Genomic DNA, 53,829 nt, shown 5'->3' on the forward strand with positions numbered 1-53,829 from the left:
TCCCCTGGGAGCTGCACCGTTCTTTCTACCCGGGCGAATGGGCTACCATCACTGAGTCCCATGGCCTCCAATATCTCATTCTTGAGACCCTCATAATCTCTCTGCCCCCTTTTGTACTCACCAGGTAGGGCCTGGAGGAGATCACCTGCCAGGGAAAACAGCAGCATTTTTGTTTGCTCTGCGTCATCGCAGTCATTGACACAAACTGCCTGCTCTATCTCCCTGAAGTGTAGAGAGGGGTCTCCATTTTTAGTGAGCTTCGGGATGTGGCTAACCATGTCCCTGAGCTGGTGGGTGCCATACGGCACCACAAACTGATTCTGGATGGCCCCTGGGTCATCTTCATCAACGGGCAGACCGTGCCTCCGTTGTCGGAGGGGGTACACTGGTCCTGGTCTCGGCCTATCTAGCGGGGCCTGCTGTGCTTCCTCTACCACCTCATCCTCCACCCCCCTTTGCTGCCAGAGCTCCTGAAAGCTCGGAGCCGTGGGTGGCGGTCGTGGGACCTCTGATTCCCTGACCAGCCTTTTCCTAGGTGTTGCCAGTGGGACGGTTTTATTTGGGTTGCCGGTAAAATCCGACTGACCTGCTTTTGGGCTGATCAGACATATCATCCCCTTTGCCCTCTTTAAAGCCATATTCAAGCTTTCTATCTCTTCCCTACAGGGGCCATGATCTGTTTCCTCAAATCCTTGCTCGCAGGCCAGCTTATATGCTGCCTTTACCTCCCTGACCTTTTCCTCCTGCTCTTTTACTTCTTGTATGAGGTGGGCATTCTCCTCCCGCACCCTCATCTGATTGCCCTTGGCCTCTGCAACTCGGCACTTCAGGTACTCTAATTCGTACCTCGTGTGGCTTTTGCCCTCACCAGCTGGTCTACCAGGCGCTCCATCTTGGCTTGGTATTGTTCAACCTCCCTTTCCCTATCCCAACTCTCTGCTCTAGATTCCCTGAGCCTGCGGGTAACTTCCCCAAGCCTGCGGGCACCTAACCACAAACAGACCAGTGGGATAAAAAGAAAAACCATAACTGCTGCTCTGTCTAGACCCAAACCACCATCTGCTACATCGCATACCGTTGCCGACGGTCCTGCCGCGGTCGCCATTTTGTAGGAATTAATGGGGATGGGGTTATTGCCTCTGGCCAGTCAGAAGTCTCTGAGCTGCTCCAGAGCCCCGTGCAGTTTCAAATCGCTCCCCTTTCCTGGTTCTGACCGCCGGACTTATTCAGCAGTGATGTAGACAAAACGAGACTCATGGTTGGGTGCAAAACAGACCAGTATTTATTGAAATAAAAAAAGAAATAAATTAAAAATAATCAATACAGCACTCCTATGCTTAATACAAAACTTTTACTTAACACAGTACACTTATTGTCTACTACAGCACTCTTTTGCTTAGTACACCACTTTTACTTAGTACAATACACTTTTACTTAATAGGGGAGGAGAAAACAGACACATTGAGGGAAAATCGACTAAAATTACCATTTTAACAAAATCCCCTTAATTCCCACCCCAAAATACCTATCTAAGTTGCCTTGTAATGGGTCAGAAAATCTATGCTCACCAGAGAACGCCTGCTCCGTGCCCTTGTGGTCTTAGATTCTTCACCACCCTGAAATGGAGATACCCCAGTGTTTAAAAGTAACTGCTGGTATCCCACTCCTTTGGGCGGGCTGTTGAGTTGTTCTTCCTTGCAGGCAGAGCACGGAGGCGAGGTGGCAGAGAGAGAGATGGCTTCCTGAGAAGCTATCTTTATACCCCATTTGGAGCTGAAATCTTCGCGCCCAAATCGGGATGTATCTGGGCTAAACAAAAGGGATCCAAACTGTCCCCATTGACTGTGATGGGGTTTGGATGAATTACCCATTCGTTTAAACTGGGTTGAATAAAGCTGTCTCAGTTTGAAAAAAACATGTCTGTTTCCTTAATTGCTGGGTAAACAGCCCTTGGATGTTAGTGTAAACAAAGCCATTGTCCTGTGGTCAGTGCAACCGCAATTGATTGACAGCTTTAAGTGGTTAAGCCTTTGTGTCAACATTGTAGACTTCCTGCAAACAAACATCGATTGTCCTGCGGTGAAACTCCCTAAACTGCATTTGATTGACAGTTTAAATACCTCATTGCTTCAGAGGCTGGGGTTTTTTTCTAAATCCTTTGTCAGCCATCTTTGATTTTCCTTTCCATATGTACACAGGCTTTTGTCACGAGGCCGGACAAACATCTTTGATTTTCCTTTTTCACAGACACACAGGTTGACTTTCAAGCCCTTTTTATCAGCCCGTGCTTTTAAGAAAGACTGTCTTTTGTCTTCTGCCATGAGGTCTGATGGCCATTTTGATGCCCTGGATTTTTAAAGGTATATTCTACCCAGGTTATCTTTAATCAAAAATATAATCTTCAGGGCTATAGAGATTTCTGAAATTCTTGCGAAATCCTACAGGCCTGATAATCTACATCCTAGGGTACTTAAGCAAGTGGCCCTAGAAATAATAGATGCATTGCTGGTCATCTTCCAAAATTTGATAGACTCTGGAACAGTTCCCATGGATTGGAGGGTAGCTAATGTTACCCCACTGTTCAAAAAAGGTGGTAGAGAGAAAATGGGTAAGCCTGACATCGGTAGTGGGGAAAATGCTAGAGTCCATTATAAAAGATGTAATAGCAGAGCAGTTGGAAAACAGTGACAGGATCGGACAAAGTCAACATGGGTTTACAAAAGGTAAATCGTGCTTGACTAATCTACTGGAATTTTTTGAGGCTGTAACTGGTAGAATAGATAAGGGAGAACCAGTGGATGTGATGTATTTGGACTTTCAGAAGGCTTTCGATAAGGTCCCGCATAAGAGAACAGCATGTAAAGTTAAGGCACATGGGATTGGGGGCAAGGTACTGACTTGGATAAAGAACTGGTTGGCAGACAGGAAGCAAAGAGTTGGAATAAACGGGTCTTTTTCCGAGTGGCAGGGAGTGACTAGTGGGGTACCGCATGGATCGGTCCTAGGACCCCAGCTATTCACAATATATATAAATGATCTAGATGAGGGAACTAGATGTAATATCTCCAAGTTTGCAGATGACACAAAGTTGGGTGGGCGTGTGTGCTGTGAGGAGGACGCAGAGAAACTCCAGTATGATTTGGACAGGTTGGGTGATTGGGCAGAAGCATGGCAGATGCAGTATAATCTGGATAAATGCGAGGTTATCCACTTAGCTGGCAAAAACAGGAAGACAGATTATTATCTGAACGGCAATAGATTGGGAGAAGGGGAAGTGCAAAGAGACCTGGGTGTCCTTGTGCACCAGTCACTGAAGGTAAGCATGCAGGTGCAGCAGGCGGTTAAGAAGGCAAATGGTATGTTGGCCTTCATAGCGAGAGGGTTTGAGTACAGGAACAAGGATGTCTTGCTGCAGTTGTACAGGGTCTTGGTGCGACCACACCTGGAGTATTCTGTGCAGTTTTGGTCGCCTTATCTGAGGAAGGATGTTCTTGCCATGGAGGGAGTTCAGCGAAGATTCACCAGACTGATACCTGGGATGGCAGGAATGATGTATGAGGAGAGATTGGGTCAATTGGGCTTATACTCGCTGGAGTTTAGAAGAATGAGAGGGGATCTCATTGAAACTTATAAAATTCTAACAGGACTGGACAGACTAGATGTAGGAAGGATGTTCCCGATGGCCGGGGAGTCCAGAACCAGGGGTCACAGTCTAAGGATAAGGGGTAAGCCATTTAGGACAGAGATGAGGAGGAATTTCTTCACCCAGAGAGTGGTGAACCTGTGGAATTCTCTACCACAGAAGGCAGTGGAGGCCAATTCATTAAATATATTCAAGAAGGAGTTGGATATATTTCTTAAGGCTAAAGAGACCAAGGGATATGGGGAGTAGGCAGGGAAAGGGTACTGAATTTGAATGATCAGCCATGATCTCATTTAATGGCGGAGCAGGCTCGAGAGGCCGAATGGCCTACTCCTGCTCCTATCTTCTATGGTTCTATTAATGTGGCATTAATTGGTACAAAACACTCTGCAGCCTATGGGATCGTTGGTGTGGGACATAGACGAATCAGGCTGGAGACGGAGGGGCTTTACTCTAGAGCTGTGGTTGCTTGGTTGCCTCTTGACCTGGTTATTCTGTCGATTCAATCCCCTTCCCTGTAACTTATTCCACAACCCCATAAGCTACATTTTCCATTGTTTACTGTCCGATTTGGGGTGATTTTTTGGTGGGCTTTGGGGAGGGGGGGAAATTCAGGTCGGGATCCATTCTGACGGAGCCCCACTGGTTACAGATATACTTTGGGTTTTCCACTGAGGTAGCGGCAGATGCTGGATACTCCTTCCAGATATGGGCTGGAACATTTAACAAAGGCACTAATCAACACATCCAGCTGTTTCTTGAATGATCAATATTGGCTTTGTTGCTCTACTGCCGTTGGATATCCCACTCCTGGACTTCAGCACAAAATCCGGGATGACACTCCAGTACAGTACTGAGGGAGTGCTGCACTGTCAGAGCTGCCGTCTTTCGGATGAGACGTTAAACTGAGGCCCCGTCTGCTCTCTCAGGTGGTTGTAAAAGATCCCATGGCACTATTTTGAAGAAGAGCAGGGGAGTTATTCACAGTGTCCTGGCCAATACTTATCCCTGAAACAATATCATTAAAAACATATTATCTTGTCATTCTCAAATTGCTGTTCATGGGAGCTTGCTGTGTGCAAATCGGTTGTCACATTTCCTATATTACAACAGTGACTCCACTTCAGAAGCAATTCATTGGCTGTGAAGCGCTTTGGGACTTCCTGAGGTGGTGAAAGATGCTATATAGGGTGCTATATAAATGTAAGGGCCTAGAAATTCAGTATAGCCACGTTTGGGGCGCTACAGCCGGGCGGCCGCTAAAGTTTGCGCCCGGCGCAACTTCGCGCCACCTTCGCCGATATTCAGTGGCATCGCCCCAAGAGGTTGCTGCTGCGCTAAAGCAGGCAATGCACGACTATCATTAGACGCTAAGCCGGCGATCCGGGGCGCTAACACCGAGGACGGGCGCAGCGCAGGTGCAGCGAGTTGCTCAATGAAGGCAGACACGCTGGCGCCGGTCAGCTCTTAAAGGGGAAGGGTCGACTTGTTTGGCTGCCATGCCCTGCACACTGCAGCCCTGAAGCAAGGCCTGACCATTGCTGGTTCATCAGTTCTACGCCCTCAACCATGGGGAAGCCCGCTATTCTTCCAAAGCCGATTGCACGCTCTTGCTGCTTGTCCAGGGTCATAGGGAAGGAGATGTACTGACGTCTCCTTCTGAAAAGGGCATTGTTCACCTGGCGGATGCAGCAATGTACCGCGAACTGGGAGATGTTGGCAATGTCCCCAGTAGCGGATTGGAAGGAGCCAGTGACATCGAAGTTGAGAGCCACCGTCACCTTCACTGCCACTGACAGAGACGTCCTGCTCCTCAGATGTGGCTGCAGATCTCTGTGAAGCAGGTGGCAGATCTCAGTGACCACCTCCCTTCTGAATCGCATCCTCCAAACACACTGCTCCTCAGACATGTTCAGATATGAGAACTGCTGGCGGTATACCCTGGGTGGGTAAGGCCTCCTGTGCCGACGCCTGTTGGCCAATCTCCGTCTGGCCATGACTGGCACTCTCTCACGGCGTCTCTGATCCCTTTGAATGCAATGCAGAAAGCCAACGTTTCCACCCATTGCAGCCCCCATTATATGTGGCGACTCAAGGCTATGGCACTGAAAGTGAAGTCCAAGTGCAAAGCTCTGGCCTGAAGCCACAAGTACCTGTGCAAGCGCAGAGTCAAAGCAGAAAGCTCTCTGCCTTTGTCTCTCTCCAAATATCCGTCTCTCACACAGAGGGATTGGCACAAAATGGCTGCCACATACTGCAGGAGGAGTCCCCTTTAAATAGCACCCCCCGCGCCCCGCAGCGACTGGGAACCGTTCCCTTCTACCAGTCGCTGGGGGCGCCAGGCGCAAAGAAGGGCGGTGCCACTGAATTTCCGGTTCGGGGCGCACAAAGGGCGTTGCACGATGAAATGACGTCAGGATCTGCGCGCGCAGCTGAGCGCGCGCAAAGGCTTTGCGCCGCCGCTAAATCTTTACTGAAGTTGGGGAGAGGCGCAGATCGTGCTGCGCCCAGCCGCTAGCCGCCTAGCGCCCCACATCTCCTCCTCCTAAGGCACTAGCGGTTGGTGCAAACAACTGAATTTCTAGGCCATGATCTTTCTTTGTTATATGTTGAACCTTGAGTCTACTGACACCACGAGACATCTTGTAACTTCATCCTTAGCTACTCCTGATTGAGCTGAGGGGTTGATAGGGTTAGCGTTTCCGTTAGGATGAGCTGGTATCTCCAGCGGAATTCACCTGTAATAGACCAGACCAGCGCAAAAGGTGGAGGAATTTCCAGTGCAAGTTACATCCAGCGCAGATCGAGTTTCCGCGATCATTTGCGCTGGTTTAAAAAGCATCGCGCTGGAAGCCCCCGGAACTGGCCACAGCCCCAGATCGAATGAATCAGTTTCTGCTGATTGTGCCTGTTTGCAGGCCTTCGAGGAGGCTCTAAAAATTATGCTTTTTTTTAGGCATAAGGCCACAAACAGGCACCTTTTAAAATCTTTTAAGTATTATTCTTTTTAATTCACTAAGAACCTGACTATGAAACTGGTAAACAGTTCTGTATAATTTTTTTAAGTCATTTTCAGTTATTTAAAATCGGGTTGCTCACAGGTGGACGCTGATTAAAAATGCTTCTTTTTTGTGATAAACCCATTTTCATAGAAACATGGAAGATAGGAGCAGGAGGAGGCCATTCGGCCCCTCGAGCCTGCTCCGCCATTCAATGAGATCATGGCTGATCATCCAAATTCAGTACCCTGTCCCTGCCTTCTCCCCATACCCCTTGATCCCCTTAGCATTAAGAAATATATCTAACTCCTTCTTGAACATATTTAATGAATTTGCCTCAACTGCCTTCTGTGGTAGAGAATTCCACAAGTTCACCACTCTCTGGGTGAAGAAATTCCTCCTCATCTCTGTCCTAAATGGCTTACCCCTTATCCTTAGACTGTGACCCCTGGTTCTGGACTCCCCCGCCATCGGGAACATCCTTCCTGCATCCAGACTGTTTAGTCCTGTTAGAATTTTATAAGTTTCAATGAGATCCCCTCTCATTCTTCTAAACGCTAGCGAATATAAGCCTAATCGACCCAATCTCTCTTCCTACGTCAATCCTGCCACCCCAGGTATCAGTCTGGTGAATCTTCGCTGCACTCCCTCCATGGCAAGAACATCCTTCCTCAGATAAGGCGACGAAAACTGCACACGCTATTCAAGGTGCGGTCTCACCAAGGCCCTGTACAACTGCAGCAAGACATCCTTGCTCCTGTACTCAAATCCTCTCGCTATGAAGGCCAGCATACCATTTGCCTTCTTAACTGCCTGCTGCACCTGCATGCTCACCTTCAGCGACTGGTGCACAAGGACACCCAGGTCTCGTTGCACTTCCCCTTTTCCCAATCTATTGCCATTCAGATAATAATCTGCCTTCCTGCTTTTGCCACCAAAGTGGATAACCTCGCATTTATCCACATGATACTGCATCTGCCATACTTCTGCCCAATCGCCCATCCTGTCCAAATCGTACTGGAGTTTCTCGGCATCCTCCTCACAGCACACACACCCACCCAGCTTTGTGTCGTCTGCAAACTGCATTATTAAAACTACACCAGGTTACCACTCTTAAATATATCAAGCAATATATTTTAATGCAAGAGGAACAGTGCCCATGGATTGGAGGGTAGCTAACGTTACCCCACTATTCAAAAAGGGGGGTAGGGAAAAAGCAGGTAATTACAGACCTGTAAGCCTTACATCAGTTGTGGGCAAAATGCTGGAGTCCATCATTAAGGATGAAATAGCGGAGCACTTAGCAAATGGGGACAGGATAGGACAGAGTCAACATGGATTTACAAAGGGTAAATCGTGCTTGACTAATCTATTGGAATTTTTTGAGGGAGTAACTGGTAGAATAGATGGGGGAGAGCCAGTAGATGTGGTGTACCTGGACTTCCAAAAGGCCTTCGATAAGGTCCCACATAAAAGATTAGCATGGAAAATTGAGGCTCATGGGATAAAGGGGAAAGTATTGGCGTGGATAGGGAACTGGCTGTCAGATAGAAAACAGAGAGTTGGAATAAACGGCTCATTTTCTGAATGGCAGGCAGTAACAAGTGGGGTACCACAGGGATCTGTCCTGGGCCCCCAGCTGTTCACAATTTACATTAATGACCTGGATCAGGGAGTCGGATGCAGCATTTCCAAATTTGCAGACGACACTAAACTAGGAGGGGGGGTGGGCTCAGAGGAAGAGACCAGGAAGCTCCAGAGCGATTTGGACAGACTGGGCGATTGGGCGGATAAATGGCAGATGCACTATAATGTGGACAAGTGCGAAGTTATCCACCTTGGGTGCAGGAACGGGAGGGCAAATTATTATTTAAATGGCAATAGATTGGGAGAGGGGGAAGTACAGAGAGACCTGGGTGTTCTTGTACACCAGTCACTGAAGGCGAGCATGCAGGTGCAACAGGCGGTCAAGAAGGCAAACGGTATGCTGGCCTTCATAGCAAAAGGGTTAGAATACAGGAACAGGGATACCTTGCTGCAGCTGTACAGGGCACTGGTGAGACCACACCTCGAGTACTGTGTACAGTTTTGGTCGCCTCATCTGAGGAAGGATGTTCTTGCCATGGAGGGGGTGCAGCGGCGATTCACCAGGCTGATACCAGGAATGGCGGGAATGACCTATGAGGAGAGACTATGTAGTTTAGGGATGTACACACTGGAGTTTAGAAGATTGAGAGGGGACCTCATAGAAGTGTATAAAATTCTGACAGGTCTAGACAGACTGGATGCAGAAGGAATGTTTCCCTTGGCGGGTGAGAACAGAACTAGAGGACATAATTTAAGGATAAGGGCTAAACCATTTAGGACAGAGATGAGGGGGAATTTCTTCACTCAGAGAGTGGTGAACCTGTGGAACTCATTGCCACAGAGGGCAGTGTACGCCAGCTCATTAAATATATTTAAGAGGGAATTAGATATATTTCTACGGGCAAAAGGGGTTAAGGGTTACGGAGAGAAGGCGGGGACGGGATACTGAATTAAAGGATCAGCCATGATCTCATTGAATGGCGGAGCAGGCACGAAGGGCCGAATGGCCTACTCCTGCTCCTATCTTCTATGTATCTATGTATCTATGAAAAAAATAAACAAGTATGCTCTAAAAGATGACAAAACAGGTACAGTCTGGCTTCTTTTGCCTATAAAAGAATGGAATCAATTATCAAGCGTAACTTTGGGATTATTGGTACAATAAAAATATAGTGAAGAACATGGATTCAGAACAACCTTTTCAACTGCTTTGGGTGCGAGATGTCCAAGGGGACAGTATGAGCCCTGTGATCAATGTTCCCTTTCAGCGCCCTGGAGCTCCCGTGCAGCTGATGAGCCGGCATTTAAATAGAAAAAACGCGCATGCGCAGAGTTTTGATTGGGCCGCGCGGCCCGTTAAAGAGGCTGCGCCACCCAAACAAATACTACAGGGAACATTGCCTATGACATCCAGTTCTGGGTGAGCAGTAATGTTCTCCAATTAAATATTGGGAAGACCGAAGCCATTGTTTTCGGTCCCCGTCACGAACTCCGTTCCCTAGCCACTGACTCCATCCCTCTCCCTAACATCTGTCTGAGGCTGAACCACACTGTTCACTACCTTGGTGTCATATTTGACCCTGAAATGAGCTTCCGACCACATATCCGCAGCATAACAAAGACGGCCTATTTCCATCTCCTTAATATCGCCCTTCTCTGCCCCGCCTCAGCTCATCTGCTGCTGAAACCCTCATCCATGCCTTTGTTACCTCTAGACTTGACTATTCCAACGCACTCAGGAATGGCCTCCCACATTCTACCCTATGTAAATTTGAGGTAACACAAAACTCGACTGCCCGTGTCCTAACCCGCACCAAGTCCTGTTCGCCCATCACCCTTGTTCTCGCAGACCTACATTGCCTCCCAGTTAAGCAATGCCTCGATTTCAGAATTCTCGTCCTTGTTTTCAAATCCTAATGGCCTTGTCCCTCCCTATCTCTGTAATCTCCTTCAGCCCCACAACCCCCTGAGATATCTGTGCTCCTCTAATTCTGTCCTCTTGAGCATCGCTGATTATAATCGCTCAAACTTTGGTGGCCGTGCCTTCAGCTGCCTGGGCCCTAAGCTCTGGAATTCCCTGCCTAAACCTCTCCGCCTCGCTACCGCTCTTTCCTCCTTTAAGATGCTCCTTAAAACCTACCTCCCTGCCCTAATTTATCCTTATGTGGCTCGGTGTCAAATTTTTTGTCTTAAAATACTCCTGTGCAGCGCCTTGGGATGTTTTACTACGTTAAAGGCGCTATCTAAATACAAGTTGTTGTTGTTGTTGTTGATGTTATGTATCGTGCTTCCATAAGGCATTTGATAAAGTTCCATATGAGAGGTTACTAATTAAACTCAACGCTGTGGCGATTCAGGGTAAACCATGGGAATGAGTAAGAAACTGGCTGAAGCATTGGAAGCAACAAGTGTTGTTCACAGGAGTTGTGTCAGGGTGGGATGAATTAGTGAGTGGGGTGCCCAGGGCTCAGTGTTGGGACCACTACTGTTTCTGATTTAACTAAATGAATTGAAGGCCCTGATTTTAACTCCGGGTGGGTTTTGAGCTAGTGGATAGTGAGCCCGCTGCTCCAGAAATCAGGCTCAGGTTATTTTAACTCCCGGAGCTTATTTAAATCCCACCAACTGACCTCCCACCCAGGATGGGCAGAAAGTCAGCAGGGAGCAATGGAAAATCACATGGCCCAGATATCACCCGCTGACACAAGGTAGGAGGCGGGATCGGCCACCTTGCGAGGGTCTCGCATTCAGGAAAGTGGGGGGGAAGGTCTGCGGCCAGGAGGCCTGCTCCTTTTGGCCCTACGAGGAAAGGAAAATACACAGAGCTGTCTGGGAATCTTCTAGCCATGGCTCCTCTTCCCGCTGTCTTAACCCGGCAGGAACGCGACACTGGGCTTCCTCGCCCAGACCACCAGCTTAACGTAGTCGGATCCCAGTGGCATCACTGGGATCTAACATACGTATGTAAAGAAGGACCTCATTGGCTTTGGGCGGGCCTCCTTGTCACCTGCTCCGTTGTGCAGGTTCAGAACAGTGGGCTCCTGGTGGCTTTCCTGTGCGTAAGTAACCTGGGCAGTTTTAACTGCCCACCCGTACAGTTTCCGCCGGGCGGGTAGGGTAAAAAAAATCATGACGTATGAAGAGAGATTGGGTCGATTAGGCTTATATTCACTAGAGTTTAGAAGAATGAGAGGGGATCTCATTGAAACTTATAAAATTCTAACAGGACTAGTCAGACTGGATGCAGGAAGGATGTTCCCGATGGAGTGGGAGTCCAGAACCAGGGGTCACAGTCTAAGGATAAGGGGTAAGCCATTTAGAACTGAGATGAGGAAGAGTTTCTTCACCCAGAGAGTGGTGAACCTGCGGAATTCTCTACCACAGAAGGCAGTTGAGGCCAATTCATTAAATATATTCAAGAAGGAGTTAGATATATTTCTTAAGGCTAAAGGGATCAAGGGATATGGGGAGAAAGCAGGGACAGGGTACTGAATTTGCATGATCAGCCATGATCGCATTAAATGGCGGAACAGGCTCTAGGGGCCGAATGGCCTACTCCTGCTCCTATCTTCTATGAGATGAGGAATGAGATAAGTGCATTGAAAATAAAAAAGGGATATATTAAATAAACTAATCAATCTCAAAGAGGATAAAAGCCCTTGGTCTGGATGGATTGCATCCCCACATTTTAAAAGAATCTAGAGAAGAGATAACAGAGGCATTACTACCCATATTTAATAATTCATTGGAAAAAAGTGTAGTGCCAGAGGACTGGCAGACAGCTAATGTAATACCGATATTTAAGAACATGTCCAGGGAATTATAGATCAGTCAGCTTAACATCAGTGCTAGGAAAAATAATGGAATCCCTACTAAAGGAGTAAACAGAAGAACATCTAGAAACAAAAAGTATAATAATGAATAGCCAGCATGGATTTCAAAAGGGAAAATCTTGCTTGACCAAGCTTATTGAATTTTTTGAAGAGGTAACAGAGAGAGTAGACAAGGGTAATGCAGTAGATGTAATTTATCTAGATTTTCAAAAGGCCTTCGATAAGGTGCCCCATAATAGACTGATGAATAAGGTCAGGGAATGCGGAGTCAGGGGACAAGTAGCAGAATGGATTGCTGGCTGGCTTCAAGACAGAAAGCAGAGAGTGAAAGTAAAGGGTAGCTATTCACAGTGGCAGAAGGTGGGTAGTGGTGTTCCACAAGGATCAGTGTTGGGATCACTGCTGTTCACAATTTATATTAACGATTTAGACTTTGAAAGCAAAAACACAATTTCTAAATTTTCGGATGACACCAAATTGGGGGGATAGTCAATACTGAGGAGGACTGCAACAAATTACAGGAGGACATTAATAAACATGCAGAATGGGCAAATAATTGGCAAATGAAGTTCAACACAGATAAATGTGAGGTATTACATTTTGGTGGGAAGAATAGGGAGGTCACTTATCACTTGGAGGGTGCGAGTCTAGGTGGGGTAGAGGAACAAAGGGATCTCGGAGTACAAATACACAAATCACTAAAAGTTGCGCCACAGGTTAGCAAGGCCGTAAAAAAAGCAAACCAAGCACTAGGGTTTATTTCTAGAGGAAAAAAATTTAAAAGTAGGGAAGTTATGCTAAACCTGTATCGAACCTTGGTTAGACCACACTTGGAGCACTGTGTGCAGTTCTGGTCGTCATATTTTAATAAGGATATAGAGGCACTGGAGAGGGTGCAGAGAAGATTTACAAGGGTGATATCAGAAATGCGAGGGTATACATATCAGGAAAGGATGAACAGGCTGGGTTGCTTTTCTCTTGAAAAAAGAAGGCTAAGGGGTGACCTAATCAAGGTCTTTAAAATTATGAAAGGTTTTGATAAAGTGGATACAGAGAGAGAGTGTTTCCACTTGTGTGGAGGAGCATATAAGATAGTCACCAAGAAATCCAACAGGGAATTCAGAAGAAACTTATTTACCCCGAGAATGGTGAGAATGTGGAACTCGCTACCACAGGGAGTGGTTGTAGCGAATAGTATAGATGCATTTAAGGGGAGGCTAGGTAAGCATATGAGGGAGAAGGGAATAGAGGGTTATACTGATAGAGTTAGATGAGGAAAGACGGGAGGAGGCTCGTGTGGAGCATAAACGGCGGCATGGACTGGTTGGGCCGAATGGCCTGTTTCTGTGCCGTATATCCTGGCCCAGAAATTAGGTTCGGGGGCTTGCCGCGCGTGCAAGCCCCCGATGTGCACTTACCCGGCACGCCGGCCGTTCTGCTCCCGGGACGCGTGGAATTCCTTTTTTCAGATGATGACTCCCGGGCTGCGTCTGACGTCACGCCGCCCAGGAGTGCAGCCAGCACGAAGCGTCCAGCGCGGAGTGTAAGTGAGACACGCCCCGTGAGGTCTCATTACCATAGGACACGCCCCCAATCTTTCTCACAAGCTACAAAGCATTTTTACATGCTGAGCAGCATTTTAAATAGGTTCTTTGTATTTTTATGAATCTTTTGGTAACTTTTAAAAACTGTTAAATACTTTTACATTATTTTGAAGAATCTGAAGTAGTTTTAAACAGAATTAAAGCAATTTAAAGAGTTTTAAAAGCCCTGAAAGCATTTTTTTCATTCAATTTATTTAATTAGCAACGTGAAATGGCTGGAATGAGCACAATTCACGTCATTAAAAGAATTCACAATTGAACTGATGATGACCTCAGCAATCTCCTCAACGAGGTGGAGGCGCAGCACCTGCGCATCATTGGGAATGAGAACTCCAAGGCGCCGCGAAAAGGACAGATGATAGCTTGGTCTTTCAAGTGGCAGCATAGGGCTCCAGTCACGGGGAGGGAAAAGGCGCAGGAAACGTATGGGTGTCACCTTTTGCGTGGAGTGGGCCTTTGGCGTAGCGGTAAGCATCCCCGCCGCTGGGCCAGAAGGAGTAGGGTTTCGAACCCCGCTCCAGACAGTCCCGGCAAGTGGAGTGGGAGCTCCGACTATAAACTCTGGGTGGACATCCAGCGGGATACTTGCGTCCGTGGGTGTGGGTGGCCCCCAGCCCCTCGTATGGGTTGTGGGAGCCTGTAAAACCCTCCCGCCATAGGAGTAACCACCCTAATGGCTGGTATGAAGATGGTTACGGTCATGGAAGGAGCGTTAATGTGGCCAGAAATCCTTCCACCACTTCATACAGTTCCCCAAAGGGAACAGTGTGAGGACACGTACGACGACGACCTCTTGCGCAATGCACCTCCTTGGACCCTCAGTCGCAGATGCGAGGGGGCAAATGGTTCAATTGTTAAATTTTTCATTTTATTGACATGTAAAATGTTGTGTTTGCTGTTTTCATTGAAATGTTTATTTGTGACTGAAAGGATATGTAACCTTTTCCTTTAAACAGTACAGCATGTAGTCACTTTGAAAAAAATTTGCAACTTTTATTGGAGCCAAAGTATTTTGACAACAACTGTTTGAAAATGAGAACATAGCTAGTTTCCACCTTGAATGTCTTTATTGCACTAAGAAAGCAGAAAAAGTCACTTTAAACTGTTAACACATTTTTTCTGAACTATTCATGTTTACAAATGTTTGAAAAGTAGGAAATAGCTAGTTAACATTTAAAAGTTATAAACTATCTACATCAAAACTGACCCTGAAAATTGTTTTATGATGCAATAAAAGTTCACTGCTTCACTTTAAATTGTGTCTGCTCCTTTCTTTGCCTTGCGGGGGGAGGGGGAGGTACAAGGCACCACTAGCTCGTGAAGATGTTGGCTACTAGCAGTTCCCGAGCAGCCTTACTTTCGGCAGCACTTGGCTCCTCCCCATGAGGCCTGGCCACAGGCACATTGGCATCGCTTATGTCCTCCATTTCAGCAGGGAGCTCTTCTGCAGTGTTAAGGGTCAGTCCTTCCTGCAGGGCAAAGTTATGCAAAGCACAACAGTCCATCACAATCCTTGTCACTTTCTGGTGAGAATGCTGCAAGGTCCCCCCTGACCTATCCAGTCACCGGAAGCGTGATTTCAGAACTCCGATTGTCCTCTCCACCACTTGACGTGTGGACACGTGTGCCTGGTTGTATCTCTCCTGAGCCTCACTGACAAGGCAGCGCGGACATTCGAGTGTGGTTGAAGGTCCTCCTTCATCATGTCACATCGTCGGCCGATTGCCTCTTTACTGAAGCGCAGCCTCCTCACACACAAATCCTGCGACAGCATCTAAAATGATCGCCTCTCCCTGTACAGTCTCTGGGGTGGGTAGTAGTTCCTTCTGATCAGGAGACGGTTATGGTTCCTCAGTCTTCTATGTTGTTCCCTGCTGTTTCGAATTCTTTGAAGCAAAATCACACACAGCATCAGGGCAGCATTTCTAGAGGGCATTTTTCTTGCTCACAGGCCTCCTCCTTACACAGACGTCCTTGCAAGGAAGAAATGGAAAGAGTTGTTAAAGTAATTTTAATGAAGTGGCTGGCTAGAAAATCACCCCGGCCTTTGGTAGGAGAAACGCGTTATCGGCTTGGTAATATACGTCACACCTGCCTGATCAATTTCACAGCCCGAGATGATTTTCCAATAAGTTACTTTCTCTGAAAGTCATAATTAAATGCATTTATTCATACACATAAGTAAAGGAATATATACATACATACATACATAATTACTTAAAAGAATATATTACTGATGAAAAGTTTCTTTCTTAAAAATGTTGGAAATGTTACATTATTCATTTTAAAACAGTCATTTTCACATTTAATAAGCACATCAAATTCAATTAGGCCTTGCACACAGCCACAATTGCTCCTTATGCCTACATTACTCAAAACCCGTTTAAAAAAAAAATTAAAGTTGCAAACTTACCTCAGACTTTATTAAAATAACTTTTCTCCCTTTCCCAACCAAAAATGTGCCGTTCAGAAGCTCCACTGCTGAAAAAGTTCTTCATCCGGAGCTTCTCGGGGGCTTTACTCATCCTTTTTTGATGTGTAAATTGTGGGGACTTACCCTCACTCAAACCATTCATGAAAATGCCGAAGTTTACTGCGCACGCGCTGCCTGAAACGTCACATGCGTTCCGCCTCTTAACCCCTTGGTTCAGAGGACAGGAAATGCCGGTTTTCAGCACATGCGCTGTGCATCCTGAAAACCGGCACTTCCATCGGGCCCATGCGTGAGTACCCCGTCCGTACTCATGCGTTGGGACCCGAATTACTGGGCCCCTATGTAATCTTATGAGCATGAATCCTTTCCACGGAGCACACACATCATAACAGTGACTACACTACAAAAGTACTTCATTGGCTGTGAAGCGCTTTGGGACGTGCTGAGGTTGTGAAAGCCGTTATATAAATGCACATTATTTCTTTCTTTATGTAATACCCACTGGAAATGATATGTACGCTAAGTATGGTTATCAATCTTTAACTTAGACACTGTATTATCATTGTTATAAATCCCTGGGTTAAAGTTGCCCATGTGAAAGTACGGCAAGAACTTTTAAGGACACAATGTGACTAAGAGCAGACTTTCCATAATTCTGCACCAGTATCAACTGTTGCAGACAGTGAGGCTGCGCAGTCTCCAGGCAGAAACCCCAGGAGGAAGGGGTGGAGTCGGGTTTTTCGAGCGGGAAAAAGGAAGCGACTGGAAGAGAAGAGGGCAGGAGCTCTGAAAAGAGGGCTCAGGAGGCAAATGGCTGCCGCATCCCGTCCCGGGCTTCCAAACTCGGCCGCCGCCCTTAGTATTAGTAGCTCTGCATCCAGAACTCAAAGTGGGATTCAGTGATCGTGAAGAGAATTCAACGAAGGGGTTCGGAGTCGTAAGTCTCGCAGACATTATACATACCATGAGCTCCAACTTAAGCGCGCCAACGAAAGAGTGCACTCGAATTTGGACACAGGGACAGATTCTCCTTTGAATCCATATAAATGGAGAATGTATGTTTATTATGTCTAGATTCATTCTAATGTATGCAAATGTCTAATTTAGGTCATTGACCCGTAATCTTCTTATACTGTCTGACGTTAAAACTATAAAGTAAGATAATTAGAATTAAGCCATTGTAGTAGTGATCTCCTTACTGGACTATAGAATACTGTCTACAACAGAGACCACATCTCACATATATCTAGAGAACCGTGAAGGGGTTACATTTATATGAAATGGCAGTTTAATTCAGAGGCAGGATTGATTGAATTTCTAAACATTTCTTCATGTCTGGCTTTCATTAATCAATTTAATTTACTTGTCATTCAAGAGGGAAAACCTTGATTAAGATTTTTTCTGCAGTTTGTTGATCATTGATTTTTCAACTTACTGAAGAATTCACGCTGGCCGACAAATTTCAGCCTAAACAGATTCTGCTTCTCAGTGCAATATGCAAACCCAGTGATCTCCAGGTCCAGTTGGAGGATGAGCACTCAGCATCATTACAATGCTACCTGCTTTCGTTCACTGTGTTCACACTACTGCGATCTGTCACTCTCCAATGTAGGTGAAACTGTGCACTCACTCTCTTTGTCACTCTTTTCCCTAGTGTACAATGTGCCAACTGTAAATTGATATTTATCGCTAATTACATAATGTAATCCGTGAATGCTGTGCAGCAGGCAAAAAAGGTTCTGTACTTTGCTGCTGCTGCCCTTTAACTTGCTGCAGCAGTGCTTGACATCCATTGCCCTGTGTGAACCGCCTGTCTTTCAGAGAAGGGTTTGCCTTGCAAATCTCATGAGTAGGAATAGCTGTGCACAAGCAGTTGGATGAATGTCCAACTGCACACCATTCCTGTCCAAAATGGAAAACCTACCCTTTCATAAAATGTTTATGTGGTGGAGAGGGGAAGTGATGAATAAACTGCTGCCCAGAAGTGATGACATGAAGGGCCTTCACTGTGCTGCTCAGGTTCATGAAGTTAGACACTGGGGGGGGGTCAGCGGGAGCGATCGGTGGCGGGTCAGGTGGGAAAATGTTTTTTTTCTGACAACGGGTCGAGACCCCGCTGTCAACCCACCACCACGCACCTTTCCCAAATGTCGGGTCTGTCATCACTGAGCAGACTCGACAGGCAGAGGCAGGGGAGGCAATTCAGGTCATTATGACCTTGTTAACAGAGCATTAAGAACTACTTTCAGCTCAGCTTCACAGTTGCCCACAGAATCCATGCTGCTTGGGGATCACGTCAGGTAATCAGGTCGGGAGTTGAATGGCCATGGAACCATCTCGTTACTTGACAGCTGCAAATGGTCTATAAAAGCTTCCATCTCACAGCTGTTCACTCTCCAAGCTCAGAAGCTGTTGCTTACTGCATTTGGAAGACAGATTGAGCTTTATGCAGGTTGCAAGTGTTTGGAGCAGACTCTCTATCCAGTGTCACCACATTGGAACAACCTCTCTCACCATTGACAGATCACTTCTGTCCTCTCAAGTTCACCTGCCATCTATTACATCAGCATTGGTACCCTTGAAACTATCTCACCTTGGTCCTCAGAATCCCACCACGATCAGCCCCAACACCAGCAGCACCAGGCACACCAACAGCACCAACAACAACAACGCAATCAACTGCTGCTGCACAGGATACAGGGCATCAGCACCCGACCACATTGCTGCTCAGGACGCCAGGGGTGGCCTCACCATGGCCACATTTACTTCACTTGATGCTGTACACCCTGGCTACCACCTGATGCGCCAGGTTGGCACCACCCCACACCAAAACCATAAAATATCCCTGCAATGCCCAAGCCATTACTTTCACACTCATCACCATTGCAGGGGGTACCGTTATGTCTCTCCATTCACTGCAACTCACTAAGCCACTTCCAAAGGTGCACACAGATCTGTCCAAGAATGCAAAGTGCTCAAAATAAATGTTTCAATGTTTGACAGCACATTAACAGAACTTCACATGAACATTGGCTAAAACACCCTTGTGTGGTATTAGTTGGTATGATTGGACTAGGATGAGGGTGAGTGTAAGGGGTGCCTAGTGAGATGGGGAAGTGATAATGTAGGTAGAGAGGTGCAAGGTAAGTTGGTGTGAGTAAGGATGTGCAGGAGTAGGGTAGGGAAGGCAGAGTGATGGGGATGTGATGTTGAGTATGGCTTTGCAGAAAGGTTTCATGATCCACTGAGGTCATTGAAAGGTTTACGCCATTGCAGCCTGGTTCTCCTTATGACATCCCTGCTTGTGCCCTCCTGTGCAATGTGCAACCAGGCTGTGTTGATCTCCTGGGGAGGTCTCTTCCATTATGTGCTGTTGGGGAGGGTTTAAACTAAAATGGCAGGGGTTGGGAATCTGTGCAGGGAGACAGAGGAAAGGGAAGCAAGGATAGAAGCAAAAGACAGGAAGGAGAAAAACAAAAGTGGCAGTCAGAGAAATCACGGGTTTAAATCAAACATGGCCACAGTAAATCATTCTAAAAGGTCTAAGAGTGTTAAAAAAAACAAGCCTGAAGGCTTTGGCCTTGATTTTCATTGGGCCGTGAGGCGGGCTTTTAGGCGTGCGGGGGATTAAAATCGCAAAACCTAGGGGTCGCGACCCCCCCGCCTGGTTCCCGCCTCCACGCCATTTTAACCTAGGTGTGTCTGATTGACCCGAATCAGTCCCGCCTGGGTCTTTAGGATCCTTAAGCCGCATTGATTGGCCTTTATAATCCCATTTTAACAGGCCCTTGCCTGTTTAACCCTTTCCCACGTAAAACGCGCCTGGTGGGGATCACGCCTGTGAAACCTGGCGGGAACACTATTGGCTTGCTGACTATCAGCTGCAGATCCAACATTAAAGAGGATATTTGATCAGTCATCATTTGCAGGTGGCAGGACTTTGTTGTCTCAGGTCTGGGGGAACTTTTAGAAGGCATAACCACAGCTGTGGAAGTTTGGAGCCTCACACACTTCTCCAGTGTGACCTCCTGCGAGACCCCTCTTGCCACCCTCACTCAGCGCTTCCTCAACTGAGGCACCTACCAGAAGCATGGGAGGCCTTTTTTTCCTTCCCCTCTTGGCATTAGAGGGCCTCCAGCCCCATTCGTGAAATGACACATGCCACAACTGCAGAAGTTGCCATCAGAAATTTTATTTACAATAACCAACTGATGGCATTTTTAAAATAAACACATTTCACCCAAGTGACTACCCTTGTGACTATTAGTGCTTTATTTTCCTCTTACGCGTGCTCCTACGTAGTGGTTCCCCTGTGGCTTCAGCAGATGTGGAGGCCCCTTGCTCACTTTCCTGCTGCTCCTGTCTCGACACCTTTGGTGGGCGTCCTCTGGGATGGCAAGCCTGTGAGGGCTCACCAGCAGTCTGCTGCTCCTGCGGCTGTGTAGGGGTTGATACCTCTATCTCTGTTGGGTGTGGGCACCGGCAGGGCTCTGACCGAGGGCTCTGCAGTGGCATGGAAGTGTGAGCGCTTGGAGAGGAGCCCCACTTCCTTGAGGTCTGCCACCAACCTCCCTCTCATGGGTCAGGTCCCCCTCAGTGCCTGCAAGTGGCTTGAGAGCAGCTTGCCGCACATCAGGGGGCCATGGGGACCTGTTTCTACAGTGGAACTCCTACTCAGAAGGCCTGCCATGAAGGTCTGGTTTCTCTGTTCAATAGCTGACCATCGCTCCTCAAGAGATGTCAGTCTATTCTGAACACTCACCATGTTTTCATCACTCTAGCGACTTAGCTCCTCCATGTCCGTAGCCATCCTCTCCTCTACTGTAGCCATCCTTTCCACGGAGGTTGCCATCCTTTCCGTAGTGATGCGTTCATGCGCCAATGACTCCACAAAGGCTCTGCTCATGTTCGCTATGGACTCCTCCATTCACTCCACACTCGCAGTGACCCTAGAGACAAAACCTGCCAGAGACTCCTGCATCTGTGCCTGCAGTTCCATCACCTCTGATCTTACGGATGGACCCAGAGGCAGAGGATCGACATGCAGCTGAGCCGAGCTGGCAGAGTCCTGCGCCCTCCGACGAGGACTCTCCACTGCTGTCCCTGTCTCCACAATCTGCTGATGCTCACTTGTGAGCTGTGATACACCAGATGACAACTCGACTCTCTGTCCCGAAGGTCCCACCGAGGTGTGAGTGTCTGCGCTGGTGCTGGGTGCGCTTATTTCTGCTGACGCTGCGCCCTCAGAGGTTGCAGATTCCTCTGAGGAGTCTGGCTGCTCAGGCTCTTCCTCCTGCAGAGTGGGGACGGGGGCTCTCGATGGTCCTGTGGGGGAGTCAAGGAAAAAGTTAGAGATGTGATGCCAAGGTTACATGCACATTGCATTCTGCAGATGATCATAAGTCCATATGATGTAGCTTCAGAATCATTATCAGCGACTCATGCAATGCCAATGAGAGAGATGGAAAACTATTCTGTCACCAGCTTGCGGGGATGCTCCTGCCTGTCCTTCCCCAACGTCCACATCTCGGTCAACCCCGGCAATCTCCAGGGCGCCTTCCTCCCAGGGGGTGAGCTGGGCTAATGAGGGTGGCCCTCCTCCTGTCCTGGCTCGCTCTCTCCTGTTGTGAGCTCTCTTTTCCTGCAATGAGGGAGACAAGTGGAGGTTGAGTGAGAATGAAGGAGTGAGTGCAGAGATTGCATAGCATAGACACTTAGAAGGAGACAAAGATGGAGTGAGGTTGCAAGACCAAGGGCCCTCCTTGTGTGTTGTCAGTTGTGTTCAAAGCATCAGAGTGAGAGGGAGTGTGAGGGCTGCATGGTGGCATAGTTCTGTGAATGTGAGCATAGGGAGAGAGGGAATGGGTAAGGGTGCATGGATGTGAGTGTCTAGTGGGATGTGCAGGAAGAGATTGCAAAAGCTGAGTGCTGGTGAGGAAAGGCAATGGGGATCAGATTGAGGGTGATGGAAACATCATACAGTACTTACTTTTCCAGTGCGAAGGTCATGGAATCTTTTCTTGCACTGCAACCACGTTCTTCGTGTTAGCCCCAAGGAGTTGACTTGACCTGCCACCTCTAGCCACACAGCCTTGGTCTGACTGGGAGGCCTCTTCCTCCCTGAAGAAGGGAAGAGGACCTCCCTGTGGGCCCTAGCACCATCCAATAATGCTTGTAGTGAAGCCTCATCAAATTTGGGCGCAGATCTGCCCCTCCCACTGGCCGTTCCTCCTGTAGGCTCCTGTGCCATCTTAATGTAGAAAGTTGGAAGCCTGCAGAGGAAGCAAGGCTTGCTGTGAACCTTAAAAGCAGCAGCAATGATGACGTCATATTCTGCGACTTTCTGACTGGAAATACTCAATTGCCAAGGCTTCCCACACGCTGGAAATCAATTGGCCAATTGTGTTAAATTTGCATCAATCTCACAGACCCATTTACAATCGTGTTGGAATCACTAAATTCGGGGAAACCGCCATTTCCCCGCATCTGAACGAAAATCGACCCCTTTGTGTCTTAATGCGAGCAGCATTCGTAATAAGGTGGATGAATTAGCTGCACAAATAGATGTAAACGGATATGATATAATTGGGATTGCGGAGACATGGCTCCAGGATGACCAAGGCTGGGAACTCAACATCCAGGGGTATTCAATATTCAGGAAAGTCAGGCAAAAAAGAAAAGGAGGTGGGGTAGCATTGCTGGTTAAAGAGGAGATTAACACAATAGTAAGGAAGGATATTAGCTCTGATATGTGGAATCTCTATGGGTAGAGCTGAGAAATACCAAGGGGCAGAAAACGTTAGTGGGAGTTGTATACAGTCCCCCAAACAGTAATGCTGAGGTTGGGGATGACATTAAATGGGAAATTAGAGATGCATGCAATAAGGGCACAGCAGTTATCATGGGTGACTTTCATCTACATATAGATTGGGCTAACCAAATTAGTAACAATACTGTGGAGGAGGAATTCCTGGAGTGCATACGGGATGGTTTCCTGGACCAATATGTTGAGGAAGCAACTCGAGATCAGGCCATCTTAGACTGGGTATTATGTAATGAGAAAGGATTCATTAGCAATCTTGTTGTGCGAGGCCCCTTGGGGAGGAGCGATCATAATATGATAGAATTCTTCATTAAGATGGAGAGTGAAGTATTGGACTCAGAGACTAGGGTCCTGAATTTAAATAAAGGAAACTACGATGATCTGAGGCGCGAGTTGGCTAGGATGGATTGGGGAATGATACTTAAAGGGTTGATGGTGGATAGGCAATGGCAAACATTTAAAGATCACATGGATGAACTACAGAATTTGTTCATCCCAGTTTGGCATAAAAATAAAACAAAAAAGGTGATTCAACTGTGGCTAACAAGGGAAATTAGTGATAGCATAAGATCCAAGGAGAGGACATATAAATTGGCCAGAAAAAGCACCAAACCTGAGGATTGGGAGCAGTTTAGGATTCAGTAAAGGAGGACAAAGGGATTAATTAAGAGGGGGGAAATAGAGTATCAGAGTAAGGGAACATAAAAACTGACTGTTAAAGCTTCTATAGATATGTGAAGAGAAAAAGATTGGTGAAGTCAAGTGTAGGTCCCTTGCAGTCAGAATCAGGGGAATTTATAATGGGGAACAAAGGAATGGCAGACCAATTAAATACATATTTTGGGTCTGTCTTCACAAAGGAGGACACAAATAACCTCCCAGAAATGTCGGGGAACATAGGGTCTAATGAGAGGGAGGAACTGAATGAAATCAGTATTTGTAGGGAAATGGTATTAGGGAAATTGACGGGATTGAAGGCCGATAAATCCCCAGGGCCTGATAATCTACATCCTAGGGTACTTAAGGAAGTGGCCCTAGAAATAGTAGATGCATTGCTGGTCATCTTCCAAAATTCTATAGACTCTGGAACAGTTCCCATGGATTGGAGGGTAGCTAATGTAACCCCACTATTCAAAAAAGGTGGTAGAGAGAAAACGGGGAATTATAGACCAGTAAGCCTGACATCGGTAGTGGGGATATTGCTAGAGTCCATAATAAAAGATGTAATAGCAGAGCACTTGGAAAACAGTGACAGGATCGGACAAAGTCAACATGAATTTACAAAAGGTAAATCATGCTTCAATATTCTACTGGAATTTTTTGAGGATGTAACTGGTAGAATAGATAAGGGAGAACCAGTGGATGTGGTGTATTTGGACTTTCAAAGGCTTTCGATAATGTCCCGCATAAGAGATTAGCGTGTAACGTTAAAGCACATGGGATTGGGGGTAAGGTACTGACTTGGATAGAGAACTGGTTGGCAGACAGGAAGCAAAGAGTTGGAATAAACGAGACTTTTTCCAAGTGGAAGGCAGTGACTAGTGGGGTACCGCAGGGATCGGTGCTAGGACCCCAGCAATTCACAATATATATTAATGATCTAGACGAGGGAACTAGATGTAATATCTCCAAGTTTGTAGATGACACAATGCTGGGTGGGCGTGTGTGCTGTGAGAAGGGTGCCGAGAAACTCCAGTATGATTTGGACAGGTTGGGTGATTGGGCAGATGCAGTATAATCTGGATAAATGCAAGGTTATCCATTTTGGTGGCAAAAACAGGAAGGCGGATTATTATCTGAATGGCAATAGATTGGGAGAAGGGGAAGTGCAACGAGACCTGGGTGTCCTTGTGCACCAGTTGCTGAAGGTAAGCATGCAGGTGCAGCAGGCGGTTAAGAAGGCAAATGGTATGTTGGCCTTCATAGGGAGAGGATTCGAGTACAGGAGCAAGGATGTCTTGCTGCAGTTGTACAGGGCCTTGGTGAGACCACACCTTGAGTATTGTGTGCAGTTTTGGTCACCTTATCTGAGGAAGGATGTTCTTGCCATGGAGGGAGTGCAGCAAAGATTCACCAGACTGATACCTGGGATGACAGGAATGACGTATGAGGAGAGATTGGGTCGATTGGGCTTATATTCGCTGGAGTTTAGAAGAATGAAAGGGGATCTCATTGAAACTTATATATTCAAGAAGGAGTTAAATATATTTCTTAAGGCTAAAGGGATCAAGGGATATGGGGAGAAAGCAGGGACAGTGTACTGAATTTGGATAATCAGCCATGATCTCATTAAATGGCGGAGTAAGCTCGAGGGGCCGAATGGCCTACTCCTGCTCCTATCTTCTATGTTTCTATGTTTCTTCCGCCCATGGGAAGGGAAGAGAACCTCCCTTCGTGCTGTGACTCCCTCCATAAGCATATGGAGGGAGTTATGGGAGATCCTGGGTGCAACCGTGCACCTCTGTGCAGTGCTTGTCAGTGTTTACAGCACCTCAATTTTGTAGAACACCGACAGCACAACTGTCAAAATAGTGACCGCTTACAGGGAACCTTACCCAATCGCTCTCGGCCTGGGGGGGCGTTACTTAAAGGGGACTGGTGTGGTTTAAAAATGGCAGCCTTTTCTAGAGCACGACTTCCTCGAGAGCTACAAAGAGTTGCTGAGCTGCACACTGAGAGCCATTTGACCACTGAGCCAGCGCAGGCAGATGATCTTCAGCCTTCTGACCATCACTTTGCTGTTGGTGAGCCTTAACAACGGGGAACCTTCCTGTGGGCACTTATTATGGGGGCTGCATTGGAGGGGAACGTCCTGCTGCTGAATCATCTGGAAAGGGCACTGAGATGCTGGGAGAGGGGGGCGGGCATGGCCAGACGGAGGAGGGCCAACAGACGTCGCCACAGCAGACCTTACGCTGGCAGGGTTTTCCGACAGCAGTTTTCCTACATGAACATGTCGGAGGAGCAGTGTGTCAGGAGGCTGCGATTTAGAAAGGAGGTGGTGACTGAGCTGTGCCAGCTGCTTCAGCCAGATCTGCAGCCTCAGATAAGGTGCAGGACATCTCTGTTGGTGGCTGAGAAGATGCCTGCTGGCCTGAACTTCTACGCGAGCGGCTCTTCTCAGGCTGCGCGTCAGAGGCTGATCAGAAGTAGCTTCTAGGCCCCTCTCACGGAATGCTTGCTGCCATTCCAAGAGCAGGAATGGAACCGGTCTGATACCCCCAAGCCTGTGAAGGGCAAGATGCATGTAAATAACAGGCATGGCCATTGTAAATGAAGAAAGTGTTTCATTACACAAAATGTGATTCCTTCAAACATGAGAAAGCTATGGCAACAGAAAGCAAAACTAATACACTGACACATAACTGACTCTCACACCCGGGAGACTGTCCAAAACATAAATCACATTCCGACCATCTTCCTTGGCCTTGATTCCACTGCGCCAACCAAAGCATCCAATGCCCCCATCAGTGAGGCGTTCCGCCCTCTGCCTCACCCTTTCCATGTCTTGCAAGGCTGGTGTGCCACAGGTAGGCTCCCACCACTTTGAAGGCCTACAAGGCAGTGAGTGTGTCTGGTGATGCCAATTGACCTGCCCCTTTAAGAGCTGGCCGGCGCCAGTGTGTCTCAGGGAAAGTGATTATTGACAGCACCTGCGCTGCGCCCCGCCGCCGCTAAATTGGGTTGCGCCACCGGGTTAGCACCTTAAGAGCCTCGTGCAGCACCTGATCTAGCGCCGCAATCACCCTCAGGGGCGCAACGACCCAATATCGCGCCAGGTGGCGCTAAATCGCGACTGGCGCTAGGCTTTGCGCTTCGCCAGAACTAGCGCCCCAAACGGGGCTATACCCAATTTCTCCCCCTATGAATCTATGACCATGGACCCCATCATTTCCAGTCTGGAAAGGATAGTAGACTCCCAGAGAGACCGTGGCAACCCAGACCTGAAGCCACGTGTGATGGGCGATCTGGCAGCTTCCATTGCAGCACAGGCGGAAGTGATGCAATGTCTTAGTACTGTAATGCAGACTATGGTTGGTGCCTTCCAATCTCAGACTGCTCTCATGCAGTCTCAGCTTGATACCACACAAGCTCTGACTGCTGCCATCGTGGCTGGGTCTACCACCATCGACCGGGGCTTTCACGGTGTCGCAGCAGGCCAGCAATCTGTGCTGCAAAAGATTGCTAGGGATGCTGAGGTGCTGCCCCGGGAGAGTGGCAGTGGGTCAGTGGAGCAGGAACTTGCTGTCCTCTCTCTCATCCAACCAGCCCAGACTGTTGTCGCCCATGCTGAGGTGGTGCAGTCTACAGCCGATCCTTCCAGGCCCAGAGCTAGTCGAGGGCGTCCTGCAAGGCCATCTGAAGTCTCCCGCACGGACACTCAGCAGCCTTCCACCAGCCCTGCTGCAGCCACTCAGTGGGCCAACACTTCGTAGGAGCACTAGAGTAGGCAAAGGCACACGAGCGACAGGCTCTAAGGGATTGCAAAAGGGTGAATAGTAAAATTGTTGTTGTAAATATGTGTTCACTGATTATTGATAAATTTATTAATTCACCAGATAATTTTGTACTGTCTCTCATTTCAGTTGTGCGCTGTGATATGGCCTGTGACAGGGATGGAATGATGGGGATGTGGTGAGCAACAGTATGATGAGGTGATCACGGACCGCCCTTCCGGAAGTCCGATTGAGTGGCTACCTCCTCTCTCACTCCTGCTCCTCCTCCTCATCCTCCTCTTCCTCCTCCTCTCCATCTTCCGCCTCCTGGAGGTGGTCCCGCAATCCCTGCTGACAAGGGCTGTGCCCTCATGGTGGCCAGAATGTGGAGCATGCTGCAGACCACAACGAAATGGGACACACACTCCGGCGAGTACTGGAGAGCTCTTCCCGAGTGGTCAAGGCAGTGGAACCGTTGCTCTGCTCAATGACGTTCCTGGTGGCAGTATGGCTCTCATTATATGAGTGCTGTGCAGGAGTGTTGGGTTTGCGGAGGGGAGTCATGAGCCAGGTGGTGAGCGGATACCCCTTGTCTCCGACCAGCCTGCAGCGAACTTGATGTGGTGGCTGGAAGCGTGATGGAACACCTGCCTAGCACAGGATGAAGGCATCATGGCTGCTGCCAGCATAGCAGGCATTCACATTGAGGATTCGCTGTCTGTGGCCACACACCAACTGGACATTAAGTGAGTGGTAGACTTTGCGGTTATGGAGGATCTCAGGATTGTTATACGGTGCCCACAAAGCCACGTGGATGCAATCAATGGTGCCCTGCACCATGGGGAATCGCGCTGTCCTGGCAAAGCCACGTGCATGCACGGCCTGCTTCTCTCTGGTGATGGGGAAGGAAATGCAATCCCTTCTCCTACTGTAGAGAGACTCTGTGACCTCACGGGTGCAGCGATGGACGGCGAACTGCGAGATGTTACCTATACCTCCTGTTGCAGACTGGAAGGATCTGCTGGCAAAGAAATTGAGGGCGACGGTGACCTTGACTGCCTCTGAGAGAGTCGTCCTCGTCCTGATCTGAGGCTGGAGGTCTGGTTGCAGGAGGTGGCAGTGTTCTGTGACCACCTCCTTGCTGAAACAGAGCCTTTTAATACACTGCCCCTGGCTTAATTGGAGGTAGGAGAATTGCTATTGGAAGAACCTCGGAGGGTGAGGCCTCCTGTTGAAACATAAAAACATAGAAGATAGGAGCAGGAGTAGGCCATTCAGCCCCTCGAGCCTGCTCCGCCATTCAATGAGATCATGGCTGATCATCCAAATTCAGTACCCTGTCCCTGCTTTCTCCCCATATCCCTTGACCCCTTTAGCCTTAAGAAATATATCTGACTCCTTCTTGAATATATAAGTTTCAATGAGATCCCCTTTCATATTTAATGAATTGGCCTCTACTGCCTTCTGTGGTAGAGAATTCCACAGGTTCACCACTCTCTGGGTGAAGAAATTCCTCCTCATCTCTGTCCTAAATGGCTTACCCCTTATCCTTAGACTGTGACCCCTGGTTCTGGACACCCCGGCCATCGGGAACATCCTTCCTGCATCTAGTCTGTCTAGTCCTGTTAGAATTTTATAAGTTTCAATGAGACCCCCTCTCATTCTTTTAAATCCAGTGAGTATAAGCCCAATCGACCCAATCTCTCCTCATACGTCATTCCTGCCATCCCAGGTATCAGCCTGGTGTATCTTCGCTGCACTCCCTCCATGGCAAGAACATCCTTCCTCAGTTAAGGTGACCAAAACTGGTGTGGTCACTGCCGGTACTACAGTATACAGGAGCTGTAAAAAGTAGTTCTGACTTAAAGCACATACACTACAATTCCTCCCTTTTTAGATTAATAATACCTCCTTAATATTCAAATAACAATTACATTTTTACATGTACATTCAATAACAAAAGTCCATTTATAGATTCAGTCTTTGGGGCGGCTTCCTGACCCTTTCGGGATAGCGCCTTTCCGGAGGTTCTTGTTCTTGGTGCAGAGGCGATTCTGACCCCCTTTCATCGGGTAGTTCATCGGGTTCCACTGCTACTGGTTCTGAAGTAGATACTACCGGATGTCGGGTTCATCCCCAGGCACTCGAGACATGGGGTTGACGCATTCCTGTGATGCTAAGATCTGATCGACGTGGCGTCTCACAATGTTCTCCCCGACATGCACTGTGTACATTAATGGCCCCTGCCTTGTACATATCGTTCCGGGTTGCCACTTCTCTGTTCGATAGTCCCGGGCCAAGACTGGTTGCCCTACATTGAAGCTCCTTGTCGGATTCTTGTTGATGTGCTAGAATTGTTTGTCCTCAACATTTCTTCGCACATTTGGTCTGAGCAAGTCCAGACGAGATCTCAACCTTCGGTTAAAGAACATCATGGCCGGGGTCTGGTTGGTAACTGCATGTGTCGCGTTTCGGTAGGCTAATAAGAAATTGTCCATCTTATGCTGTAGTGGAATTTCCTCGTCGCACATGGCCTTTATCGCCTTCTTAAAGGTTTGTACGAACCTCTCAGCCAATCCATTGGTGGCTGGATGATACGGGGCGGATGTGTAATGCCTTACCCCATTCCTTTTCATGAATTTTTGGAACTCGTCGGACACAAACTGTGCTCCATTATCAGAGCAGATCTGCTCTGGCAACCTGTTTCTGGCAAATATGGTCCTTAGGACTGCAATTGTTTTCTCCGTAGTGGTTGAAGACATCTTTATCACCTCAGGCCACTTTGAATGAGCATCCACTGCTACTAAGAACATTGAGTCCATGAATGGACCAGCGAAATCAATGTGCACCCGTTGCCATGGAGAGGAGGGCCACTCCCATGGGTGTAGAGGGGCATGTGGTGGTGCATTTTGGACCTTCTGGCATCCTAAGCAGCTCTTAGTTAGGTCTTCGATTTGTTGATCGATTCCCAGCCACCACACATAAGCCCTAGCTAGGCTTTTCATTTTCACTCCCCCCAGATGACCTTCATGTAGCTCATTTAGCACTCTCTCCCTTAACTTGGGTGGAATCACCACTCTGGATCCACACATCACTGTCCCCTGGCATACTGACAGCTGTTCTCTTCTGGATGAGAATGCTGGCAACAGTGAGTCGCCATGTTTTGGCCATCCCCTCACCGTCAATTCATATACCCGTGACAGCGTCGGATCATTACGGGTCTCCTTCTGTATATCCGCGTTTGTTACTGGCAATCGTTCAATTATCGATGAATAAAATATCTCGATAGGGTCCACTGCTGGGGTTTCCTCCACAGTAGGCAGTGGCAGGCGCGATAGCCCATCAGCGTTCCCATGCTGTCTCATGCCTTTATATTCTATTTCATATTGATTCACCCCTAGAAACAGGGACCATCTTTGTAACCGCTGTGCAGTCATTACTGGCACGCCCTTCTTAGGATTAAAGATGGAGACAAGTGGTTGGTGGTCAGTCAGCAAGGTGAACTTCTGTCCATGCAGATAGTGGTTGAATTTTTTTACTCCCCATACTAGGCTGAGGGCCTCCCTGTCAATCTGGGCGTAGTTGCGCTCGGCTGAGGTTAGTGACCGAGACGCAAAGGCTACTGGCCTCTCCAACCCGTCTGGGAATTTGTGCGACAGCACCGCTCCAATGCCGTAGGGTGATGCATCACATGCCAAACGAATTGGTAGTGCTGGGTTGAAATGGGCCAACACCTCTTTTGATGTGATCAATTCTTTACACTTCTGGAAAGCTCGTCTACGTTCGTCATCCCACTTCCATGGTACCCCTGTTTGCAGTAGGGTGTTCAGCGGGTGTAATACCGTAGACAAATTTGGTTAAAACTTGTGGTAATAGTTTACCAGCCCGAGGAACAACCTCAGTTGTGACACATTTTCCGGTGCTGGAGCCTTGACTACTGCCTCTATCTTGTCAGGGGACTTATGTAACCCCTCTTCATCGATGACGTGGCCGCAATACGAGATCTGTTTCTGGAAAAACTCGCACTTGTGGCGATTAGCTCGTAGCCCATACTCCTTTAATCTGGCGAGCACCTTCTCGAAGTTAGCGAGGTGATCACCGTCATTTTCGCCCGTGACCAAGATGTCGTCCAAATAACACTGGGTCCCTGGAATCCCTTGCAGGACCTGATCAATTGCCCTTTGCCAGATAGCCGGAGCCGAGGCTACTCCAAACACCAGCCAGTTGTATTGATAGACACCTTTATGGGTGTTGATCGTAAGGTAATGTTTCGAAGCTTCTTCTACCTCCATTTGCAGGTACGCCTGGGCTAGATCAATTTTGGTGAAGCGTTTACCACCAGATAGCGAGGCGAAAATATCCTCAATTCGTGGTAGCGGATATTGCACCGTGTGAAGGACTGGGTTCACTGTCACCTTAAAATCCCCACAGATGCGGACCTTCTTTGGTTCCCCAGGCGTATTACTTAACGACCTCTTCATTACAGGAACGATGGGTGTAGCCCACTCACTCCAGTCCACTTTGGACAGTACTCCTGAATGTTCCAACACTTCCAGCTCTGCTTCAACCGCTGGTCTGATCGCATAAGGCACTGGTCTGGCATTCAGAAACTTTGGGCTTGCATTATCCTTTATTTTAATTGTTGTTGTTATTCCTTTTAGTGTTCCTAGTCCCTCCTGGAACACTTCTTTTGCGTCAGTTAGCATTTTTGACAGTCGTCCAGGTGTGACGTCATCATCCTTTTTGGCCTCCACCTTCAGTGCCTGTATGGAATGCCAATCTAAATGTATCTTCCGGATCCATTCACGTCCTAGCAGTGGTGGTCCTCCATTTGGCAATACATATATATCCATTTTAGGTATTTCCTGACCTTTATATGGCACTTTCACCCTTATTTTTCCTTTGGGTTAGACTTTTTGCCCCATATACGTCTTCAAGACAATCTCTGTAGCTTTCAAGGGTATGTGTGAAAATAGCCGCTTGTAGTCTCTTTGATTTATGACTGTTAGAGCTGACCCTGTGTCCAATTCCATTTCCACTTGGACTCCGTCTATCTTGAGTGTAACCCAGATAGTCTGGTGATCCTCCATTTCGGTTACATTATGTAGTTTCAAACAACCCAGCTCCTTGCTTCCGGAGTCTGTGTCACTTTTCTGTTCGTCTGAACCACTGTCCATCACCTGGTGTACCTTTTTGTACTTCTCCTGTGGAGATTTCTTACTGTTGGTTTTCTTCCCAGACCTGCAGACTCTTGCTATGTGTCCTGTTTTCCCACACTGTCTGCACACTTGGTCCTTGAACCAACAATCTTTCTGGTCATGTGTTGTTCTGCCGCAGCGACAGCACTTCCCTGTTCCATAGGTCATTTCGTTGGTGCCATATTCTTGCGGTCTCCGTTGTATCTCTGCAGTGCCCCTTGCGGCTGCTTCATGTGATACTGCCATACTGAAAGCTTTGTCCAGCGTAAGGTCCTTTTCTGATAGAAGCCATTTCTGCGTTGCTTCACTTTGTAGCCCACACACAAACTTGTCCCTTAACGTGTCTGCTAGTCCCGCTCCAAACTGGCAGTGTTTCGATAGCTTGCGCAGTTCCGTTAGGTACTCAGCATTGCTTTCACCTTTGTGTTGGTTCCTTTTATGGAACTTAAATCGTTCTGCTATCAGCAGCGGTGTGGGTTTTAAGTGGTCCTGTAGGATTTCTACTATGCTTTCAAAATTCTTGTTTACCGGCTTCTCTGGGGTTATTAGATTTCGCAGTAACCCATAAGTTTTTGCACCCATGGAATTTAACAGAACCAGTGCTTTATTAGCATCTGGCACTTCATTTGCCCTGCAGTACACCTCAATACGTTCCACATATGTCGCCCAATCTTCGACTTCATTGTCGAACGTAGAGATACTGCCACTCTTCGGCATCCTTGGTTGTGCGTTAACTATCACCAATGGTGCCTCCCGCGCTTCCCCTTCTTCTCCGCTGGCACAAAATGGCGTCTCCCGCGCTTTCCTTCCTTCCCACGCTCGCCCGTCTTCTCCGCTGCAGCTTCGCAAAATGGCATCTCCCGCGCTCTTCCTTCTTCTCCGCGGCTCAATGGCGTCTCCCCTTGCTTCGCCCCATGGACCCTGATCAGCCCGTGATCCCTGGCTGTGCTCTGCGCGTTCTTCTCTTGATATTTGTCGACGCAGCTCAGTCTAGAACCTGGCTGTTTCTTACCCTCTCTCTCTCCGGTTTGCAGTATTTTTCCTCGACGCCGCTCGTTGATCAACCCCCGGCTGCGCCCTGCTCTCTTCACCCTCTTTCTTACCCCGTCGACGCTGCCCAGCTCTCTCTTTCTGCCGTTGGTCGGCTCCAGCCGCCGCTGCTCGGGAAGGGTCTGCTCTGGACCTGTCATCAGTCTCTTACTGCTCGTTGTGGCTGGGGAACCAAGCCCGGCTCTCCACAGCCTCCCCAGCGAAGTTGGATCTCTGCCTGACTGCTGGGCGGTTGCTCGCGGTCGACGCCCGTGTTCCTGGACTCGACTATTTTTTTTATTTTTTTTATGTTGCAGGTAGATTCGCATCAACACTCGTCGCCACTGTTAGATCCGTGGTTCAGTGGATAAATAATTACACGGATGCTGTACATAAACAAATAACAGGTCTTTACTGGAGGAGGGTAATCTCTAGACTGGGGTACAGAGGCATGCGCACAGCTTATATACCGGTGTGGTCACTGCCGGTACTACAGTATACAGGAGCTGTAAAAAGTAGTTCTGACTTAAAGCACATACACTACAGTTACTTACTGTAATTGTTGGGGACATGAATAACTCTGGCTTAAGAACTGTTACTGACATCAGTTATAGAAAGTTCCAACATAAACTATTGGGCCAACAAGTCCATAAAACCAAGGCAAACCATTCCCCTAATCACTTCCACTGTCAAAGCAGCGATACAATCAGTCATATATTTCTGGTTTCCTAATTGATTTTCCATGAATACCATGACAACACTTTGGAGTAAATAGAAAAGAGTAACAACAAGTGTAGCGAGCTGTCTTGTTCAAGTCCTCAGCAGCTGTGAGAGGCTAAAGGCGGCAATTTTTAACTAAGTTCCTCACCTCAAAACAGGTGACAGGTTGAAAATCCGGGGGGTGGAGGGGGTGGGGGGCGTGAGGGGGTGGGGGGTGAGGGGATGGGGAGTCGGGGGGGCGTGGGGGTGAGGGGGTGGGGGGGTTGGGGGGGTGAGGGGGTGGGGGGGTGGGGGGTGGGGTGGGGTGGGGGGGTGAGAGGGTGGGGGGGGCGGGGGGGTGAGGGGTTGGGGGGTTGGGGGGGTGGGGGGTCGGGGGCGGGGGGGGTGAGGGGGCAGGGGGTTGGGGGGTTGTGGGGGTGGGGGTGTGAGGGGGCGGGGGGTGAGGGGGTGGGGGGGTGAGGGGGTGGTGGGGGGGTACAGAAGCTGGGACCTCGCGCACTCCTTGGATGCTAAAGGCCTGCAAGTCCCACTCCAGGAACTTGAGCACGTAAATCTAGGCTGACTCTCCAGTGCAGCGCTGAGGTTGTGCCGTCTTTTGGATGAGACATTAAACCGAGGCCCCGTCTGCTCTCTCAGGTGGACATAAATGATCCCATGCACTATTTCGAAGAAGAGCAGGGGGGTTATCCCCGGTGTCCTGGCCAATTTTTATCCCTCAATCAACATAACAAAACAGATTATCTGGTCATTATCACATTGCTGTTTGTGGGAGCTTGCTGTGCGCAAATTGGCTGCCGTATTTCCTACATTACAACAGTGACGCCACTTCAAAAGTACTTCATTGACTGTAAAGTGCTTTGAGACATCTAGTGTTCGTGAAAGGCGCGATATAAATGCAAGTCTTTCTTTCTGATGCAATTTTCAGGTGGGCCTGTAAGCGGGCGAACAGCACATTAAAGAAAGAATTGGCATTTATACAACACCTTTCACAACCTCAAGACATCCCAAAGCGCTTTACAACCACTTTTGAAGTGTAGTCAGTGTTGTAATGAAGGAAACACAGCAGGCAATCTGCGCACAGCAAGCTCCCACAAACAGCAATGTGAAAATGACCAGAGAATCTGCTTTTAGTGATGTTGGTTGAAGGATAAATGTTGCCCAGAACATGAGGGAGAGCTCCCCTGTTCTTCTTCAATTAGTGCTGTGGGATCTTTTACATTGTAAGCTGCTATACACGGTGCTGTACACGTAATAAAACCGCTGCTACTGTGTGGAGATTGAAATTGCGAACGAATTGTGAGATGATAACGGACGGGTTCAAAACGGAGGAGGTCAGCATATGGTCCTTTGTCTGTAAGGCCACATGGACAGGAAGAGGAAGCATCGGATGAAGAGGAAGTCCCACCCCCACACACATCACAGGAACATGAACATGTCGAGCAGAAGGAACTCCAATCAGGGATAGTTGGGAGTGAAACTGACCTATCAGAGGGAGGCAGCTAAAGATATACGAGGGGGCCCATGCAGGAAGGCACTATAAAGGAAATACACAGAGGCACAAAAAGTCAAGAAGGACAAAGGGAGCGTTTTTAAATGGCCAGTCGACTTTCGCAGCCTACCACTAATCACCCGAAGACTGTATGTATGAAAGTCAGACATAGAGCTTATATAAATTGCTGGGTGTACTTCTATATATGGACTTATTAAACTGTGGAGCATATAAATTGCTGGAATAAACTGTGGGCATAAATACATTGCCGGGGTGACTTTTATGTATGTTTGACTTATTAAACTGTGGGCATATACATTGCCAAGGGTGCTTCTATCTATGTTTGAATTTTTAAACTGTAGTGTGAATAAAGATCATTTTATTTATAACAAACTTATCTGTCATTGTTATGCTTATTTGTAGTTCTTGAGTTCTGAGCAGTAGTAGGAGAAAGTCCTACAATGCCCACCTGACCAGGTAGTTGGGACCTCAGTTTAACGTCCCTGAAAAACGGCACCTTCAGCAGTGCAGCACTCCCTCAGTACTGCCTCTCTGACAGTGCAGCACTCCCTCAGTACTGCCCCTCCAGCAGTGCAGCACTCCCTCAGTACTGCCTCTCTGACAGTGCAGCACTCCCTCAGTACTGCCCCTCCAACAGTGCAGCACTCCCTCAGTACTGCCCCTCCGACAGTGCAGCACTCCCTCAGTACTGCCCCTCCAACAGTGCAGCACTCCCTCAGTACTGCCCCTCCCACAGTGCAGCACTCCCTCAGTACTGCCCCTCCAGCAGTGCAGCACTCCCTCAGTACTGCCCCTCCAACAGTGCAGCACTCCCTCAGTACTGCCCCTCCCACAGTGCAGCACTCCCTCAGTACTGCCCCTCCAGCAGTGCAGCACTCCCTCAGTACTGCCCCTCCCACAGTGCAGCACTCCCTCAGTACTGCCCCTCCCACAGTGCAGCACTCCCTCAGTACTGCCCCTCCAGCAGTGCAGCACTGGGAGTGTCAGCCTCGATGTTGTGCTCAAGTCTCTGGAGTGTGGCTTGAACCAACAACCTTCTGACTCAGCAGCGAGAGTGCTGCCCACTGAGCCACAACTGACAGCTGCCTGAGACAGGGGGGAAGCTATTCAAATATGAAAATTGGGGTCTGATGTTGTTGTTGGACATGGGTGGAGAATGCACCACGGACACTCCACCCATTGGTATTGTAAGGTTTGGATTAGCTGTGGAAATGGACAATCTTCCAACCCTCCTTAGATACGGGGCTGGTGCCAGAGGACTGGAGAATGGCAAATGTTACACCCTTGTTCAAAAAAGGGTGTAAAGATAAACCCAGCAACTACAGGCCAGTCAGTTTAACCTTGGTGGTGGGGAAACTTTTAGAGACAATGGCCCAGAAATTTGGGTCGGGGGCTTCCCGCGGGTGCAAGCCCCCGACCTGCACTTACCTAATGCGCCGGCCGTTGAGCTGTGGGCCCCCGTGGGATTCCGATCCGAAGCCTGCTCCAACTGCCGGCGCGCAGTGTTTGCATATCCCAGGGGCGCAGTTAGTTCGATGCAGCCCCTGGGATCACATGGGCCCCTGGGATCACATGGGCCATGGGGAGCCAATCGGAGCAGGGAAATGCCCATTCATAAGTTTGACAGGAAGAGCTGCCAAAACTTAGAAATACTACAGGCCCCAAAAATCACTAAATCTTCAAATAAATTTTTTTAAATCACATTTTTTAAATCTATATATATAAACAGATCGATCTGTCTGTCTGTCTGTCTATCTGTCTGTCTGTCTGTCCTCACGTGTGCGTCTGTCCGGCTATGCGCTCGAAAGTTATAGAGCGTACCTACGCGTGCGTTACGTCGAAAGAAAGCTTACCATTCCGAAATGGTCGTAAGCGTATTTACGTTTCAGCCGGACAAAAATCGCGCCCGCGGTTTCCAAAAAACGTTCAACATTCCGCTCATTAGCATCTCATTATCCGCTCATTAGCGATAGAGTGACCTCGAGGTCGACCAATCGTACGCCGGGTTCCTGGCGCGTGAGGGCAGGCCCTCCTACGGTCGAGTGGCGGGACGATTGACCAATCCTATGCTTTGGTGACCTGACAGTCGACCAATCGGTGCGTGTGTGGGCGGGCCTTATCGTTCTGAACCGAGGTGAGTCGCCGCCATCTTGATTCCAAACTTTTCCTTTCTTTTTCCCGCTTTCTGTGTCTTTAAAAAAAACGTTGCTTTTAAAACACATAGGCCTAGAAATTCAGTTGGGCGCCGTTTGGGGCGCCAAGCTCGCCTGGGTGCCGGAATTACCGCTGCGAGCGGAGCCACTAGCGCCATCCCGATATTCAGTTTCAGCGCCCCAAACGGAAGCGGGCCGCTACTCGAGGCTCCCCGCGTCCCGCTTGGGGCGCTGAAACTGATAATCACAGCGCAACGTGCCGCAGCGCCACACGCTGCGGCACGGCAGGCTGCGCTACTGCAGGCCTTCCTCCCACTGTTAAGGGGGAGGTGCCTGCAACAGCACGACCCCCCGCTCGCGAGTGCCGGCAAATGAGCCCGGCACCAAGGAGAAGTGCCGGGCTCTCGGGAAACAGCCGGCAATGCCGCGGGGGGGGGGGGTTTAGGAGGCCGGGGACGGAGGTGCTGGCAGGCGGCCGCCGAAAAAAGCGGCCGCCCCGCACCTCCACCTTAATTTGCGCCACTACCGCCACAGGTAGGCCCTGTGAACCGGTCGCGATTTGCGACCGGCGTTAAAGAGGCAGGCGCGACCAAATATGGTGATCGGGGCGGGAGCGGGACGCTGCGCACACCGATGACGTCATCGGTGGCGGCGCAGCGCTACAGGCTAACGCCGCCATTAGCGCCCCGCTAAATATCACGGGAGGTGTGGCCAGTGGCACGACTACCGCCACAGGTAGGCCCTGTGAACCGATCGCGATTTGCGACCAGCGTTAATCACAGAATCACAGAATCACAGAAACCCCACAGTGCAGATAGAGGCCATTTCGGCCCATCGAGCCTGCACCGACACATATCCCACCCGATCCCCGTAACCCCTACACCAACACATATCCCACCCTATTAAAGAGGCAGGCGCGACCAAATATGGTGATCGGGGCGGGAGCGGGGCGCTGCGCACACCGATGACGTCATCGGTGGCGGCGCAGCGCTACAGGCTAACGCTGCCATTAGCGCCCCGCTAAATATCGCAGGAGGTGTGGCCAGTGGTGCTAAAGCCACTGAGTGCCCTCTTTGGGCGCTAACTGGTGGCGCAGCCCACTGAATTTCTAGGCCATATTGTTTTAAAAAAAAGTTAATTACTTTCTAAATCTTTTATCTAATCTCATTAATTTTCCTACCTTTCCTCGTTTTTCCAGGTAGGCCTCGAAGCCTCTCCTCCGCACCCACGCCCGAGCTAGGCACCTCCCGGCCCCAGTCAACAAGTGGCCCCCGATCGCCGCCATCTTTGTGAAGGCTGGAGGGGCGGGCCTCAGCCGAGCGCCACTACCGCCGCCATCTTAGTAAAGGTGGGTGGGGGCCAGGAGTCAGCGCGCGCGACTTGAGTCCGGCCCGGCCTCACACGGTAGGTTGCGCGGCGGCGTCTCTCTCTCTCTCTCTCTGCTCTTGAAGCCGGCTCGGGCGGGGGGCGGGGTCTCTCTCTCTGCTCTTGAAGCCGGCTTGGGCGGGGGGCGGGGCTCTAGAGATAGGGCCTCCGGAGATCGGGGGGGGGGCGAGCCTCGGGAGATCGGGGGGGGCGAGCCTCGGGAGATCGGGGGGGGGCGAGCCTCGGGAGATCGGGGGGGGGGGCGAGCCTCGGGAGATCGGGGGGGGGGGCGAGCCTCGGGAGATCGGGGGGGGGCGAGCCTTGGGAGATCGGGGCGGGCGGGGGGGGCGAGCCTCGGGGGGGTGGGCGAGCCTCGGGAGATCGGGGTGGGGGCGGGGCTCAGGAGATCGGGGGGGCGGGGCTCGGGAGATCAGGGGCGGGGCTCGGGAGATCGGGGGGCGGGGCTCGAGAGATCGGGGGCGGGGCTCGGGAGATCGGGGCGGGGCTTGGGAGATCGGGGGGGCGGGGCTCGGGAGATTGGGGCGGGAGCCTCGGGAGATTGGGGGGGGCGGGGCTCGGGGACTCCCCCCTCCCCCTCCCCTCCTCCTTCCCCCACCCCTCCCCTCCCCCTTCCCCCCTCCCCTCCCCCCCGCTCCCTCTCCCCTCCCCTCCCCTCCCCCACCTCCTCTCCCCCTCCCCCTTCCTCCTCTCCCCCCTCCCCATTCCTCCCCTCCCCCCTTCTCCCCTCCTCTCCCCCCTCCTCCCTCCCCTCCCCCCTCCCTTCCCCCCCTCCCCTCTCCTCCCCCCTCCTCCCCTCCCCTTCCCCCCTCCCCCCCTCCTCCCCTCCCCTCCCCCTCGCCTCCCCCCTCCCCTCCCCTTCCCCCCCCTTCCCCCCCTCTTCCCCCCCTTCTTCCCCCCCTCTTCCCCCGTCGCTCTCTCTCTTCCCCCCAGTTGCTCTCTCTCTTCCCCCCAGTCGCTCTCCCTCTTCCCCCCAGTCGCTCTCTCTCTTCCCCCCCAGTCGCTCTCTCTCTTCCCCCCCAGTCGCTCTCTCTCTTCCCCCCGTCGCTCTCTCTCTTCCCCCCACTCGCTCTCTCGCTTCCCCCCAGTCGCTCTCTCTCTTCCCCCCAGTCGCTCTCTCTCTTCCCCCCAGTCACTCTCTCTCTTCCCCCCAGTCGCTCTCTCTCTCTCTTCCAACAACAACATGCTCTCGAAAAAGCCTCGGCACCGCCAGGCACTCCAGCTAGTAAACTATAAATTACATGAAATAACTATTTTAAACAATAATTTAAATTTTTGAAAAAAATAATTTTATTTTCTAACGGGGCTAAAAATAAACGTACCTTTCTTTAAAGTATTTAAAAATAATAAACCTGTGGAAAAAATGTTTTAATTTTAATTAATTCACCACTTACCTTGTAAAAAGCAGGCCTTACGCCTGCTTTTTAAATGTGTAACTACTGGAGACTTACCCTCCCGGGAAAACCTGTAAAGAAAACGTAAGTTCGATGCGCACGCGCTGCCTCTCCCACACACGCGTTTGAACTCTGAACCCCTTCTTTCAGGGGAATGGAAGCAGTGCATGCAGGAAACTGGCACTTCCATTGGGCTTACGGGTGAGTACCCCGTGCGTACTCACCCGTGGAGACCCGAAGTTCTGGGCCATTAATATTAATCTGGGACAAAGTTAATTGCCACTTGGACTAGTGTGAATTAATTAAGGAAAGCTAGCACAGATTTGTTAAAGGCTATTCGTGTTTAATTAACTTAATTGAGTTTTTTGATGAGGGAACAGAGAGGGTTGATGAGGGTAATATGGTTGATGTGGTGTACATGGATTTCCAAAAGGTGTTTGGTAAAGTGCCACATAATAGGCTTACTAGCAAAGTTGAAGCCCATGGAATAAAAGGGACAGTGGCAGCATGGATACGGAATTGGCTAAGTGACAGGAAACAGAGAGTAGTGGTGAACGGTTGTTTTTCGGACTGGAGGAAGGTATACAGTGGTGTTCCCCAGGGGTCGGTACTAGGGCCACTGCTTTTCTTGATATATATTAATGACTTGGACTTGGGTGTACAGGGCACAATTTCAAAATCTGCAGATGAAACAAAACTTCAAAGTGTTGTGTCCGTCAGTAGTAAGACACAGACTGCAGGAGAGCGGTACAACCGGTGCTTACTCAACGTGGCTCACTCTGGAACTGAACTGTACAGCTTACTACTCAGTGCTATATACAGGTGTGGTTACTGCCGGTACTGCAGTATACATGAGCTGTAAAAAGTAGTTCCCCCCTTAAAGGTATATACATTACAATTCCTCCCCTTTTAGATTAACAGTACCATAACACTCATTTAACAATTAAATATCAAACTAATTACAATTAACACTTTTAACATACAACGTTAGCTGAAAATAGTCCATTTATATATTTAGTCTTTGGGTAGGCTTCCTGATCCTTTCTGGATAGTGCCTTTCCTGAGTGTCTCGCTCTTGGTGCGGAGGCGATTCTGGCACCCTGTCGTCGGTAGGGTCATCAGCTTCCGATGCTACTGTTTCTGGGGTAGATGCGACCTGTATGTCGGGTTCCTCACCAGGTACGTATGGGCGAGACATGGGGTTGACTTGTTCCTGTGACTCTAGGATCTGGTCAGCATGGCGTCTCATGATGTTCTCCCCAACGTCCACTGTGTACATTAGTGGGCCCTGCCGTGTGCATATCATTCCTGGCTGCCATTGTTCTGTTCAGTAGTCGCGGGCCAAGACTGGTTGCCCTACATTGAAGCTCCTTGTTGGCTTCTCATGGATGTGCTGGAATTGCTTACTCTCAACATCTCTTCGTACGTTTGGTCTGAGCAAATCCAGGCGAAATCTTAACCTTCGGTTAAAGAACATCATGGCCGGGGCCTGGTTGGTGACTGCATGTGTCGCATTCCAGTAGGCGAACAGGAAATTGTCCACCTTATGCTGCAGCGGAATGTTGTCATTGTACATAGCCTTTATTGCCTTCTTAAAGGTTTGTACGAACCTCTCAGCCAATCCATTTGTGGCTGGGTGATACAGGGCAGATGTGTAATGCCTTACCCCATTCTTCTTCAGAAACCTCCGGAACTCTTCGGACACAAACTGTGGTCCGTTACCGCAGCAAATCTGTTCTGGCAAGCCATTCCTGGCAAATATGGTCCGTAGGACTGCAATAGTTTTCTCCGTGGTGGTGGAGGACATTTTGATGACCTCAGGCCATTTCGAGTGCGCATCCACGGCTATTAAAAACATTGAGTCCATGAATGGACCAGCAAAATCAATATGCACCCGTTGCCATGGAGATGAGGGCCACTCCCATGGGTGTAGAGGGGCATGTGGTGGTGCATTTTGAACTTTTTGCATCCTGAGCAGCTCTTGGTCAGGTCCTCGATTTGTTTATCGATTCCCGGCCACCACACATAAGCCCTGGCAAGGCTTTTCATTTATACCCCTCCCAGATGACCCTCATGAAGCTCATTGAGCACTCTATCCCTTAACTTGGGTGGAATTACCACTCGGGATCCACACATCAAGGTCCCCCGGCACACTGACAGCTGTTCTCTTCTTGTCGAGAATGCTGGCAACAGTGAGTCGCCATGTGCTGGCCATCCCTTCACCGTCAAATCATATACCCGAGACAGTGTCGGGTCATTTCGGGTCTGCTGTTCTATAAGAGCGTTGGTTACCGGTAGGTATTCAACTATAGTCGAATGAAATATTTTGACAGGATCCACTGCTGGTGCTTCCTCCGCAGTAGGCAGTGGCAGGCATGATAGCCCATCAGCATTTCCATGCTGTTTCGTGCCATTATATTCAATCTCATAGTGGTGTGCCCCTAGAAAGAGTGAACATCTTTGTAGTCGTTGCGCAGTCATCACCGGAACGCCCTTCTTCGGATTAAAAATGGAGACAAGAGGCTGGTGGTCAGTCAGCAAGGTGAATTTCTGCCCGTGCAGATAGTGATTGAACTTTTTCACTCCCCACACTAGGCTGAGGGCCTCCCTGTCAATCTGGGCGTAGTTACGCTCGGCTGAGGTTAGTGATCGTGACGCAAAGGCTATTGGCCTCTCTGAGCCGTCCGAGAATTTGTGCGACAGCACCGCTCCAATGCCGTAGGGTGACGCATTACACGCCAACCGAATTGGTAGTGCTGGGTTGAAATGGGCCAATACCTCTTTCGATGTGATTAGTGTTTTGCTCTTCTGGAAAGCTCGTTTACATTCATCACTCCACTTCCATGGCACCCCAGTTTGCAGTAGGGTGTTCAGTGGGTGTAGTATTGTAGACAAATTTGGCAAGAACTTATGGTAGTAGTTTACCAGCCCGAGGAACGATTTCAGTTGTGACACATTTTCCGGTGCTGGAGCCTTGACTACTGCCTCAATCTTTTCTGGGGACTTATGTAACCCCTCTTTATCGATAACGTGGCCACAATACTGTTACGTCCGTGTAATAATAAAAAAAGGACTGCAGAGAACGGTACAACAGGTGTTTACTCAACGTGGTTCAAACTGCAACTGAAACAACAGATTACTACTCAGCGTTATATACAGGTGTGGTCACTGCCGGTACTACAGTATACATGAGCTGTAGAAAGTAGTTCCCCCCTTAAAGGTACATACCTTACAATTCCTCCCCTTTTAGATTAACAGTACCATAACACTCATTTAACAATTAAATATCAAACTAATTACAATTAACACTTTTAACATGCAACATTAGCTGAAAATAGTCCATTTATAAATTCAGTCTTTGGGGAGGCTTCCTGATCCTTTCTGGATAGCGCCTTTCCCGAGTGTCTTGCTCTTGGTGCGGAGGCGATTCTGGCCCCCTGTCGTCGGTTGGTTCATCAGCTTCTGATGCTACTGTTTCTGGGGTAGATGCTACCTGTATGTCGGGTTCATCACCAGGTACGTATGGGCGAGGCATGGGGTTGACTCGTTCCTGTGACCCTAGGATCTGGTCAGCATGGCGTCTCACGATGCTCTCCCCAACGTCCAATGTGTACATTAGTGGCCCCTGCCGTGTGCATATCGTTCCTGGTTGCCATTTCTCTGTTCGGTAGTCGCGGGCCTAGACTGGTTGCCCTACATTGAAGCTCCTTGTCGGCTTCTCATTGATGTGCTGGAATTGCTTATTCTCAACATCTCTTCGTACATTTGCTCTGAGCAAATCCAGACGAGATCTCAACCTTCGGTTAAAGAACATCATGGCCAGGGCCTGGTTGGTGACTGCATGTGTCGCATTTCTGTAGGCTAACAGGAAATTGTCCACCTTATGCTGTCGTCATCGCACATGGCCTTTACTGCTTTTTTAAAGGTTTGTACGAACCTCTCAGCCAATCCATTTGTCGCTGGATGATACGGGGCGGATGTGTAATGCCTTACCCCATTCCTTTTCATTAATCTTCAAAACTCTTCGGACACAAACTGTGGTCCGTTATCAGAGCAAATCTGCTCTGGCAAGCCGTTCCTGGCAAAAATGGTCCGCAGGACTGCAATAGTTTTCTCCGTGGTGGTTGAGGACATTTTGATCACCTCAGGCCATTTCGAGTGCGCATCCACAGCTATTAAAAACATTGAATCCATGAATGGACTAGCAAAATCAATATGCACCCGTTGCCATGGAGATGAGGGCTACTCCCATGGGTGTAGAGGGGCATGTGGTGGTGCATTTTGGACCTTCTGGCATCCTGAGCAGCTCTTGGTCAGGTCCTCGATTTGCTGATCGATCCCCGGCAACCACACATAAGCCCTAGCAAGGCTTTTCATTTTCACCCCTCCCAGATGACCTTCGTGAAGCTCACTGAGCACTCTCTCCCTTAACTTGGGTGGAATTACCACTCGGGATCCACACATCAAGTTCCCCTGGCATACTGACAGCTGTTCTCTTCGGGATCAGAATGCTGGCAACAGTGAGTCGCCATGTGCTGGCCATCCCTTCACCGTCAAATCATATACCCGAGACAGTGTCGGGTCATTTCGGGTCTCCTTCTCTATATCCGCGTTAGTTACTGGCAAGCATTCAATTATAGTCGAATGAAATATTTCAACAGGATCCACTGCTGGTGCTTCCTCCGCAGTAGGCAGTGGCAGGCGTGATAGCCCATTTCGTGCCCTTATACTCGATTTCATATTGGTGTGCCCCTAGAAAAAGGGACCATCTTTGTAGCCATTGCACAGTCATCACCGGAATGCCCTTCTTTGGATTAAAGATGGAAACAAGTTGTTGGTGGTCAGTCAGCAAGGTGAACTTCTGCCCGTGCAGATAGTGATTGAACTTTTTCACTCCCCACACTAGGCTGAGGGCCTCCCTGTCAATCTGGGCGTAGTTACGCTCGGCTGAGGTTAGTGACCGAGACGCAAAGGCTACTGGCCTCTCCGAGCCGTCCGGGAATTTGTGCGACAGCACCGCTCCAATGCCATAGGGTGTTGCATCACACACCAACCGAATTGGTAGTGCTGGGTTGAAATGAGCCAACACCTCTTTTGATGTGATCAATGCTTTGCTCTTCTGGAAAGCTGGTTTACATTCGTCACTCCACTTCCATGGCACCCCCATTTGCAGTAGGGTGTTCAGTGGGTGTAGTACGGTAGACAAATTTGAAAAGAACTTATGGTAGTAGTTCACCAGCCCGAGGAACGACCTCAGTTGTGAGACATTTTCCGGTGCTGGAGCCTTGACTACTGCCTCAATCTTTTCAGGGGACTTATGTAACCCCTCTTTATCAATAACGTGGCCACAATACGAGATCTGCTTCTGGAAAAACTCGTATTTGTGGCGATTAGCTCGGAGCCCATATTCCTTCAATCTAGTGAGCACCTGCTCCAGGTTGGCGAGGTGATCACTGTCATTTTCGCCCGTGACCAGGATGTCGTCCAAATAACACTGGGTCCCTGGAATCCCTTGCAGGACTTGATCCATTGCCCTTTGCAAATAGCCGGAGCGGATGCTACCCCGAACACCAGCCGGTTGTATTGGTAGAGACCTTTATGAGTGTTGATCGTGAGGTACTGTTTCAAGGCTTCTTCTACCTCCATTTGCAGGTACGCCTGGGCCAGGTCAATCTTAGTGAAGCATTTCCCTCCAGATAGCGAGGCGAAAATATCTTCAATCCGCGGAAGCGGATATTGTACAGTGTGAAGGACTGGGTTCACTGTCACCTTAAAGTCCCCACAGATGTGAACCTTCTTTGGTTCCCCAGGCGTATTACTCAACGACCTCTTCATTACAGGAATGATGGGTGTAGCCCACTCGCTCCAGTCCACTTTGGACAGTACTCCTGAACGTTCCAAATCTTCCAGCTCTGCTTCGACGGCTGGGCGGATCGCATAAGGTACCGGTCTGGCCTTAAAAAACTTTGGGCTTGCATTTTCCTCTATTTTGATCATCGCTGTTATGCCTTTTAGTGTTCCGAGTCCCTGCTGGAACACTTCTTGTGCGTCAGTTAGCATTTTTGACAGTCGTCCAGGTGTGACGTCGTCATCCTTTTTGGCATCTGCAGTCAGTGCTTGTATGGAATGCCAATCTAGCTGTATCTTCCGGATCCATTCACGTCCTAGTAGTGGTGGTCCTCCATCTGGCAATACATATAGGTCAATTTTTGGTGTTTGCTTGCCGTTATATATAACATTCACCCTTATTTTTCCTTTGGGGTAGATTTTTGCCCCATGTACGTCTTCAAGACAATCTTTGTATCTCTCAAGGGTATATGTGAGAATAGCCGCTTGTAGTCCCTTCGGTTTATGACTGTTAGGGCTGATCCTGTGTCCAATTCCATTTTCACTTGGACTCCTGCTATCTTGAGCGTGACCCAGATAGTTTGGTGATCCTCTGTTTTCATCACATTATGTAGTTTCAGACAACCCAGCTCCTTGCTTCCTGTGGAGATTTCTTGCTGCTGGTTTTCTTTCCCGACCTGCAGACTCTTGCTATGTGTCTTACTTTTCCACACTGTCTGCACACTTTGTCCTTGAACCAGCAATCATTATGGTTGTGTGTTGTTCTGCCGCAGCGATAGCACTTCACTGTTCCGTATGACATTTCATTTGTGCCATATTCTTGCGGTCTCCGTTGTATCTCTGCAGCGCCGCGTGCTGCTGCTTCGTGTGATACTGCAATGCTGAAAGCCTTGTCCAGCGTAAGATCCTTTTCTGATAGAAGCCGTTTCTGGGTTCCTTCACTTTGAAGCCCACACACAAACTTGTCCCTTAAAGTATCTGCTAGTCCCGTTCCAAACTGGCAGTGTTTCGATAGCTTGCGCAGTTCCGTTAAATACTCAGCATTACTTTCATCTTTATGCTGGTTCCTTTTGTGAAACTTAAATCTTTCTGCTATCAGCAGCGGTGTGGGGTTTAAGTGGTCCTGTAGGATTGACACTATGTTTTCAAAATCCTTTTCTACTGGCTTCTCTGGGGTTACTAGGTTTCGTAGTAAGCCATACGTTTTGGCACCCATTGAATTCAACAATACCAGTGCTTTCTTGTCATCTGGCACTTCATTCGCCTTGCAGTATACTTCTATGCATTCGACATATGTCGTCCAATCTTCGACTTCATTGTCGAACGCTGTGATACTGCCACTCTTCGTCATTTTTGGGTGTGGTTAGACTGGCTTAAAATGGTGTCTCCCACGCTTTCCTTTCTTCCCCGCTGTGGCTTAAAATGGCGTCTCCCGCGCTGCTGCCAATGCCGCTCTCGGCGGTCCTCGTGTCAAATGGCGACGCCCTGTGGGTTTTGTGCGCTGCTCCTGTGCTGCTGCCAACGCTGCTCTCTGTGGTCCTCGTGGCAATGGCAGCGCCTCTCGGTTTCCTGCACGCCTCTCTCCTCCGTTGACACTGCTCGGCCCTTGACCACCGGCTGCGCTCTGCTCTCTCTCGCCTCTCTCCCCCGTTGGCGCCGCTCGGTCCTGAACACCGGCTGTGCCCTGTGTGCTCTGCCCGCTCTCTCTCCCCCGTCGTAGCTGCTCGGCCTTTTTCTGTGCCGTTCGGTCGGGCTCTAGCCCATCGCTGTCCAGGAAGGGTCTGCGCAGGAGCTGTTGCCAGCCCGTTTCGCTGGACCACCGTGACTGGAAAGCCAAGCCTGGCTCTCGACAGCCTCCCCTGCGATGCTCAAATCTCTGCTGGATGACTGGGCGGTTGCCCGTGGTCGACGCCCGTGCTTCTGGACTCGACCTTCTTCCACTGTTCTCCAGGAGCAAATCCCTGGGAGGTGATGCGGAGTTGCAGGTAGGTTTGAACTTGCTCGTCGCCACTGTTACGTCCGTGTAATAATAAGAAAAGGACTGCAGAGAACGGTACAACAGGTGTTTACTCAACGTGGTTCAAACTGCAACTGAAACAACAGATTACTACTCAGCATTATATACAGGTGTGGTCACTGCCGGTACTACAGTATACATGAGCTGTAGAAAGTAGTTCCCCCCTTAAAGGTACATACATTACAAATACGAGATCTGTTTTATAAAAAACTCGCATTTGGGGCGGTTAGCTCAGAGCCCATGTTCCTTCAATCTAGTGAGCACCTGCTCCAGGTTGGCGAGGTGATCACTGTCATTTTCGCCCGTGACCAGGATGTCGTCCAAATAACACTGGGTCCCTGGGATCCCTTGCAGGACTTGTTCCATTGCCCTTTGCCAAATAGCCGGAGCTGATGCTACCCCGAATACCAGCCGGTTGTATTGTTAGAGACCTTTATGGGTGTTGATTGTGAGGTATTTTTTTGATGCTTCTTCTACCTCCATTTGCAGATACGCCTGGGCCAGATCAATCTTAGTGAAGCGTTTCCCTCCAGATAGCGAGCCTACAGGGAGGAGGTCCAGCATCTCGTGAAGTGGTGCGCCGATAACAACCTGGCCCTTAACATCAAGAAAACCAAAGAAATCATTGTGGACTTCAGGAAGTCTAAAGGCGGAAGTCACACCCCCATCCACATCAATGGGGCTGTGGTGGAAAGGGTGGACAGGTTTAAGTTCCTCGGAGTCCACATCACGGAAGACCTCTCTTGCTCCCTCAATACCTCCTCTCTGGTGAAGAAGGCCCAGCAGCGCCTATATTTCCTAAGGAGGCTGAAGAGATGTAACCTGTCACCCCTGATCCTCTCTAACTTTAACCGCTGCACAATAGAGAGCATCCTGACGAACTGTATCACAGTATGGTATGGCAGCTGTAGCTACTATGACCGGAAAGCCCTGCAGTGGGTAGTCAAAACTGCCCAACGCATTACCGGCACCCGGCTACTGACCATAGAGCACATATACCAGAAACGCTGTTTATGGAGGTCACGGTCCATCATCAAAGACCCTACCCACCCCAGCCACAGTCTGTTCGCCCTCCTGCCATCTGGGAGACGCTACAGATGCATTCGCACCCGTACGACCAGATTTAGGAACAGCTTCTTTCCCAGGGCTGTCATCCTACTGAACTCCACAAATAAACTCTAAAGCCTGCACATCTGCCAATGCACTTTATTAGGGTTATGTTTATGTTAATGTATTACAAGCCAAATGTATGTTGAATGTTTAAATGTCTTAATCTAAATGTACACTCTCGGGAGCCGCAAGCCTACATTTCGTTGTACTGCACTTGTGCACTAACAATGACAATAAAGTTGATTATGATTATGATTATGATTAAAATATCTTCAATCCGCAGAAGTGGATATTGTACGGTGTGAAGGACTGGGTTCACTGTTACCTTAAAGTCCCCACAGATGCGAACCTTCTTTGGTTCCCCAGGCGTGCTGCTCAACGACTTTTTCATCACAGGGACGATGGGTGTAGCCCACTCGCATAAGGTACAGGTCTGGCCTTAAAAAATTTTGGGCTTGCGTTTTCTTTGATTTTAATTGTTGCTGTCATGCCTTTTAGTGTTCCGAGTCCTTGCTGGAACACTTCTTGCGCGTCGGTTAGGATCTTTGACAGTCGCCCAGGTGTGACATCGTCATCCTTTTTGGCAGCCACAGTCAGTGCTTGTATGGAATGCCAATCCAGCTGTATTTTCCGGATCCATTCACGTCCCAGTAATGGTGGTCCTCCATCTTGCAATACATACAGGTCTAGTTTTGGTGTTTCTTTACCGTTATATATAACGGTCACCCTTATTTTTCCTTTGGGGTAGACTTTTTGCCCCGTGTACGTCTTCAAGACAATCTTTGTATCTCTCAAAGGTATATGTGAGAATAGCCGCTTGTAGTCCCGTCGGTTTATGACTGTTAGGGCTGATCCTGTGTCCAATTCCATTTTTACCTGGACTCCTGCTATCTTGAGAGTGACCCAAATGGTTCGGTGATCCTCCGTTTTGATTACATTATGTAGTTTCAGACAACTCAGCTCCCTGTTTTCAGAGTCGGTATCACTCTTTTGTTCGTCTGAACTATTCTCCGTCACCTTATGTACCTTCTTTTGGAGATTTCTTTTTGCTGGTTTTCTTTCCTGACCTGCAGACTCATGCTATGTGTCCTACTTTTCCACACTGTCTGCACACTTTGTCTTTGAACCAGCAATCATTGTGCTCGTGTGTTGTTCTGCCGCAGCGATAGCACTTCTCTGTTCTGTATGACATTTCGTTTGTGCCATATTCTTGCGGTCTCTGTTATATCTCTGCAGCACCCCGTGCTGCTGCTTCATATGATACCGCAATGGTAAAAGCCTTGTCCAGCGTAAGGTCCTTTTCAGATAAAAGCCATTTCTGGGTTCCTTCACTTTGAAGCCCACACACAAACTTATCCCTTAAGGTATCTGCCAGTCCCGTTCCAAACTGGCAGTGTTTCGATAGTTTGTGCAGTTCTGTTAAATATTCAGCATTGCTTTCATCCTTATGCTGGTTCCGTTTGTGAAACTTGAATCTTTCTGCTATCAGCAGCGGTGTGGGGTTTAAATGTTCCTGTAGTATCGTCACTATGTCTCCAAAACTCTTTTCCACTGGCTTCGCTGGGGTTACTAGATTTCGTAATAAGCCATACGTCTTTGCACCCATTAAGTTTAACAATACTGGTGCTTTCTTGTCATCTGACACCTCATTTGCCTTGCAGTATACCTCTATTCGTTCGACATATGTAGTCCAATCTTCGACAGCATTGTCAAATGCGGTGACACTGCCACTCTTCGGCATTTTGGGTGTGGTTTAAAATGGCTTAAAACGGCATCTCCCGCGCTTTCCTTCCTCCCCGCTGCTGCCAACGCTGCTCTCGGTGGTCCTCGTGGCAATGGCGGTGCCCTGTAGGTTTCACGCGCTTCTCCTGCGCTGCTGCCAATGCTGCTCTCGGCGGTCCTCATGGCAATGGCGGTGCCTCGCGGGTTTCTGCGCGTCTCTCTCCCTCTCCTCGATGCTGCTCGGCCCCTGAACACCAGCTGCGCCCTGTGCGCTCTGCCCTCTCTCTCTCTCCCCTGTCGACGCTGCTCGGCCCTTTGCTGTGCCGCTCGGTCGGGCTCTAGCCCACCGCTGTCCGGGAAGCGTCTGCGCACTACCTGTTGCCAGCCCGTTTTGCTGGACCACCATGACTGGAAAACCAAGCCTGGCTCTCAACAGCCTCCCCTGCAATTCTCGAGTCTCTGCTGGATGACTGGGCGGTTGCCCGTGGCCAACGCCTGTGTCTCTGGCCTTGACCTCCAATCTACTGGTCTCCAGGAACGAATCCCTGGGAGGTGATGCAGAGTTGCAGGTAGGATCGAATTTGTCTCGTCGCCAATGTTATGTCCGTCAGTAGTAAGACACAGACTGCAGGAGAACGGTACAACCGGTGTTTACTCAACGTGGCTCACTCTGGAACTGAACTGTACAGATTACTACTCAGTGCTATATACAGGTGTGGTTACTGCCGGTACTGTAGTATACATGAGCTGTAAAAAGTAGTTCCCCCCTTAAAGGTATATACATTACACAAAGTATAGTGAACAGTGAGGAGGCTAGTGATAGACTTCAAGAATGTAAGAAGTCACACAAGACCAGGTTATAATCCAACAGCTTTATTTGAAGTCACAAGCTTTCGGAGCGCTGCTCCTTCAGATGAAGTGGAGAAATGCATAAAGACACAGCTTATATAGTCAGAGAATCATGTCAGATGTTTACAGGTAACCTTTCCAACTGCCATTTATCACACCTCGGCAGAGAGATAATCACAGCAGTCAAAGGTGTGAATGGTGTCCAAACAGGTCAGTCAGGGAAACATTACATCAAAGAACAATGAGGTGGGGTCACAAGGGGTCAAATATTGCAGATGCTGGGGTCTGTATGAAAAACAAAAAAACAGACAAAAAACATTTTTTTTGGCTGGAAATCACAGCAGGTCCGGCCGCATCTGTGTAGAGAGAACAAGCCAATGTCGACTTGAGTCTGGATGACCCTGCATCAGGTGGGGTTACATGTAGCGTGACATGAACCCAAGATCTCGGTTGAGGCCGTCCTCATGAGTGCGGAACTTGGCTATCAGTTTCTGCTCGACGATTTTGCGTTGTCGTGTGTCTCGAAGGCCACCTTGGAGAATGCTTACCCGAAGATCGGAGGCTGAATGTCCTTGACTGCTGAAGTGTTCCCTGACTGGGAGGGAACACTCCTGCCTGGTGATTGTTGCGCGGTGTCCGTTCATCCGTTGCCGCAGTGTCTGCATGGCCTCGCCGATGTACCATGCTCTGGGGCATCCTTTCCTGCAACGTATGAGGTAGACAAAGTTGGCCGAGTCACATGAGTATGTACCATGTACCTGGTGGGTGGTGTCCTCACGTGTGATGATGGTATCTGTGTTGATGATCTGGCATGTCTTGCAGAGGTTGCTGTGGCAGGGTTGTGTGGTGTCGTGGTCGCTGTTCTCCTGAAAGCTGGGTAATTTGCTGCGAACGCTGGTCTGTTTGAGGTTAGGCAGCTGTTTGAAAGTGAGTAGTGGAGGCGTGGGGATGGCCTTAGCGAGGTGTTCATCGTCATCGATGACATGTTGAAGGCTGCGAAGAACATGGCGTAGTTTCTCCGCTCCGGGGAAGTACTGGACGACGAAGGGTACTCTGTTGGTTGTGTCCCATGTTTGTCTTCTGAGGAGGTCTATGCGATTTTTCGCTGTGGCCCGTCGGAACTGTCGATCGACGAGTCGAGCGTCATATCCCGTTCTTACAAGGGCATCTTTCAGTGTCTGTAGGTGTCCATCGCGTTCCTCCTCGTCTGAGCAGATCCTGTGTATTCGCAGGGCTTGTCCATAGGGGATGGCTTCTTTAACGTGGTTAGGGTGGAAGCTGCAGAAGTGAAGCATCATGAGGTTGTCCGTGGGCTTGCGGTAGAGTGAAGTGCTGAGGTGTCCGTCTTTGATGGAGATTCGTGTGTCCAGGAATGAGACTGATTCTGAGGAGTAGTCCATGGTGAGTTTGATGGTGGGATGGAACTTGTTGATGTTATCGTGTAGTCTTTTCAGTGATTCTTCGCTGTGGGTCCATAGGAAGAAAATGTCGTCGATGTATCTGGTGTATAGCGTTGGTTGGAGATCCTGTGCAGCGAA

At 49.1% G+C, this 53,829-nt stretch overlaps 1 long non-coding RNA gene across 1 annotated transcript; it reads right to left on the reverse strand.

Annotated features, from left to right (window-relative positions):
- Positions 1-14,638: 14,638 nt before the first annotated feature.
- On the reverse strand, positions 14,639-39,354 carry LOC147100447 (uncharacterized). Its single transcript, XR_015073760.1, has 2 exons — positions 39,150-39,354; positions 14,639-15,639 (listed from the first exon to the last, which is right to left on the reverse strand). It is a non-coding gene; the product is annotated as an uncharacterized LOC147100447 (long non-coding RNA).
- Between the last annotated feature and the right edge of the window lie 14,475 nt (positions 39,355-53,829).

Source organism: Somniosus microcephalus, chromosome 26 (genome assembly GCF_052327205.1).
Source record: "Somniosus microcephalus isolate GS21.2 chromosome 26, FLI_Smic_1.0, whole genome shotgun sequence".
Classification (NCBI taxonomy): Eukaryota; Metazoa; Chordata; class Chondrichthyes; order Squaliformes; family Somniosidae; genus Somniosus; species Somniosus microcephalus.